The sequence below is a fragment of the Dipodomys merriami genome, unplaced genomic scaffold (genome assembly GCF_024711535.1).
Source record: "Dipodomys merriami isolate MVZ:Mamm:240054 unplaced genomic scaffold, mDipMer1.0.p SCAF_1, whole genome shotgun sequence".
Classification (NCBI taxonomy): Eukaryota; Metazoa; Chordata; class Mammalia; order Rodentia; family Heteromyidae; genus Dipodomys; species Dipodomys merriami.
The window spans coordinates 46,904,417-46,976,505 of NW_027202270.1; the positions used below are offsets into that span (position 1 = coordinate 46,904,417).

The 72,089-nt window shown below is 38.1% G+C and overlaps 1 long non-coding RNA gene across 1 annotated transcript; it reads right to left on the minus strand.

Annotated features, from left to right (window-relative positions):
* Positions 1-8,142: 8,142 nt before the first annotated feature.
* On the minus strand, positions 8,143-51,611 carry LOC138835496 (uncharacterized). The gene is made up of 3 exons (XR_011374647.1): positions 51,574-51,611; positions 22,792-23,018; positions 8,143-8,322 (listed from the first exon to the last, which is right to left on the minus strand). It is a non-coding gene; the product is annotated as an uncharacterized lncRNA (long non-coding RNA).
* Positions 51,612-72,089: the final 20,478 nt, after the last annotated feature.

The following is a 72,089-nucleotide window of genomic DNA, read 5'->3' on the forward strand; positions in this document are numbered from 1 at the left end:
CTCTTCATGCTGCATTGACATTCTGACTCCTCCTGGGTTTTCCTCACAGAGTTCCACTTGTCCATGGACTATTGTAGTTGTATCTAAATTTGGGATCTCTGTTCGCTCCTTTCATTTCCTGGCCTTCTGGCCCTCAATATTTTCTCCTTTGTTTTCCAAACCCCTATAGTTGATAGAATTTAGTCTCTACTTCCAACTGCCTCTCAATGGCTTTTTTTTTTTGTCCATCGTGGGCTTGAACTCTGGGCCTGAATGCTGTCCCTCAGCTCTTCATCTCAAGGCTAGCACTCTACCACTTGGGCCACAGCGTCACTTCCAGTGTTTTGAGTGGTTTATTGGCGATAAGAGTCTCACGGACTTTCCTGCCCAAGCTGGCTTTGAACTGTGATCCTCAGATCTCAGCCTCCTGAGTAGCTAGGATTATAGCGTGAGCCACCGACACCCTGGCTCAATGGCTTTTGAAGCCCTTGCCTCAGGCTACCAGCTGCAGTGTGTTTTGCCCATGTAATGATAAACATGCTTCCAGGATAAATCTCTACGTCTTGATCCTTACCTCCACAGCGACTGCCTTCCTATGTATGAGTTAAGACACCTACATAAATGGCTCAGACCATTATCAAGGATTATAATTATAACAAAGGATTATAAACAACAATCTACTTGCAAGACTAACTAGGAATCAAACCACCAAAAAGACATACAAAATGTACAAATGAACTAGGTTTGGGGGTACTACTGTTCCTACGTTAATCTAGTACATGTAATCTGAACATAATGAAAGATTCACTACATTAAAGGGTCCCCACAGATCAAAATCTTATCAGCCCTTCTTATCAGGGCTACTTCATCATTATATAAGAAAATTATTGTGCCCTAATTTCTGTGGTAACCAGACTCTAACAAAGCCCAAACTACCTGTCTTCTGCTATTCCTGTGCCCGGGTGGCTGGTCTACCTTCACATTGAACAAGACTGACTCACGTAACAAAGTGAAATGACAAAGTGTCGCTCTTTAAGACTAGGTCATAAAAAATATCACAGCTTCTAACTTGTTATTGTTGATCCTTTGCGCTACAGAAAATGTGTTACTAGAGTGCAAGGTAAAACTTCGTTAACTGAGTCTTAACCAAAATCTAGCAGAGACTGAGGTCATTCCCTGGAAGCATGTGAATATGACATGTTGGAAGCTGGTCCTAGAGCACCAGTCAAACCTTGGCTGCAGCCTCATGTGAGAGTCACTGACAAATTCCAGACCCACACAATCAATGAGACAATAAATACTCATCTTTGAAGACCTTACGTGGGATATTTTGCTATGTGTTAAGAGACTCTAACTTCATTTCTTACTACATTAATTCATTGAGCTCTTTTGGTTCAATGGCAAGGCAAGGTCTGTGGCAAAATCCAGAGTAAGACCATCCATGAAACAATAACAAACAGCTGTGTCTCAGGCTCATGGCCTCTGCAGGATTCTGCTGCCAGACTTTTAGTATGACCCTATTTCCAAAGAAACTACACTAAGGGCACTCCTACCAAAAGATGGAGAGCATTGTAGTCTTGAAATATTTTAGGGACATAAATTATGTTACTTCTCATAAGTTGTTTTCTTAGCTCATTACTTCATTTAGGAGTTTATTTCTCTCCTTGGGCAAAGTTCTTGCTGTGGTTTCAATCTCTGTATTTTTATTGATTCCTGAGTGAAGACAAAGAACATATTGAGTAGAACAAATCTGTCACTGACTCCAACTTATTCCTCTCAGTGTCTAAGTAGTTAATTTTTAAAGGGCACAGATCCCACTGTGCTAAGTACAACAGAAATAAATAATGTATGTCTTATGTTTTCCTCATGCATTTGTGCCTAGCTATGCTCTGTGGAAGAGAGATTTAATCAATCCTTATTTGGGCTCAGAGACAAGCCAGTGATGCATTGTTATTACCTTTTGGTACGAGTATACTTCCTTTGGTATGTAATTCTTTTTAATGTTTGACCCCACAGGAGAAAACTGCTAAGACATCAGAATGAATTTCCTGACATTTTTTTTACACACACATTTCCCCTTGTACAATTCTGATGCATACTTTGTTGTAGGGCTCTCTCTCTCTTCAGTAGCAGCCATTTAAAAATAAGCATAATTTTGCATGAGGATTGTATAGACTATACACAGATTTGTGTAGGTTTTGGATACTTAAATAATTATTATTGCCATGGAATATATCTCAGGCCACTATGTTTAAAAGTTGAGGAGGAGAGTAAACAAAGGAGGAGGCTGCAATGCTTGATAAGAAATGTACTCATTATCTTGCCCATGTAATTGTAACCCCTCTGTTCACAAAAAATAAAAATAAAAATTTATAATAAAAAAAAGTTGAGGAGAAAACATATTCTTTAAGGCAGCTATAATTTTTCATGTGAGTAGAAAGTATTTTGATGTGTAAACCAGTAACCAAATTTGACTTATAATTCAACTCAAACATTTTCCTCCAGCTTTTGAAGTATTTTCTGAAGATTGAGGTATTCCAGTTGTATACTGAAGGACCTATTCACCTAAATTGCATAAATTCAACTTCATAAATAGAGATTTTTTTTCAAAGTGAAATTTCCTTTTATTCCAGTCACAGAAACAAAAATGGAGTCTTTTTTTGGTGTGGATTAACTTTTTAACTATCTCAAAATATTTAAACCTTGGAATTATGTCTAAGTGGTCAGACATGCAAAAAATACTTTTAGGGAATGAGGTTCCAGTGGGCATTAGAGATGATAAATGATGTTTGGCATTTAACTTTAGTCTTCATCACAGAGAATATAAATGTCCAATACGAAGATGCTTCTAAAAATACTTGTGGGCAGCACTGTGGCCCCGTGGTGAGTTAAAATACCTCCTACTAGAGACAATTGAGCTTCATATATAATTACTTTCCAGGGTGGGACATAAATGAAAGTCTATTAAACAAACTTAGTCCTGTATCAGTGGGAGCCAAGTTTTCAAATATGTCATCTAAAGAAATAACATGAGTTCACATTTATTTTTAATCTCCCATTTTCTACACTGTAGGGTCTTATTTTTAAGAGGCACAAAAATCCATTTCATAAATGAGTCGATTCATGGCATAGCTCTGTGGGACAGGTCATGTTGACAGAAAGATAGATTGAGAATGGCTAAATTGTGGATACTCTGCACTCAAAATTCAGTGTATGTTAATTTTGGAGAGGAATTATTTATATTACCACTGCAAATGTTTAACTTGTAAAATGCATGCTGTGAAAGAGGGAAAGACTGGTGGTTAAGCCTCATTCAGCAAAAATATCTGATTCTAAAATTTGTAACAAGCCTTTATTTGGGTAAAAGAAGAAAACACATGTTTTTTAGGTAGTTTTTTTTTAAGTATCAGATGGAGCGTTTGTTTTGTTTTGCTTTTGAAAAAGAAGTCTTAAATTCACGTTTAAACTTAGAGTTTGGGGATGGGGGGGGGCAAGAGTCAGTCTGGACTTGAATTCTGAAGAGTTTCTTTCATAAGGAAGAGTTAAGGTAAATTTTCTGTCAGTCCCATGCACCAGCTATCACTACTCACACTATTTAAGTTTAAATTATTATAAAACCAAGTAAAATTAATTCAGTTGCACATGCCATGCTTCAAGTATTCTATGGTCATAAATAGCCTGTAGCGACCAAGTTAGATAACATATACAGAAAATATTTTCATCATTTTACTAAAGGTTCTGCTGGCCCACATTGCTCTAAAATCTTAACTGAAGAATGCAATGGTATATGTAGTGGATAAAAATTCTACCTAACCTCAATAAAAGACTGTATTGATAATTCACTGAGAATAATAGGGTGTTGGGGCTGGGAAGGTGGCTCAGAGGTAGAGCGCTTGCCTTGCATGCATGAGGCCCTGGGTTCGATTCCTCAGCACCACATAAGCGAAAAGAAAAAAGCTGGAAGTGGTGCTGTGGTTCAAGTGGTAGAGCACTAGCCTTGAGCTGAAGAGCTGAGGGACAGAGCCCAGGCCCAGAGTTCAGGCCCCATGACTGGACCCCCCCCCAAAAAAGAATAGTAGGGTGTTTTGGGTTTTTTTTTTCAAACAGAAAAAGATTCATCAAGTGCTGGTGGTTCATGCCTGTAATCCTAGCTACTCAGGATGCTGAGATGTGAAGATCATGGTTCAAAGCCAGCCCAGGCAGAAAGTCCTTATCTCCAATTAACCACCAGGAAACAGGAAGTGGAGCTGTCGCTCAAGTGGTAGAATGCTAGTCTTGAGTGAAAAAGCTCAGGGACAGTACTCAGGCCTTGCGTTCAAGCCCTAGGACCAGCAGAGAGAGAGAGAGAGAGAGAGAGTCAGAATGACTCACCTTTTGCATTATTTTGTATCATTCTTCATAATAGTAGGAGTCATATATTTGTTGCTTTAGCAAGACTGATACCAGAAGACTCCTTAATTATCCTGAGCAGGAGGATTGGTCAGAGGAGCAGAAGAGTATTTCCCATTAACAATAATCTGTGTCATTCTCAGAGGCAAGCTAGTTCTGCTTTTGGATAAAGGATGTAGAAGGAACAGTCAGGGTTTTGCTATTTGAAGAAGAGGCAGGACACACATCTCCTTTGCCTTTCCTGAAAGTCTGAGGATGGGAAGAAGAACAGCAGTTGCCTACTCTGTGATGAGCAGACAGTCTATTCACTTCAATCATAGCATTTATTGGCAAAAATTCAGTTATTTGGGTACTTGGTGGTGATCTAGGAAACTCAGGGAGGGTTTGCTTTTGATAAAGATAGGCATTTTCAAAATTTTTCAGTTGAGTAAGGGTCAACTGAAATAACCTCCAAATGGGACTTTGAAAACTTAGGCTGACCTCTGGAAAATATTGGTGGAAGGTGAATTCTCTGTGTCTTTGAATAGGTAAATGGACAATCAAGAGTACTGCACATGGCAAAAAAAAACAAGTGTCCACAAAGCCACAGCAAACCTTGAGATACAACAGTAGAAATGAAGGTGGATGGACCTCTGTAGGAATGGAAAGCTCTGACAATTTTTAAATGAACAGAGGGATTGAGGGACCCCCAAGAATGTATGGTAGGATTTTCTTCTCTTCTAACATCCAGTGATTTAAGTTGATTTTAATTTAACCTGGGTGATATATATATATATATATATATATATATGTATATATACACATATATACACATGTGCATATATATATATATATATATATATATATATATATTGCTGTTACTTGACCCAGAGTGTAGCTGAGTGGCTGATGCCTCCCTCAGGCCCTCATCTTTTGTATAAATGTACCCTCAATTGGAAAGAGACTTTAACTGGTAAATTAACCTATGGAACTTGCTCACTTGCAAGAAAACTGAAATTGTCAGGTTATTTTTTTTTTTTCGTCAGGTTATTTTCAAATCACTTCTTGAGCAAATAAAAGTTTAAGATATTCAAATTCCAGCAAGATACAATTTTATTAGCCATTTCAAACTTTTCACACCTCTCCATAAATACCATATTTGTAAATAGCAATTTTTTGCTTGCCAAGCTCTAAGTGAGATGTCTCAGTTCATGTAGACATTGAATTGCAAATAATTAATTGTGTACACAATTGTACATATAACAGAATTTTACATAGGTGTTTAAATTTATGGCAAAATGGTTTCACTTTAAGAATTGCAGTGAGGATTTTTTTCTTGACTTAAACTTGAGAAAAGTAATTTAAAATATTTCCATTATCATCATGCATATTATTGAAGCTTTTCATTGCTGACAAAATACTTGACAGAAACTAAAGGATATATTGGCTCCCAGTTTTAGAGGGCTCTATTCCTAGTCCTTAGCTCTGTTGATTCTAGGCCAGTGGGGAGGCAGATCATCATGGCACTGAGAACATGTGACAGTACTTATTCTCCTCATGGAGGACAGGAAGTAGGTGGAGGGACAGAAACAGGACAAAATGCAGCTCTCCTGGATACACACCTACCACCCAGTGATCTACTTACTCCATCTAGACTCCATCTCCTAAATTTTCTAGCATCTCCCAAAATAGCTAACTAAAGACCAAGCCTTCCATACATGAGCTTTTGGGGAGAACATTTCATAGCCAAACAAGAGCATCATGAAATGATCTTTCAATGTCAGTAACATACTGAAATACTTCAATTGTTTTGATTCATACGCTTTTACAATAAATCTATTCTTTGTAGTTTTTTTTTTTTTTACTGTTATTATAAAGGTGATGTACGGTGGGGTCACAGTTACATAAGTCAGGTAAAGAATGTATTTCTTTTCAGACAATGTCACCCCTTCCTTTCCATTTATGCACATTAATCAATGGTGTCTTAAATTCACAGATGTATCAGATTTGTATTCACATGTAAAATAGCTCAATGCTTTATCACCCTTTTATTGTAATGTGTTCAAATTCTCTGTAGCCTCTCTTTTATAGGTAGTTAATAGATGTTTCTCCACACAGTGTTATACTATGTAGCTTTAAAGTTATTCAATTTCTAGAAGGAATATTTATCAAAATGTATCTTTAGGTCAAATGGCCTAAATGTCCCAACCCTAAGTTGACTGTTCTGACTTCCAAATACTGCTTTACTGAAGCTAGAATATTTATAATGACAAAAGGCCAAAGGAGCCTCAGAAATTCTTTCAATGTCATCCTTTTATCTAAAAGTTTGCAAAATAAGCACTATTATATTAGCTATAGTTGTATACTCAAACAACAATCCAATTTTGCTTATAAGCAGGAGTGACTGGCAAGTTGAAAATAAATATAAAGCTAGAATGTAGCGAAAACTTTCACAGTTGACTAGCGGTGGCTGTGTTGGATTACTAAAAGGACAAACTCAACAGACACTTGGTGCATGAAAAATGATACAGTGATACAGAAAGGGAGAGAGAGAACAAGAGTTCAATTTCAATACTTTTATCAGAATATTGCAACATGAGAATCCAAGCTGAAAATCCAAGAAGAAAATATTGTTCTTTTCTAGTAGTATGAGGTTTTAACTCTGGGCCTTAGGCTGATGATGAAGGTCTTCTGCCACATGCTTCCACATGCTTCCAGTTCCTGTTGGAAGCTATTTTTCAGGTAGGATCTTGAATGATGCCTGGATGATCTTGAGCTGGAGTCCTCCTACTTGCACTTTTCCCTGTCACTCAGGATGACAGGGATATGCCACTGTGCCCAGCCAAACTGGTTAACAAGGAATCTCAAGAACTTTTATGCTTAATCTGGTCTCAAACCAACATCTCCCACATCTATCTCCCAAGTAGCTAGGATTATAGGCTTGAGTGACCATCAAGAAATTTGTTTCTTTTAAAGATGAAGTTTGTATGTTTTGGTGAAATGATGTTTTTATTTTACTCATATATGCTGAGGGAAATGCTATTTTTTTTCAATTCTGAAAACGGGACAAAGCCAGCAAATATTGTACATCTACAGGCACCATACCAAGCCATATTGGTGTGGCTGCAGCACATTCAGTTCATATATTATCAGTGTATGTCCTCAGTCACGTTGGATAGGGACTCAGATGAAAGGGACCCCATACCTTTGATTCCATACCCAAGGACCCCACTGTGGATTAAAATATCCCAAAACAAAATTGTGGCTATACTAAACATGCAACTTTTTTTGGAGGGGGAGTACTGGGAATTGAACCCAGTGCTTCATACATGCTAGTTTTAAATACCATGACACTGAGATATAGTTCTAGTCCTCCCTGTTATTAGAATCATTATTTCCTAAATAATACTGCATAAGGTAATTTGCTTTGCATTAAATACTAATGATGATAGTTTAAAGTATACAGAGGAGTGTAAGCTATATGTAATTTTATATAACAGGACTTGAGTAATACTGTATTTTGGTAATTATAAGAAGGGATGCTGGAGCCAATCCCCTGAGGATAACTGGATATGACTGTAATTCTAACTACCCTATATATGCACCTGGGTCCAAGATCCTTGTAGAGATGCATTAGGTATTCCTCACCAATCACATTTATAGTGTTTCTTCTGTTGCTAGAAGAACACACACACACACACACACACACACACACACACACACACACACAATCTACCATAGCTCAGCTCCTAGAAGATTTCAACCATCTAAATGGATCACATCTGTCTGATTCATTTGTGAATGAAAGATAACTTTCAATGGATAGTTCTGGGTCCCCGGGAATACTTTCTTCTTTCTCAGTCTGTGACTGCACTGGGATATTCTTCCTTCTTCTTCAATGCTGTTCTCCATTGTAGGGGGTACATTTTCCCCCTGTCTTGGAGCTACTTCTTGGTGCCTCCATCAATAGATTCTCTACCAAAGAAAATAAGCAATTTGGAGATTTTAAGCAGTAAGGCTTAACGTGCTTAGTTTTTGGTGCTAGTGAATTCCTGTAATCCCAGAACTCAAGTGGCTGAGACATGTGGAGTACAAGTTTGAGGCAGACTGGGTAGATAGTGAGACCCTGTCTCAAAATATAGCCAATCAATCACAAATAAAGTAAATACCCACTCCCTCCCCAACAACAGCCAACATACAATAAAATGAGAAAGAAAGCTTTCTCTTCAACAGAGTTCAAAATACACAGACATTTTCCAAATTTTGCAACCTCTAAGGTGGTAAGAAAATACAAAGTTATTTTTTAGTGAACCAAGTGAGAATGTTGGCTTCATTTATATAGATAAAAGCAGTATCTTAAATATAAGTACCCTAGCAAAAATGGGTAGTTTTATTAAAAATTCACATTAACAATAATGATGTAAATATTCACTTTTCTTCCAAATTCTAGTCTGAGTTATAGGCAATTAATGCAGACAGTTGATTCCTTACATACGAGTTTGGAACTTGAGACAGAAATCAAAAGGGACTGAAATTTAGATGATTACATCATCTATGAAGTTTTCTTTCTGGCTAAGACAGAGGCACTGTCTCCAAAATTACTCAAAATACACTGGGATCATTCTAGCCATGTGACCTTGGGAACATTACTTACTTCCTCTGTAACTCTGTTTCTTTATCTGCAGAGTGAGTAATTGTAACATCTGGCTGAGAGGCTTTTTTTTAAAGTTCACATATGGAAAGCATTTAGATTGTCTGACACAGAATACAAATCTATATAAGTATTATTATTATTATTAATTATTGCTATGCTTAAACTGAGAGAAGTGGAATAGCTTTTCCCCTTATTCTCATATGTGAAATAATATAACTAATTTAGTTTCTATTTAGAATTGTGCACACTGTCCTGGGGCCCAGACACTCCCTGAGCTTTGTTTGCTCAAGGCTAGCACTTTACCACTTGAGCCACATCTCTACTTGCAGCTTTTTGATAGTGTATTGGAGATAACACATACTGAGCTGGCCTTGAACCATGATCCTCAGATCTCAGCCTCCTGAGTAGCTAGAGTTACAGGCATGAGCCACCAGTACCCAGCTTTCTACTTAGAAAATGGAATAGGAGAAACAGTAGGATTCCTTGGTATAGGTAGGAATTTTCTGAGAAAGGATCCAGAAGCACAGCAAATCAAAGAAAAACATGATAAATAATTTCGTGTCAAACTAAAAAGTTTATGCATAGCAAAGGACACAGCAAACAAACTAAAAGAGAGTCTATAGAATGAGAGAAGATTTTTACCAGCTATCCATGAAACAATGGCATAATATCCAGAATATATAGACAACTTAACATTTTAAAGCCTCAAAGAACCAATGAGCTAAGGAGATACTCCTCAGAAAAAGAAATAAAAATGGCCAATAGATACATGAAGAAATACTCAACACCATTGACCATAAAGAAAATGAAAATCAAAATAACATTGAGATGCCAGGAAGATTGACCATTATCAAGGAAACATGTCCCTCAGTGGACAAATGGATCAAGAAAATGTGTTGTATATACACAATGAGTTCTTTCTCTATTGGAAAGAGTGATATTGTACCATTCAGAAAGAAACAGAAAGACTTAGAAAAAATTATATTAAGTAAAGGAAGCCAGACCCAAAGAAACATAGGCTTTATGATTTTCTGTATTTGTGGTAAATAGTAGGTGCCTATAAATCTACAAGTAAACACACTGGATGGTAACAAAAAATACATGGGAACATGATAAATTCTACCATTCACACAGTGAGACCAAAGGTGGATATTCTTAGGAGAGGACAATAAAGATTCAATAGCTATGTGTATCTGATCATATAAAATATATTTATTAAAATGAACTCCAAGAAATGGAAACAATAAGTTTTTTTCTTTTTTGTTGTTGCTTTTCTATTTTCTTTATCTTTTCTTTTGTTCATAAGTTTATCTGTATCTGTTTTGGGGAGGGACAAAGGATGAATAAATGCATCAGTAATACTCACTAGATACTATGTTGAAAATGAATTATACAACTTGTCAGGGGGGATGGGAGGGAGAAACTGGAAGAGAGTAAGGGAAGGTGTAACACTGTTCAAAAAGAACCTGACTTATGTAACTGAAACCCCTCTGTACATCACCTTTACAATAACAAATATATATATATATGTATATATATATGTGTATATATATATATATATATATATATATATATATGAAAACAAACAATAACAAATGCAGTCAAGGTTATGGCCAAAACGGGGTCCTCATACACTGTTGGTAGATATGTGAACTTGTTCAACCACTCTGAAAAGTAGTATGGAGGTTCCTCAAAAACTAAACATATACAACATGCAGGGCACCGACATCAAATACAGTGAAAACAAGGGTTATACAATGGAGGAGAACATACAAAACAACAACAAAAAATCACATGGTACATTATAAATATGTTAGAAACAATAGCAAAAAAGACAAAAGATATTTGTGTCCCTATCTTGGGGTTCGTTAACTTAACATCATCTTAAATGGTCATACACACACACACACACACACACACACACACACACACACACACACACACACACACACACACACACACACACACACACACACACACACACACACACACACACACACACACATAGCTTTTGGCCTTTTCTGCTTTTCACTGTATTTGATGTTGGTGCCCTGTATCTTGTATACACTACTCTAATGCAAGGAGGGGAAGGGAAAAAACAAAATGCTTAAATAATGGTACAGGTGGACCCATTGTAACAATGAGATGTACAAAATACTATGTTGAAAACGAACTTACAACTTCGGTGGGGGGGTGGTGGTTGTTGTGGAGGTGCGGGGGAAGGGATGGTAGGGGAAAAACAAAGGAGGAGGCAACAATGCTCAATAGGAAATGTACTCATTACCTTGCTCATATAACTGTAACCCCTCTGTACAGTATTTTGACAATAAAAAATATAAGAAAAACACAACTAAACATAGAACAACCCTATCATCTAGCAATCTCACTCATGGCATTTATCCCAAACGTTACAAACCAGATATAGTAAAGTACAACTATGTTCATTACAGCACTATTCACCATAAGCCAAGATACAGAATCAACCGAGATGCCTCTCAATGGATAAATGGATCAAGAAAATGTGGTATACATACATAATGGAGTTTTACTCCTCCTTTACAAGGAATAATATTGTATATTCGTAAAGAACAAATTATTAAGTGAAGCCAGGCCCATAAAGATGAAGGTTTCATGTTTTCCTTCATATGTGGATATTAGAATTAGCTTATAAACCTATAAGTAAACACATTGGGTAGTATGCAAGTGTGTACAAATGTATTACCAAACATGACTGATTCCATGGAGAACTCAAATCGTTTTTGCCTTAGAAAGGTAAAGTCAAAGTTCAACAAAATGAACGCCAGGAAATAGATACTTGGAAGGGGTGTGTGGAGTCAAGGTGAGAGGGGCAAATGAATGAAGAGAAGGGGAGAGAATGCAGTCAAGAATTCTACAGATATCCTACAAAATTATGAAGAGTGTGGGAAGGAGTGGGTAGAGGAAGGATGGATGAGAGTGTTGAAAGGGGTGACATTGATCGAGATGCATTGTATTAATAAACAGCTTTGTGGAGTGGCAACTCTTTGTATAACTACTTAATGAGATGTACAAGTCGTTATGTTGAAAACGAACTTTACAACTTTGGTGCGGGGGGGGGGGGGGGCTGGGGGAGGATGGGGGGAGGATGGGAAGGGATGGGAAGGGGAAACAAAGGAGGAGGCTACAATGCTGGATAAGAAATGTACTCATTATCTTGCCCATGTAATTGTAACCCCTCTGTACAGTAGTTTCACAATAAAAAAATAAAATAAATAAAACATTTATTTACTTAAACATTTTCCAATTTTCTAAACAACTATCTTAAATAAAATCCCTTCTGGAAATAATTTCTTTTTAGAAATGTTTTGCAAATGAATGGCACACTATAGAGGATGAGGGTGGGGTCCAAGTGCAGGACATGCACTGAGAACCCAATGTAAGCTCACGATCACTTGGCTCTCAAAGTTGTATTTTTCACTGATCTGCATAAAGGTAGTCCTACCTTGGAGATTTCTCACACTTATTTTTATTTGTTCAATATCACTTTAGTGTCTACTAAAATCATTTTAAATGTTTTTAAAGTTATGAGATGCTTTTACAATATAAATACTTCTGGTTTAAAAGTGTAGCCATGGTAGAAATCTCTTTTTTTTTTTTTGGCATGATGATGTGTTGGTACTAGACTCATTCACTTGGGGTAAAGCATTTAAGAATCTGAGTAAAATATTTGAGACAACTGTCTTCAGATATTGGACCGCAGGCAGTACCTGACTATTATCTCTAAGAGAAGGGAAACCATGGTGATCCGAACTTGCTGTACAGAGATATCTTCTAGGCCCTGCTACAGAAGAGAACCAAGGGAGTACAGGGTCTCCCCACACTCAGAAGACAATTTAGAGGGAGTAAGAGTGTTAGGAAGTGGGCACAAGCAATAAAAAGGAAGAAAATTCCAAAGAGCTTCATGAATCTTTAGTGTGCCCCCTGTTAGTCTTCTGCTAAACACAAATCTATACACGGAGAAGGGAGATGGGAGAATGCCAGACAAAACACAACTATCAGATCACTATCTACTGAAAACTGCCAGTTTCCACAAGACCAGTTCATGGTCAGTTTTGTGGTTGAACTCAAGTGGAGAGATCTCCTCAGGCAATCTGGGCATTAGGTACATTCTGCTTAGAGCTAAAAGACATCACAGCATTTGTTCTTCTACATATGATTACTGCAAACTTCAAAACCCAAGGGATCACAAAAAATCATTTACAAGAATATAACTAGGTTTCTTTAAATAAAGGTAATAAAATTCATATATTCAGACACAGTAGAAGGCATAAAAATATGTGAAAGCTGCAACGAAGAAGGGCGTATGGCCCATAATCCGGAGAAATTCAGTCCATGGAAGCAAACACAGAAAGGCAGGGACAAGGACATTAGTAATAAGAACATTTAATTAGTTACAACAAATATATCAAAGGATTTAAGAAAAATAAATATGATAAGAAATTGATACTTTAATATTAGCCAAGTCAGACTACTAAAGCTGAAGTTAAACTATCTGAAAAGAATTATTCTCTAGATTCATTAGACATTGCAAATGCAAAGCAATAAGTAGACTTGACAACACAGTAGTAGAAACTAAACAAGTAGAAACAGAGGAAAAGAAAATAGAGAAACTTCCAATACTTTTACTGACATGGATCAATAAAAGAAGCAACAATCCAGAGAACACATAATTGCATTTCTATGAGCTGTCCTGCAAAGACATAGAAACAGAATATGAATGGTCAGATGAGCAGGACTGGGGTTAAAATGGAGAGTGATTGTGGGTAAATACAGGTTTGTTTGGGGATATTGGAAATATTCTAAAACTAAATTGTCTTAATAGTTACATATCTCTGTAAATCACTCAAAATTAAATGATTAAGCTACACACTTAAAATTAGTTGTATGTTAAAGTATAACTAAATAAAACTAATTTAAAAATAAGTAAAGAATATATTGTTTAAGGAACACTATGAAATATCTAACATATGGTTGGTTAGAATCCCAGAAAAGAGGCAAAAATCAGCAAAGTTGTTTTTTAATGTCTGAAAATGTTCAAGATTTAATTATAAAATTTAACCTAAAGATCTGAAGAGCTCAACATACCCAGAACAGGAAAAGCAATACAAAAGCACAACACAATCAAAACGTTTTTGACAAGAAATGTACTTAATACCTTACTTATGTAACTGTAACCCCTCTATACATCACCTTGACAATATAAAAAAGTAATACAAAGATTTGAAAAAAAAATTATAATGAAAAGATAAAATGAGGAAGAGTCCTAAACTCTTCCAGAAGATCTAGAATAGACAAGAATATAAAGTTAATTATAATTACTGATTTACAAGAACTGGTGCAAGACAAAAGGTAATAGAAACCTATATTTTAAATGACAGAAGAAAATCAAATCTGTCAAACTAGAAATCTATATCTGGTAAGAATATCATTCAAAATGGAAACAAAATAAAAGTATTTTTAGGTGAGCAAATTTGAAAGATTGTTTTGATCAGCAAACATAGGCTATAGAAATGCTGACTAAAATCTTAATAAAGAATGGCATAAACATTTAATATGTAGTACAATATAAAATGCATTTTAGGGGCTAGGAAGGTAGCTCAGTGGTAGAGTGCTTGCCCTTGCATGCATGAGGCCCTGGGTTCGATTCCTCAGCACCACATAAGCAGAAAAGGCTGGAAGTGGTGCTGTGGCTCAAGTGGTAGAGCGCTAGCCTTGAGCTGAAGAGCTGAGGGACAGTGCCCAGGCCCAGAGTTCAGGTACCATGACTGGCAAAAATAAAAAAATAAAAAAAATAAAATAAAATAAAATGCATTTTATCATCTTTAAAGCACAAGTTACTTGATAAATATCAATTTTGAAACATGTGTTAGAAATATAGTTAATAGAAATAAAATGATAGGAATTGAGCATCGGTGGCTCATGTTTATAATCCTTGCTACTCAGGTGGCTAGATCTGAGGATTTTCGTTCAAAGCAAGCATAGGCAGGAAAGTTCATGAGACACATTTCCAAATTTAAGTGTGTAGCTTAATCATATGATTTTTGAGTGATTTACAGAGCTATGCAACCCTTAAGGCAATTTAGTTTTAGAATATTTCCAATACCTCCAAAGAAATCTGTTATTTATCCACAGAAAAAAGCCAGAAGTGGGGCCATGGCCCAAGTGATAAAAGAGTCAGCCTTGCTTAAAATGGCTAAGAGACATCACCCAGGCCCTGGTTTCAAGTTCCAATACAAGGACACACACACACACACACACACACACACACACACACACACACACACACACACACACACACACACACACACACACATTCCTACATTGTATGTGATATTGTTCAATCTACGTGAAGACAAGCTGGGATAAAATAAATAAATTCTATTGCTTTAGGTGAACCTTAAATCAGTCACTGAAAAATTAAAAGAAAGAGCTCCAGAATGTCAGCAACAAAGAAGTAATGCTCTTCCATAACTTTGGATGTATCAAGACCAACTTACCTGTGTACCTTAAAGAGATCAGCTTATACTATGTGAATTACAATTCAGTGAAGCTGCATTTTTTTTAAGTGGAGAAATATATTATGGAAATTACAAACATAAGACAGCTGGAGTAGCATATTAATATCAGGGAATATATTCTTCAGAATACTTTCAGAACAAGAAATATTGCCAAAATATAGAGGCACTTTACATAATGAATAAAAAGGTTCAATTCCTCTAAAAGACAGGCCAATTCTAAATGTGTATGCTTTATTATCAGATCTCTAAAAAGCATACAAAGCAAATAACAGAACAGAAACAAAAATACAGATCAATGTAAATCACATTTGATGATTTTAAATTTCCTTTCTCAGGAATGATGCAAGGAAGCAAGCAACCAGAAATCATCAGTATGACTGCACTGCCAAGCAATTTAACCCAATCGATATTTGTAAAACAGTCCATCTAATAAAGTAAACACATTTTTTTTTGTCAGTCATGGGGCCTGACCTCTGGTCACTTTCCCTCAGCTCTTCAGCTCAAGGCTAGTGCTCTACCACTTGAGCCATAGCGCCACTTCCAACTTTTCCTGCTTATGTGGTGTTGTGGAATCGAATCCAGGGCCTCATGCATGCAAGGCAAGCACTTTACCACTGAGCCACCTTCCCAGCCCAACACATATTCTTTTGAAACATTCTTATGAAACATTCACCAAGGAATAATTGCAATAAATTGATCAAAATAACAGTTATACCCAGGTGCTGAAGGCTCATATCTCCAATCCTAGCTATTCAGGAGGCTGAGATCTGAGGATCAAAGTTCAGAGCCAGTCCGGGCAGGAAAGTCTTTGAGACTCTATTTTTTTTCATTATTTTATTGTAACAATGCTATACAGAGGGGTTACAGCTACATGAGTAAGGTAATGAGTACATTCATTGTTGAGCATTGTTACATCCAATTAACCCCAAAAGAGCCAGAAGTGCTAGTCTTGAGTAAAGAAGCTGAGAACAGCACCCAGACCCAGAGTTCAAGCCCCCCGCAAATGATAGTTATATGTATCAAAGTCTGATTAAAATTCTGTTAGTCCTATAATTTTTAATTCCAAATCTTAGCAAATTTTAGCAATGATAGTTAAGAAAGTTAACTATTTTCTACCTATTATCTCCCACATTTGACATTTGAGTCCATTGAAAATAAATGTGATTGATATTTCTTGGTAAAGATGAGAACTTTCACAGAAAGTCTGGGAATACTTGTGCTTTCAATCGGTAAAGATTAAATATAAGCCTTGGGTTAGCTCACTACATCTAGTGCAATAGTTTGGTTATGATTGTGTTCCCAAAAGGTTCATGGGATGCCTGTAATGCGAGATGATGAAGCATGTAAGCAATAGAGTCTAATAGGAAGTACTTAGACTATTGTGGGCCCTTCCTTGCTATATAAATCTCAGGGGATCCTGCTTAGTTCCCATATAGTGGGTTGTTTAAAAATAGCAAATCTGGCCCCTGAATTTCTGTAGCTTCCTGTGTCACTGTATGATCTCTCCTCACACATAGATTTCCACTATTACAACATCTACCATGTTGTAACAGCCTGAGGGCCTTGGTTGCCAACACCATGACCTTGACCCCAGAACTTTAACCTAAATAAATCTCTCTCTCTCTTTTTTAAAGATTTTTTATAAAGTATTCAGTCTCTGATATGCTGGTGTAGGAACAGAAAGCAGATGAATATGGATGTTACCAATAGCAGGGACATTTCCCCACAGGGCATGATCTTTTAGACATGAGAAACAAAAGGTAAATGTAGGTCATTCCTTGACCCAAGAAGCATACCAAGACTGATTCAAATGCAAAGGCTTCTACAATCATATTATAGACATATAGTATCACATTTTATAATATATAATATTATAATATAATATAATACTATTATAGACATACAGTATCACATTTTCTTCAGCATTCTTTTAAAGTCACTTATCCTATTGCCTTATATCTCACAATAAATAATGGAAAGAAGGGAAGACTGTGATGACTGAATTTCTGAGTGCTCTAAGCACTATTTTTTTTTTTTTAGTCGGTCATGAGGTTTGAACTCTGGGCCTGGGCGCTGTCCCTGAGCTCTTCAGCTCAAGGCAAGCGCTCTCCCACTTGAACCACAGAGCCACTTCTGGCTTTCTGGTGGTTAATTAAAGGTAAGAGTCTCACAGACATTTCTGCCAGGGCTGGCTCTGAGCTGCGATCCTCAGACCTCAGCCTCCTGAATAGCTAGGATTACAGACATGAGCCATCGGTGCCTGGTTCTAAGCACTTTCTGAGAGACTACTAAGGCACACTCCTTGTAACAAGGTCATTCCAGCCATAACAAACATCCAAGGGCTACTCCCTAGTTTTAGATGCGTCAAAGTTGTTGGAATCATAATAGATTTGCTTGTGTCAACTCTGGGGGGAGGGTGAAGGGAAGAGAGAGAGAGACAGAGACAGAGGCGGGAGAAAGAGCAAGGAGGGAGAGGGGGAAGGAAAGAAGCAAGGAAGGGAAAAAGAAAGGCATGATGAAGGAAGGAAGGTTATAAGAGAAGGAAAGGAGATTATGAAGAAAGCATTCTCATGCATGATTGACTAATGGCAAATGTCACTCAAAAAAATTCCCTCCCCACAACCACAATTTTTCACAAAGGCCACCACAAAAATATACTTCTGCAAATACACCTGTCCAGCAACTTTTGTTGAACCTAAAACTGGCACCACCCTTGGTATTAATTCTTCTGGCCAAGATTATTGTTTCAAAATATCTTATGTAATCCTCCCATTTTTGACCTTAAAACTTCCTTCTTCATCAGCCCTGTGACTAATATGATCAGAGTTCACTACTGTATGCATATTCCCATTGCAGAGCTATTCTATTCCCAAATAAATATTATTGTCCCTTGGAGAATCTTTCTCTGTTATTTATGACAAATGAAAATTATTGCAGATAGGATATATGTATGTATACATATATATAGTGTCTCAAATACCTGATATATACACATATATATGTGTATATATGTATATTCCCCCTAACTAGTAGAAATTATATTATGCATTATTGATATGTCAGTGGTATATACATAAACATACACATATTCATTCCACTTCTTACTTTTCTGTCCTGGCCATCACATCACTTTTCTCCAATTTGATTTAACATTGGTTCCCTAATAAAAATGCTTTCCCAGCAGTTCTGCAAAACAAAATCTGACCTTTTGTTAAGTCTTGTGTAGGCAGCATGCACACACACACACACACACACACACACACACACACACACACACACACACACACACATGCATGAGTACACTAGTACTTGGGCTTGAACTCAGGGCCTGGGGACTGTTGCTTAGCTGTTTTGCTCAAGTCTAATATTCTACAACTTGAGCCACATCTCTACTTATAGCTTTTTGGTTATTAGAGATAAAAGTTTCACAGACTTCTCTACCAAGGATAGCTTTGATCTGTGATCCTTGGATCTCAGCCTCCTGAGTAAACTGTACCATAGAAGTTACACTATTAACACCCTGCTATACTTTACTCTTTACTCAGTTTGAAAAATCTAACAGCATCTTTAAGAAAGTCTTGGCAAAATACTGTCAGAACTACTCAAGGAACTCCTGAAACTGTGCCTTTTCTTGGCTGGATACAGGAGACTTTCTGAATCCTATAGACTATCTACCCTCTCTGAGCATTCATGCTTTTCCCTGATCCCTGCAGTGAATGGAAATCAGGAAAGATGAAAGCCATCCTTTCTCCATAATGAATTAGCTTCAGACTACCTACACAACAGAGGAGTTGGTACCCAGAAATACAGTCCTTCCTAACTAATGGAGAGTGGATATTTCTCTCTACTCTATAAACCAATTCTAAAATTTCTGTTTTCCAGATTTCTTCACTCTAAATGGTATATACTTTTCCCAAGATATTTTTCTGTTAAGAAATCTTTCTAAAATCCTATCATCTTAAGGAAAGAATGAAAGAATCATGTTAAGGAAAATCAAGCAAACAACATATTAGTGAAATACTTCAATAGAGATGTCATCAGAGCTAATTATCGAAGAAAAATATTTACGAAATTTTCAACAGACATTCTGGTATGAAAACTTGGCTTAAAGTGTTGCCAACATTGTTTAATAAACAGCCACAGCCATTTTCACATGGCAGATGTGTAAGTATACATATTCTCTGAATCTCTGAATCTCAGGATACCATGAGCTATTTGGTTAAAAGATTTCTGATGCATTTTTCCACAAAATGAGCATTTAATGAAAACAGTGTTCTAATGATAAGGGTATTTAGAAATGTGAATGTCTTAAAGAGGGTCTGAGATGCCTAAAGTATATAACAATTAAAAATTAGGCCAGACACATAGCTAGTAGGGATGCTGAAATCAAGAGTATGATTTGAGGACTGCTCAGACTAAAAAAAAAGGCCTTGATACTCCTTTTCAATGGATGAAGCTGCAAGTGATGGCATGTACTTGTGATCACAACTATGGTGGGAAGTAAAAAATAAAAGAGATTCACAGTTGGGGCACAAGCCATGCCAAAACAAAGCAAAACAAAACAACAACAACAACAAAACCCACAAGTGTGGGTGTATATATACACAATGGAATTCTATGCCCCCATCAGAAAGAATGACACTGCCCCATTCATTAGGAAATGGAAAGACTTGGAAAAAATTATATTAAGTGAAGTAAGCCAGGCCCAAAGAAACATAGGTCTCATGCTTTCCCTTATTTGCAATAACTAGTATATGTCTGAGACAAGCAGAAAAGGTCAGATAAGTTGATGTTAGGGAAATGAACCACAAGATAAGTATTCAAATGTTTTTTTCTTTCGTGTGATTGTTTCTGACATATTTATAAGATGGTTTCTTTGTTGCTGTGTATTTCCCTCCCCCACAATAAAACCCCTATTTTCATTGTATTTGATGTTGGTATAATTTGTGGAGGGGAAGGCAAAAAACAAATCATTTAAATATGGATACAGGTGGACCCATTGCAACAATGAGATGTACAAGTTCTTATCTCGAGAAATGAACTTTACAACTTTGGCAGGGAGGGGAGGATGGAAAGGGATGGAAGGGGAAACAAAGGAGGAGGCAACAATGCTTGATAAGAAATGTACTCATTACCTTGCCAATGTAATTGTAACCCCTCTGTAAGGTATTTTCACAATAATAAAAAAAAAAACTCCACAAGATCTTAGCTCAAAATAATCAGTGTCAATAAAGGCTGGAGGCATATTCAATGGTAGAGTGCCTGCCTGGCAATCATGAGGCTTTGGTACGGTCCTGAGTTCTAACTCTACTGCTCCCTAAACAGAAGAATCAGAATCCACTCATTCTTTGTTGTTGTTTTTATTCCTGGAGATCCAGCTCAAGGCATATGCAAGCTAAGTAAGCATTCTACTACTAGGCACTATCCCTAGCCCCAAAGCCCTTTTATTTATTTTAAATTAAAGCTTGAAATAGAAATTGTGGCTGTGGAATCTAACGGAGCTTTGTTTCAACACAAATAAATGACATTACCAGTGAAATAACTGGATCTCCCGAATAGACAAAGCAGGGATTTCTCTCATCAAGACAGTTGGTCATCCATCTCTGCTTCCCTGAGCACTGGCTTTCTTCTCTGACAAGGACTAACCTTCTCCTCACTAGAGGAAGAGTGTGCCTTCTACATTTCCAAATGTTCTCTCTCCCCACCATGGAAATACCATCTGAAGCTTTTTGACCTTCAGCTGGAAAAGCCCTAAAGGGTAAAGTGGACTACCTGAGTCCAGGACACAGTTTAATAGTTGAGACAACTTGGACCAGGTTTCTACCATAGACCAACTTGACCAAGAAAATAGAATTCTGTTTTTTAAAATTAGCTGCTTTAAAAAAAATTCACTGTAGAAAAACCTGCAGTCATGTGACTAGAGGCTTATGATTGCTCAAAAGGTGGGAGAGAGTTAGGTCATACAGTAAAGCCACCTCTTGAGGGGCCACACTTGGTCCCTGAACCATTGTCTCCATGGTCCTGTTGTCTTTCTCAAAATCCTTATGCATACTTCGTACGAATGTCCTGATTAACAGAGGAAAGTTCTACTTCATTTTTCACTGGTAAAAATCTTTTCAGAGTTTTTGCTTTGTTTTGTTTGATGGTAATGGGGTTTGAACTTCAGGGCATCATGCTTGCTAAGCAGTCCCTCTATAACTAGTTATGTCCCTACTTGTGTTTTTATTACTTTATTGTTTATTATTATTTTGCTTTATTTATAGATCATGTCTTGTATTTTTCTTTGGACAAAAGTGTAAGACACTCTCTATAGCCATGTCTTCCAAGCAGTTGAGATTATAGGCATGTGCCACCAGGCTTGACCTTCTGATTTTTAAAAACTACTTGGGGATGGGGTACAGTTTCAAGCTATTCTTCTCAGGCTCCCATGATCTTAGTTTAGTCAAATGACTGAAGTTACTCGGGTAAATACTTTGGGTTTTGCCTTCCCAAGACTAGACTCTAAATTTAGAAACAAACAAACAAACATTTTTAAACCTTGTCGTTTTCAACTAAAAGCATTTTTGAGATTTCCCAGAGGGATTATGGAAAATCACAAAAATGTGCTTTTATCTTAATAAAAGAAGATTGCAAATGACATTTAGAATTGTTTTGTGTTTCATATTTTTCATTAGCCAGGACACTCAAGGAATTGATGGAAAGCATTGGAAATGAAAGGATACTTCATACTTTTTTAAGTGTTTAAGCTGGGTGCCAGTGGCTCACTCCTGGAATACAACCTACTCAGGAGGCTTAGATCTGAGAATCACAGTACAAAGCCAGTCTAGGCAAGAAAATTGGTGAGACTCTCATCTCCAGTTAAATCACAGAAAAAGCTGCAAGTGGAGCTATGGCTCACGTGCTTCAATGTTAGTCTTGAGCAAAAGAAGCTTGTGGACAGTGCCCAGGTGTGGAGTTCAAGCCCCAGGACTGACATTCCCCCTCCCCAACACCCCCCCCCCGGCAAAAAAAGAAAAAAAAAACACTTTCAGAGATAGTCTACTTTCAAGAACGGAGAATAACATTCTGAGAAGCATCAGAGCCCTCATTCCTGTCCTCAGGGGAACTACTGGCTTTTCTCATGAGGTAGTAGACATTGCACCCCTTAGGGGCTGTTGCTCTTCTCCATAGTAATGATATCAGTGTTCTAAAACAACCTCATCCCGGCCAACTAGCTGTGTCCTTGAAACTAACCTTTTCCTGAAGCTTCTGGTGTAAACTAGAAGCCAGAAATTGGATGTAGAACAAAGCACAGGCTCAGCGCCTCATGGGAAGGACGGCACCATTCAGCGTGAGGTCCTGGGAACTGGCTTTCCGGCTGACTTCAGACCACTGTCCATTGTTGTAAAGGACTGAGGAAGGCTGTCCAAGCTTCTTTTCAATCCAAAAGCAGAAGACTTCATGAAATCAGATGGTGGTTTCTAAACCCAAGAGTAAAAAGGAGCATGTCATGCATACGATCCCAGCACCAAGGCTGAGGCAGGAAGATCATGAGTAGCAGGCCAGCCTGAGCTACATAGCAAGGTCATGTCTCAAAATAAAATGCAGTAAGGTTTTTAAATTTTTCAGGGGTACTAGAATTAATTATACAATATTGAGCGAAATCATGAAGGATGTTTAATTACAGTAGTGATGTATGTATGCGTATGTATAAATACATCTCTCTATATACATATATATACATATATCAAAATCTCTATCCATCATATCCAAAAGAAACAAATACTTTCCCTAAATACTCATTTTTAAAGCAAATATTGTCACTGAATATTCTTTTCTTTTTTGTGTGCCCAAATTGGGGCTTGAACTCAGGGCCTGGACACTGTCCCTGAGCTTTGTGTTCAGGGCACTACCACTTGAGCCACAGCTCCAATTCCAGATATTTTTTTTGTTGGTAAATTGAAGGTAAGAGTTTCATGAACTTTCCTGTCCAGTATGGCTCTGAACCACGATCCTCAGATCTCAGCCTCTTAAGAAGCTAGAATTAAGCCAGACGCCAGTGGCTCACACTTGTAATCCTAGCTACTCAGGAGGCTGAGATCTGAGGAGTGCCTGGGCAAGAAAGTCTGTGAGACTCTTATCTCCAATGATCCACTCACAAAACCAGAAGTGGCGCTGTGGCTCAAGTGGTAGTGCCTTGAGTGCACTTGAGACAGATTCCTGTGCTCAGAGAAGTCTGGCCCACCACCAAGGAACAGGGCTGTGCTCTCCATGTGGAGTACCAGTAGGAAAGGAGATAAGGATACTACATAGTACGAGCTGAAACACTTTCTTAGTGTATCCTAGTCTCTTAGGATTATGCCAGTCAAAGATTAAAGTATTAAATAATTCAAATACAGGAGGTATAGTTTAAGCAGTGGTAATTGGTAAAGTTTAGAGTTAGAGTCTTTATAATTATTCATATGAACCTAGTGGTTATAAAATAAAATGATATGCCTTTTGAAAGTAACAATACAATGAGACTGTGCATATAAAACAAAAGTTCATATTAACACTTGGAAGTTATAGGTTTGGATAGTCCCACTAACAAAGAGACAGAAGATATGGGAAAAGGACATATATACAAATACATGTGTATATATATATATATTATATATAGAGATCTGTTGAAATTGGCAGAAAAAATCTGTTCAGCTTGGTTTTTCAAAAGTTTAATGTAATTATTAACTTGATATGATACTAAAACAAATTAATGTAAGTTTGGAAGTCTAAAACAACTAAAAGTTCATTTTCTCATAGTTCTAGAGATCAGCCTGGAAAATGGCTGAAATCATCATGGGGTAGGTCTGGAAATTCTATGCTCCCTCTCTAGTCTTAAGTCTTTGCCTCTCTCAGCTTCTGGTGGTTGCTGGCATTCTTTGGTGACCACAATCAGACCTTTCCTTTATATTGCTTCTCTCTCTCTCTCTCTCTCTCTCTCTCTGTGTGTGTGTGTGTGTGTGTGTGTGTGTGTGTGTGTGTGTGTGTGTGTGTGTGTGTCTGAGAGAGAAGAGAGGAAAGGGAAAGGGATGGCAGGTAAGGGGAGGATTCGAAAGGGAAGAGAAGACAAGAGGAAGGGAAGGGGAGGGGGTAAGGAGAGGAGAGGAGAGGAGAGGAGGGGAGGGGAGAAGAGGGGAGAGGAGAGGGAAGAAGAGGAGAGGAGAAGTGAGGAGAGGAGAGGAGAGGAGAAGGGTTTTCCTCTTTCTCTTATAAGGACTGTTTCAATTGCATTGATGGATCACCTGGATAACCTGTCCATCCTTAATTTGATCTGCAAAGACTTTTTCTCCTTACAGGGTAACATTTATAGGTACTAGGATTCAAGGCCTGATCATTTTCTTTAAGAGATAGGTATTATTCCACCTGCTACTATAACTATTAAGAAAATTAAAATTTCAAATCACCAAAGGGGGGGAATTCCAGATACTAACCCAGCATAAAAAATGACCTTTAAAAAACTAACAAGAAAACATGAAATGAACACCCAAATATTGTCATTCTATAATATGAATCACTTGAATTCTACTAAAAACTGAAAAAGATCCTGATATTGGGTTCAAAACAACTCTTGACTACAAGACTAATTAAAACAAAATAAAGAAATGAAATCTAAATCAAATCACATATAAAAGGCAAAGCCAGGAAAAAGTCCCCATTAGCATCAAAATAAAAACATCTTATTAAATGGAGAAAATCATCATTATATGTTGATCAAGGTAGACTCTACAATGAAAATGTATATTAAATAATTCATGCATACTAAGTGGTATGCCTTTAAAATATATAAATGATTGTCACATCCAAAACAAAAATGACAAAGCCACCAGCAAGCAAAAACCAATACACAACCATTTGTTTTTATAGCTTAAGTAGACAAAAACTAAACAAGGAAATGGACAGATGAAAAAAGCGAATATAAGGGAAAAAATTGGTGGTACTGTGGTTTGAACTTATGAACTCTTGTCTGCTGAGCAGGTGTTCTACCACAAAACATGTGTGTGTGTGTGTGTGTGTGTGTGTGTGTGTGTGTGTGTGTGTGTGTGTGCAAAAGAGAGAGACAGACAGACGACAGGGACAGAAAAGAGACAGAGTCAGAGAGAGAGAGAGAGATAGGGAGAGAGAGCCTTTCATTAATTTTTGATAGGGTCTCCTTTTTTTGATCTGGGGGCCAGTCTTAGACATCAATCCTCTTTCCTAAGACTCCATAGAGATCACAGGTGCACACTGCCATCCCAGCTTATTGGTTGAGATAGGGTCTCATTAACTTTTTTCTCAAGCTGGCATCAAACTTCATTCCTGGGATTTCCCCCTCCCAGGTAACTGGGTTTAAAGGCATACCTCACTGAGCTCAGCTAAAGCAAATTTAACCAAATCTGCATCAGGGATCATTTTAATTTTTCTCTGTATATAAGAAAGTGAGTCAAAAATTCTATGCCTAAGGAAAATAGTGATTTTGTTTACAGTGTTTGTTTATAAGAGTGAACAATTCTTTTGCAGTCACAGGGTTCTATGCCTAGAGCTTCGCCCATGCTTAGCAAGAGTTCTATCACCACTGAGCTACATCCCTGGCCCCACAAACTATCTCTATTAAGGCAAATACATTTAGTGGCATGCTGGTTGATGTTTTACGCACAGCTGTCTAGGAAGATAAAAGCTCTGATTTGCCACATGTGCCTTTTCCTATGAAGTAAATTTTCCCACACTGGCTGACTTCAAGCTATACACATGACATCACTGAAGGCAGAGTTGAAACGAAAGCACCTCCTTCTTATGACAGATGTGAGTAGGCTGGAGTTTGCAACTGATACATACAGTGAGATAATATAGCAAACCTAGTCAGCCATGCTTCACAGATACACGTTGCATTCTAAAGAAACCCAGAAGACGCTTTCTATGTACATATTGGTGTGACATATAAATCCATTTTCCTTTATTATCAAAGGTAAAAAAGAAAATCAGGATCTGATTACTACCTATTGAGAAATGGAGCATATGTAAACTTAAATCTGGAGATTACTGCCCTAATCCAATGCTGCTGTTTACAGTAATTTTGGTGTTACCAAAATGTAAAAAAAAAAAAAAGCAAACAAAAAAACATGACTTGCAGTAAGTACCTGAGTACTTTTATCTACATATTGTTCTCTTTTCAAAGCTTCTCTTCATTAAAAAGTATAACCTAAACACTACCACTTTTTACTTAAACACATGAAAAGATTCACATCTTACTGAGTATTCATTTCCTTTGAATATTCATTCTTGGTCAAAATGAAATTGAACAACCATCAGCAGTGAAAGTGTTAGAAAAAAACACAATGAGATTGAATAAATTTAGAAGATACAGAGACTTACTCATAAATACATACACACACACACACACACACACACACACACACAGTAACTTTTTGGAGGGTACTGATCTAGAGAAATAGAAGACAGAGGCAGACTTCTTTCATGGAAAGGAAGAAATTTGGAAAAAATCCTGTAGATGATGAAGCTAGATGGAGTAGCTATCAGAAAAGTACTGTGATTGGCTACTGATAAGGAAATAGCTGCTGGTTTAGAAGGCACACAGGCCTATAATTATGCAATTGTGTATGCTTAGTCAGATTATGGGTCATGTAGCCATAGAAACAGAATTACTAAATTAGTGGATTTATGACAACAGGTCTTGGTCAGTTAGATGTATGGAGACATTGGCAAGATAAGGAGGAAGCAACTGAATGTTTACAGTCCTGTAACCACAAAAATGAGACAGATGGGGTTCATTGGAACAAAGGATTCTTTGCAAAGACTTAACTGTTTAGATACCACTTGTAATTGATTTAATGATGATTATTAGACCCAGCAGCAAAAAAAGAAAGGAAGGAGGGAAGGAAGGAGGGAAGGAAGGAAGGAAGGAAGGAAGGAGGGAAGGAAGGAGGGAAGGATGGGAGGGAGGGAGGGAGGGAGGAAGAAATAAGAAAGAAACATCAAAGTAACAATCACAGAAACAAAAGTGAGTAGTTTTCTGGCAATGCTTGGGGCCAAGAGGCCCAGGGTAAACCATTCCACTGTGAGAATCTGGACTTGTTTTTCTACTTGTGCCATAACTTGATGGTTCATGGTAATGGAAATAAATCTATTCAGAGCCACAAAAATGAGGAAAGGTTAAAATGACACAAAAGGTATGGATTGGAGAGATATTTTGTCAACAAGCTCTTGGAAGATTCCATACCTTATTTCCTTCTTAATCCCTGTTCCCAGTATTAAGCTTAGCTATGGGGGAGGCTCAGAAATGTCCTATTTGTTACTGAACACACAGACTTAGCTAAAAGAGCTCTATTGAAGGGGAAAAGGCATATTGACAGACACTAAGGGAGCCTCATATATTACCTGAAGACCAGCCTTTGGAACTACTAAGGGGTTATACTATAGCTAATCAATGGGGCTGTAACTCACAACTTACTAGCATGAGAAATGACAAGGATGCATGGTACAACTGCTACTTAATTGTACAGTAATAGGGATTTACAAGATCCATGAAGACAGAAGATTTTGCCTAAGTGTGTGTGGGGGGGTGGCTTTTGAATGAAGCAATAGGTGAGATGAAATAAGAAGGCCTTAGCAACGGCAGGTACAATACCAAGCACCTGATGCAAGTCATCTGGCTACTAATTACCTGCTCTTTGAAATGAGAGCTACAGGCCAGCAGATGCATCTGAAAGTCTGTCAGAAATGCAATTCTGGGGAACAATGCCTGCCTATGAGGAGCCAAGGGTCTGGAACCTGTGTTTTAATAAGCACTACAGGTAATTTTTTAGTGCTAAAAGAAGTGTTACATTAATGGATGAACTTGAAGTATGTAAATAGAGAAAGTTTTAATTCACCTTCTTTTCTCCATCCTGTGACTACTTACCATAAAAGAAAGCATTAGATGGAGTTGGAACTGAGTCAGAATTGGAATAAAAGTGGGAGACTTGTAAAAATAAGAATAAATCTGTTCCCACACACCCAGACATAGAAATGTCTATACATATCTATCCACTTTATATTATACCTCAGTGGAAGATCTAGACATATTCTCATAAATCACAAATAAGGTACTAACACAATCACTTGGATCATTTGGTATTGTCTTTTCAGTGTTGGTCAATGTAGTTAAGGCCTCCAATGAAAATAAATATTATAAATGTTGAAAAGAATGATGTAAATTTGCCATTATTTTTTATAGATTTTCAATTTAATTTTTATTAATTTAAAATTAATTTATTTTTTATTTTTGTCATTATTTTTACAGATACAACTGCATTTTTACATAAATAAATTTACCTGAAAGAATGATGTGAGGGCTAGACAAAAGTCTGGTACTTGTGTGTGTGTGTGTGTGTGTGTGTGTGTGTGTGTGTGTGTGTGTGTGTGTGTGTGTGTTTGTGTGTGTGTGTGTGTGTGTGTGTGTGTGTGTCCGTGCGCGTGCCCAGTCCTGAACTTGAATTCAGGGCCTGGGTTCTGTTCCTAAGATTTTTTTGTTCAAGACTAACACTCTACCACAGCTCTACTACTGGCTTTATGGTGGTTATTTCAGATAAGAGTCTCACGACTTTCCTGCCCAGTCTGGCTCTAAACCACCATCCTCAGATCTCAGTCTCCTGAGTAGTTAGAATTATAGGCATGAGCTACTGGTATACAGCTAAGCCAAAACTTTTGGCCAAAACTTTTAATAGGTCAGTTTTCTAAGAGCGAGTCTACATAATTAGTAATACTGGAATTAAACTACAATGTAACATTTAGAAAAACTTTGAAGTATCCTAGGGCTGGGGTTTTAGTTCAGTAGTAGAACACTGTCCAGCCAGGCTGAAGACCTGATGAAAGAAAGTTTGGAAACAGCTGTTTTTAATATAATAATGTTCATTTATGAGAAAAAAATCTATGAAAATTCTGAAAAAAATTAGAATCTTGTCCTCATATATATCATAAGCACAAACAAGAGAAAAATTAACAATTGTAGGAATGAAAGCAGTATAAGAATGCAAAACAACAAAGCAAAGTAGAATAGATAAGTTGATAGGAAGAAAGACAGAGAGATGGGAGATAAAAGCATTTCAAGCTAGTGGGTAATGAGTAGCCAGGACAATAAATGACATATATACTCAGTCAATTATTAATATGCTTTGGTTGGACATATGTGTGTGCTTGAGGGGGTACCTAAAATATTTATACACACATCTTTAGAAGATGGCAGTGGTGGCATTTATACTGAGAAAATGGATGGCTTATTGAATTCACAGCATGGGATAATAGGTATCTGTCATAAGAAATAATATCCCAACTGCCTCTCAAGCAAAATACCATACTCTAGGAAGATTAAAACATTGAAATATTTAATGGCTAGAAATATGAAATTAAAATTAAGGGGAGATTTTTATCTTGACCTTATCAGAGAGGAGAGGAGAGAACTCGATATTGGTGCATATGTAGGGAAGAGACACTTTCAATATATATATATATATCGTTGTGGTGCATAAATCATGCCACCTCTGCAGAGGGCTGTTAGAGATGTCATGAATATTTAACCCTCTCACGTGCTCACTTTATGAGGCCAGCTAATGTTTCCCAGAGAAACCAATAAAGAGGCCATATCCATAGTTTTATTTTAAAGAATCAGTATACAAGATTGGGAGTGCTGGCAAATCTAAGGTATATAGTGCAGGCCAGTGGTCTGAACACAGGAAGGAGTCACTAAGGCAGTGGAGGAAAATTCCTCCTTTGCCTGGAAACCTCTTCTTGCTCTAAATACTGCACTGATCACACAAGATCCATCCATACCATCAAAGGTAATCTTTACCTAAAATCTAAAGTAATCATGGATATTAACAGTATCCATAAAATGCCCTTGCCAGTGCTTGACTGGATGCTACAATCCACTCAAGTGACACAAAACTATGTGACACTCACTGCTTAGAATATACTTCCAGTTGGGGCAGTGGTGGCTTGAGCTTATAATCCTAGCTACTTAGGTGTCTGAAGTCTGAGGATCATGACTCAAAATAAGCCCAGGCAAGAAAGTCCATGAGACTCTTTTCTCCAATAAACTACCCTTAAATAGCCAGAAGCAGACCTGTGGCTCAAGTGGTAGAGAACAAGCCTTGAGCAAAATAAGCCTAGGGACAGTGCCCAGGCCCAGAGTTCAAGTACCAGGAGTGGCACACACACACACACACACACACACACACACACACACACACACACACACACACACACACTATATATATATATATATATATACATATACATATATATATATATTTCATATATTTCTACAAAAAATCATTTACAGGGCTCAGAATGGTGGCTCATGTTTATAATCCCAGCTACTCAAAAGGCCTAAATGGAGAGGATTAAAGTTTGGGGCAAACCCTGGCAAAAAATTGTTAGCAAGACCTCATTTCAACAAACAAGAGAAGCATAGTAGTCATGGCTGTAATCCCAGGTACACAGAGGCATAGGTAGGAGGATTGTGAGAAACTAGCCCGGGAAAAATATATGTGGAGTGGCTCAAGGGGTAAAGTTCCTGCCTAGAAAGCACAAGGGCCTGAGTTCAAATCCTAGTACCATGGGGTGGGGGGAAGGAAAGAGATCTGCAACACTTTTGGCAACACTAAACGATTAGAAACAAGATTGTTTAAATAACATATATGCTGAGATAATATAATAACTGAAAGATAGATATATTGAACGTAAAACAAGGTATCACTTTTTGAAAAAATTTCTCTTTCAAAGTATTTCATACTTGTTCCTATTTTAATATGCATGTGCTATCTCTGGAATAACGTAAAGGCTAGGACAAACATTCGCCTTTTAGCTATACAGTCCTTAGCATCTTTTGAAATTTGAGCTGTATTTACTATTTCCCAAATTAGTTTTTAAAAAGACTGGCCACAAATCCCAACAATGAATAAAACTGAAAAGCCCAACAGTGCCAAATGCTGGCAGATATGCAGGATAACTGCAACTCATACACCTTCAGTGGCGGTGTGAAATTGTTCAGTGACTTTGGAAAACAATTTTTATGATGTTTTCATAAAACCAAACAAACATTTATCCAGTAATGTAATATATTCATTTCTATGTGCTTAACTAAGAGAAATGATAACTTAAGTCCACAAAAAGAAGGCAATTATCATGGTGTTCAGTATACACTATGTGGAAAAATCTGTGGGCAGGGTGGGAAGAAACTGGGGAAAGCGAAGGAAGAGGTGACATTGTACAAAAAACATACTCCCCTCCCCCACAGTATAACCCCTGCTTCCACTGTATTTGATCTCAGTATAATTTGTGGAGAGGAAGGGGAAAAACAAGTCGTTTAAATAAGAATACAGGTGGACCCGTTGCAACAATGAGAAGTACAAGTTGTCATGTCGAAAACGAACTTTACAACTTTGGTGGGGGGGTGGGGGGGTGGATTGGGGGGGGAGGCTTGGAAGGGATGGGAAGGGGAAACAAAGGAGGAGGCTACAATGCTTGATAAGAAATGTACTCATTATCTTGCCCATGTAATTGTAACCCCTCTGTACAGTTTTTATCACAATAAAAAAATAAAAAAACCATACTCATCAGCTGACTTATGAAACGGTAACCCATCTGTACAATATCTTAACAATAGCAATGAAATTATAGTTTAACAAAGGCAATTGTCCAAATAGTTGATAGCTCTTGTAGTCACAACAGCTGACAACTAGAAATGGCCCAGGTATGGGCCAGCAGCAGACTGGCTTAGACTCTTTGCAGAAATCACAACAGAAGAAACATGATTGAAATGGGTCCTAAACATTATACTGAAAGTGAGACTGAATGTGATACTATTCTATTTTCATAAAGTTCTGGGACAGGCAAAACTAATTGATGGTGGAAAAAATGAGAAATGTTGCTTCTGAAAGGTCAATGTGGATATTGACTCAGAAGAGAGGGAAGGAACTCCCAGAGCAATGCTTCATACTTTGGTAGAGGTTTGAGTTCTACATTCAAAGTGACACACTAAGTAGCTCAGTATTTCATTGTAAGTTCTACTCTAAGAATGAATCTTAAAGACTGAACTCTAGTTCGAGGTGTGCATGCATAATAGTTGGTATCTTTCACCTTGATGGCAAAGTCAGGGCTTGCTTTAAATGTCAATGTATAGTAGGGGCTAGAGTTCGGTGAAATGAACAGTTATTTACTATTAATGGGATCATCAATGTGTGAACAATGATTTTCACATTATTATTTATAATAGCAAGTAGCTGGAATTGAGGTTTTTGAATTAACAGTGTTTTCAAGCTAATTATTGCCTATGTAAGATGAAATACAAAGCAAACATTTTTAAAATGTAGGATGTCAATTGCATGAGAAAGTTTTTTTGGGAATATTGTCTGGATTAGAAAATGGATTAAAAAGATATATACAGGTCAAACACTGGTGATTCATACCTGTAATCTCAGCTGCTCAGCAGGAGGCTGAGACTTGAGGATCAAAATCAGCCTGGGGAGAAAAATCTATGAGACATGAGAGTGCCAGCCTTGAGAGAAAAAGTGAGAAAAGAAGGCTTTAAGCTCTAGTATCAGCACAAAAACAAAGAATGAAAAAAAATAAAACAGAAAGATACATTCAAAGTTTCATGATAGTGAAGTTCTATGTTTAATTATTTTAGGAACCTCCAGATTGCTTTTTAGAGTGATTGAACAAGTTTATATTCCCACCAACAATAGAAGAAGAATAAAAATGACCAATAAACACATGAAGAAATGCTCAACATCTCTGCCAAAAAGGAAATTTTAGTAGTATATCATGTTACTATGTATATTTACGTATAATATATATTTAAAATGTTGTACAGAGGGGTTACAGTTACATGAGTAAGGTAATGATAACATTTCATAGCGAGCATTGTTACCTCCTCCTTTCTTTTTCCCCTACCATCAGTTCCTTCCCCACCTCCCTGATTCCTTCCACCCCCCTACCCTGTCATTGTCAAGTTTGTTTTCAACATAGTGTCCTGTACATCTCCTTGTCACATAAGTCAGCCTGCATCCCCATTTAAGCATTCCCCAAGGAACACCGGCATCAAATCCAATGAAAATAGGGGTTATACCATGGGGGGAAAACATACAATAGAAACAAAAGAATCACATAGTGCCTTGTAAGTACATTAAAAACACTAGCAAGAAAGAGAGAAGAAAAAAAAAAAACCTCGTGTCCCTGTCTTGGGATACATTTTGCTTAACATTATCTCATGTGGTCATATGTACATAGCCTTTGACCTTCCCTGCTTGTCCTAGACATGTACTAGTCATTGCAAACAAGGGAAACCATGACCTATGTTTCTTTGGGCCTGGCTTACTTTACTTAATATAATTTTTCCAAGTCTTTCCATTTCCTAACAAATGAGGCAATGTCATTCTTTCTGACAGAGACATAGAATTCCAATATATATATATATATATACATACATACATATATATGTATGTATATATCACATTTTCTTAATCCATTTATCTACTGAAGGGCATCAGGATTTTACTCCTCTTTCTGTACCTGATTATTTTTCAAAATTTCTATACTAAAAATGCATGCATATTAAATATAAAACATTAAAAGTAAGTGGTATTCTTGGAAAAATTTAATCTGAAAATTTTGAGTACTAAAAATTTTAACTACTACAGAGAGTAGTAGTAGGCCCACAGCAAACTGCAGAATGTGGTCTTCATCATAGAGACTGTCTACTTCATGGAGATTCTATGGGTCATCACTAAGCAGGTAGGTGGCTGTGCAGGCAGGTGACTATGTAGGCAGGTGTCTCTGCAGGCAGGGTTCAGCTGGGTGGCTCTTCTGTTTTCAACATAGCTAACTCCTACATATGTGATCAGCTTCCAGATTGACTACGGTGTCCCAGCACACTGCCAGGATGCATTGAATCCCTCACAAAGCGTGTGCAAGTTCACAAGAGATCTGGTAAAGCCTGCAAAGACTCTTTTCCCCCTCTTTTATTATTATCTTTAAGTAGTTGTACAAAGGAGTTGCCATTTAACAACAAAGTTTATGAATACATCATATTTTGACCAATGTCACCCCTTTCAACATTCTCACCCATCCCTCCCCTGCCCCCTCTTCCTTTGCTCTTCTTTATTTTGTAGAATGTTTTGGATTTTTTTGAAATGGCATTCTCCCCTCCTTCTCCTCTTTGTTCTTCTACCGTTTTCCCCTTAATTTCACCCCACCCCCTTTCAAATATCCACTTTCTGGTTTTATATTTTTACTAGTGTTTGATTTTGTCTTTCTAAGAAATACACTATTGGAGTTCTCCCTTGAATCTACCATATTTCAATTAATACACTTGTGTACACTTGCATACAACCCAACATATTCACTTATAGGTTTATAAGCTAACTCTAGCTTCCACAAGTGAGAGCAAATATGCATCTGTTGTCACTGTGGACCGGACTTATTTCATTTAGCATAATTTTTCCAGGTCTTTTCATTCCTTTACAAATGGTACAATATTATTCTTGCTAAAGGGTGAGTAAAATTCCATTTTGTCTATATACCAATTTTCCTTGATCTATTCATTACTGAGGGGTATCTTGGCTGATTTCATACCATGGCTCTGGTGAATAGTGCAGTGAATAGTTGAGCTGGTGGATTTACTGTATCCTGGTTTGCAATCTTTTGGATAAATGACCAGGAGTAGAATTGCTGGATCATAGGGGAATTCAATGTTTAATTTTTTGAGCCTCCATATTGCTTTCCAGAGTGAGTGCACAAGTTTACATTCCCACCAACAGTAGAAGTAAAAATGGCCAACAGACACATGAGAAAATGCTCAACATCTCTAGCCATAAAGGAAATGTAAATCAAAACATTGAGATTCCACCTCACCCCAGGTAGAATGGCCAATAACAAGAAAATAAAGAATTTCAGATGATGGCAAGGATGTGGCCCAAAGGGAGCCCTTATATACTGCAAGGACTCTTATAGCCAATCTTGAAACTGGCACACATTAGTTTGGTAGCATTTCATTGGCCAAAGCAAGTCATGGGACCAGTCCCCATTCCAGAAGCAGAAGTGAGGATTTGTTAAGGGGCGAACAAACAAACAAACAAAAAACAATACTCATAAAATGGAGGGACTTAATTATTGGGAGTGGTAATACTTTATGGCCATTTTTGCAAAATCTTTTATACCCAAAACTATTCCACATTTAATAAACAAAATAATACTACATATTAATGAAAATAAATCATATGAAAATATCTTTGTATATCATAAAAACAAAATTATATAAGTCATCAACCAGTTCACATCTAATTATAAGGCAAGTAACTTTTATACAAACCATTCAGCATGCCAAGACACATCTAAAACTTGCACATCTGTGAACAATTAATGAAATATTTCTTTTAGAGCAAACCATGATTATTAAACTTCTTATATTTTGCCCATGTGGTGGGTGGAAAATGTGATTATAGCTTTAATTCCGTTTCTCCCTTTCAGAGGGATGTTAGCTTTTTTTTTCTTCTTCTGATGTTTGAGACCATGGAACAGCCTGAGTTTGAAAGGAAATTTGAACAAAAGCAAAGCCATCATGAGGACTATGCTGTGCATTTGTAGGGATAAACAGAAACACAGGAGACCTGACATTTATTGTGACCTCTTAAGAGAAACTGGACAAAGTGATGTGTTTTTTTGAGGACAAAAGGAACTTGATATTTCCAGTATGAGCTGAAAAGAGAATGCAAAGCCTTGAAAAGAAAGCTCTTAGAACCCAAGAAAGTATGTCTGCCCACCTCACAAATGGAGACAATATCCACTTGCTTTTATTCATGTCAACATTATTGTGCATTCATCAGTGAGGTTGTATGGTCAGACAGACTTAGGCAGGAGTCTAAACCATGTGTGTATGCCTGTTTGGGGGTCCACCGGAGGGCTTTTTGGAAGATAGATCTTTGGACTGGAGTTGGGAAGGGATATTCCCATGCATATTTGATCATTAGCATCTTCTGTATTGATTGTTGAGTGAACATGGGATAAAGTCCTTTGGTTTGGTTTTTTTCCAGTCTCTCCTGTGGTACAAAGAGTGTATGTTTTCCCAGTCATACCTTGGACTCCATCACAAACATTAGTCTTGTTATTAAGCTAGTCTTTCCATTTTTACTTTTTCAGCCTACTTGTTTCTATGCTGTAGCAAAACTTCACTGCTGGAAGAGTTTCAGTTAAGGATCTTCAAGGCATTACACACACTGTAGGAATTTGTATTCCAAAACCATCAAGGACCAGTGTGTGGCTCATACCTAAATTCCTAGTTATTTGGGAGGCAGTCATCAGGAGTCGTGTGGTTCAAGGTCAGTCCAGGCAAGAAAAAGTTTGTGAGATCACATCTCACATAACAATCCATGCATCATTGCATTAACCTGTAATCTAAACTACAAAGAAGACATAGTTGTGCCAAGGCTATCCCTGGCAAAAACGTAAGACCCTCTCCAAAATAAAGTATTAAAAGTCTAGAGATAGGGCTCAAGGGGGTGGAGAATCTGCCTAGAAAGAGTGAAGTACTGAGTTCAAACCCCAGAATCACCAAACACAAATTAAATTTGAGATTCCCAGTGGTTCATGTCTAGAGGTAAAGACATCACAAGGAACATATCCTCTCATGAACACAATTTGTCTTGGAAAGACAGACAGGCTGTGTGACTATTACACAGCTCTCATTCTGTGCCATCATTGGTAGTGACCAAATTGACCTTTCTGCCTCTGTCAGATTGATAAACCAGAAAGAAGATGAAAAAGCATTTAAAGATTATTTCAGTGCTAAGAAAAATGTAGAAAATACATGCCAGATTCTGCTGACAGTACATTTATGCAGCCAACTAGAAATTCTTGAGGATGAAGGAATTGAGGAAAGGCTTCAAACCCCCCTAAATGTTCAGCTGTGAGACCACGTGTGCTGATTTTCAGACAGATACCATAGTCAATATTGCATTATGAGTGATACCAGGAAAGAGTTGAAGGTCTAAAATCCAGCAGGTAATGAGGCAAAAACTATCTCTTGCCAACTTGTGGTGCCAGCAGAAGGGCCTGAGTGCCCCCTTGAAGAAGACATTGCAGGCCACAGGGTTGATAGACTGGCTGAGACACCCTCCCCACCCCAGGGAGCCAGTCAATTCCACAGCTGGAGATGGAACCCTGGACACTCAACTTCGAACCATAGCTTCTGACTCATTTTAAACACTATAATGTGCTCCCTACACACACAAGTGTTGTTCTAAAACCTTCTATTAGAGGGACTTGAAGGTCAAGCTTACATACAGAAGGTGGTGAGGGGCGGGATATTTCTGTGTTGCCTGGCATAGGAGCACCAACATATCAGAAAGTCTCAAATCAAGACCATAACCCCACAGACCAAGCAGACAGGATCATGCAAACAGGTAAGTCAAACGCAGGGCAACTCAAAGAGACTTTGTCTTAGCATCCTTCAGCCACAGGTAAAGAACTATGCAAAATGAAAGCAACTCTCTTATTGGTTGGATCTGCCTGCTATCTAACTGCCCCAGGGTGTCATACAGCCTACTGACCTCCAGGGGTGCTGGAGCAGACAGAACTGGCACCTGAACTTTTGTTCCAGCAAGCAACATGACTTTTGCTTCTCTGAAACAAACTCTCACAGTCAGGGAACTGTAAAAAGAAGAATTTTGAACTAGATGTAGTGGTGCACAGCTATAATCCCAGCATTCAGAAGGCCGAGACAGGAAAATGATAAGTTTGGACAGGTTCAAAGCCAGCTTGGGCTTTGCTTTTGCAAACCCTGTCTCAGCAAAAAGGAAACGATGGTAAAAAGTTAAATGTTGCAGTCAATGTTGATAAGATATGATGTCTAAATATGGACTGAAGACAGGAGAGTCAGTGGTGCTTGAAGTCTCACTGAAACTTTGCTTCAGCAACCCCACTCCAGCATCACATCCACTTTACTTTTGCTTCAGCTTCTTTCTCTACCAAATGCCTCTACTTCACTAGTGCCCCAGCTCCTCAGCTCTATGTTTTGGAGCTTAAATTCTCAGCCCTCTCTTGGTTTCAGTGCTTTATATTCCAAACTAGAAGATCCACCCCTTCAGAGGGGCTTTTCAACTACTCTCTGCCTTTTGCTGAGAGTATGCCCCAGCCTGGAATTGCTTTAATGTTTACAGAACCATGCTGATCCGTTCAGGTCCCCACCTCACTGAAACCTCTATCTTCTCCCAATGAATCCTCTCTCACCACTATATGATAAGTAAAGAATTTCACAGAAGTTCACCAAGGTGGCCAAGTCCTCACCTAGGAAGCAATGGAGCTAGAATTTACCTCTGACTTAGGAGCCTGTACTCTGCATCCCACTACACAGATGGCTTCTTGCGTCCACCCCCCACCCACCCCCCACCCCCGCTTCCTAGCTAACTGGTCCAGGGGAAATTCAGGAACAAGTCATTTCACTGCACTGAACATGGTCTTCATCATCCCATGCCATTCACCAGGCTCCACTCACTTGCTATTCTGAATCACAATATTTAAAGATCACAAAATTTAAAGTGGACACGGTATCCTCATATGGCCTACCTCCCCAAAGCCCTCCATATGCCCATTTCCCTGCAGCTATCTCCAGACCCAGAGCCTGAGCTCAATGGTACATTCTGTTCAAGTTCCTAGGGTACTGTGCTCCCTCTCCTGGAAGAGAGACTGGTCCCTTCCCAGCCATCTCTCACCTTGCCAGCTCCAAGCATGAGCCAGCACTCCTGTCACACTTCCTAAAAAGCCAGTATAGTACAGTACTCTGTGCTAACCAATAAAACAATGCCATTTTATTTGAAAATTATTGTTATAAATTTGCCCTCTTTCTCCCGCTACACCAGAATACTTTGAAAAAAAAAAAGCCTGTGTGACTTGTTCTCATCCCAGGCTGACTTTGTAATGGGCATTTGGATCCAAGTTTATTAAACAGAATGTTAATGATATATAACTCCCAAGCTCACCTTAGTGATGATTTTCAGGGAGCCTCCAGAGTACTATTTTATATGAGCCATACAGCAATCCTGGATTGTCATACTCACTTTAGAGGTCAGAAACTTGGTTAAAAGCAATTAGTGGCAGAGCTGGATTACTGAAACCCCTTTGCTGTCACTACCTTTCAGGAAAGAGAACCCTGGTATCAGCTTTTGGATTGTTCTGCTGGTGGGTAAAGCCTCATATTCAATATGTGCTATTCCCTCTCCCTGTCAGCTCCTTCATCTTGGCAGCAGATGACCATCATTTTGGAGGCTTTCAACCAGCTCAAAGTCCAGGCTTTTCTGGAGCAATAAGCCAGTACTTCTGGGAGGTCTCAGGTCATTGTTTGTTTGTTTTAAGATCCTCAAGTTACTCAATATGTAGCAAGTGCCAAAAATATCTGCTTCAGCAAGCCCTTCCATGTGAACAGTATTTCTCAAGCAAGGATGCAATTTGCTTTGGGGGATTCTCTTGAGTTATCCTAGGGTATGATCACCTTGGAGGACTGAGGTTCAACCTATCAGATCCAATTTCCTGACCATCCTAAATGGTGTCAAGAATGTAACATCAGGAACTAGAGGCATATGGTGCTGGGCCAGGTTCTACCACTGACCCAATGTACTTGGGTGTTTCAGTCCATCTGCCTTAATTTCACTTGTTCATGTGCATTTTGGGGAGACTCATGTGGGACACTGGGTAAAAAAAGACCCTCAGATACTAGAAAGGACCCTCTACATGTGAAGGCTGAAGGAGCCTCAGAACAATCTGTTAATTTCTATGGGATTTAGACTCAAAAATCACACAATATGGACCATTGCGATAGTTCTCTCTGAACTCATTTTAATTTAAGGGAGTTAAAAGACATTGTCCACTTTTTATAAATGAAAAATCAAAGAGAGGAATTCAAAAGGAATTCCCCCACAGATGTGTAGGCTAGTTAAGCTATTACACAATTATATATAATGACAATGTTTTAAAAGAAACATAGTCATTTATGAGAAAGAAAAATTATTTGAGTATCATAGCAAAAACAGTGAATAAGAGTAAATTTAATGGCAATTTCTTCCTGTAAATTGTCACAACTGCCTTTCCGTAAGAAAAGTCCAATATCCCTTCCTGTCAAACTCCTTCCCATTAACCATTAATGTTGTGTGACTTCAAATTAAGCTAAGTGTTTTTGATTCCTTCAATGATAATGTTGTTTTGGAAATTTAATGAAAACTGAAGAAAATTTAAAACCACTTCTTAAAGTAAAATAAACTGGATAGTCTACTTTTGCAACATTACAGATTAATTGTAAAATTCAACAGTATATATGCATATTGCAGCGAATCCAAATTGATTTTAAGATATGTATCTATGAGGTAAGATCTACTTCTGGCTCACTCATCATTCCCTGTTCTATCCTGTCCTGCAGCATAGGTTTCTTAGAGGGGCTTTGTGGATGTTGGAATGATACTTTAGGTGGAAATAGGATTTGTTTTTTGACATTTATACACAACAAGTTTCAGGACCAGAAGAGTCCATCAGTGGATGTCCTCATCTGCTACAAATAATCCCTTTATTTTCTTCAAAAGACAGCATGGAATCTCGTTCACAAAGTTCCAAGGAGACAAATTAACAAGTTTCAGGCAAATTTCATCTGAACCTTGGGTTCATGGTTCTCCAAACATTACCTTGCACACTGTATAGTAGCCCAAGGCAACCCAGGTGCTCATGTGACACCAACACCTTTCCTAAGGATCTGATGAAATTAGCAGCAGTAGTGAGTGTCACACATGAGGCTAAAGACATATGACCAGAATACAACAATTTCAGCACACTCTTTAGTCTTTCTAACGTTTTCATCCTCCTTCATGAAAATCCCTTTGATGTTTTATATGCACTGTTTGACGGCCACAGTGGATTAATGAAACCTTCAATCCAGGATCTTTTGGTAAAAGAGCTATAAAACTAATACTGAATTTTAAGCTTCCTGATGTCAAAGTTCAAGGACATCTTTTCCTAACAGATTAAAAAGAAGTCAACTCAGGAAGAAAGGTATAAAAGTAATACATCAGCCAGGACATTCTGCCAAGACCCATGCCATTTTTTTTCAATGATGACTTTGTGCCAACTTTTCTGTTCACTTCAAACATCAAACCTATTAGTAAACCCCTTTTATGTCTATCAGTAGCACTAGACAGATTGGGAGCACCTGTTAAGTCCTAATGATAGGGTTTGTTTAGAAGTTTTCTTGAGCATTTTACACATAACACTAAGGGAGCCAAACATTTCAAAGAAATGTAATGATGAAAGAAAATGACATAAGTGATTGCATAGGACACATCACGATATTAGTTGTGATATTCTAAACTACTCAGCATGTTTTATTAAATTACAGATACTATTACATTGTTATATATACAGCTGTTTACAAAGACATTGTGATAAGATCCTGGAAGTAGGTTGTTTCACTTGTTTTTCTGAGGTAAAGTACTTATATAAATACCGTAAACATAAATACTGTTTTTTTTAATTTAAGAATCATATTTGAAAGCCAGCAATAGTGACTCATTCCTATCTATAAACCTGAGGACTGTGGTTTGAAACCAATCAGGGCAGGAAAGTTGTGAGACTGTTATCTCCATAAACTACCACAAGAAAAAAGAGCCATAAGTGGATCTGTGCCTGAAATGGTAGATAATCTTGAGCAAAAGAAGCTTGGGAGACAGCTTCAAGGCTTTGAATTCAAGCTCCAGACTCAGCACTCCCCTAAAAAAGACTCATACAATCAAGAGTCTTGTTTCTATTTTTTATTTTTAAATTTTATTGTAAAGGTGGTGTACAGAGGGGTTATAGGTATGAGTCAGGTAATGAGTACATTTCCTTTTGAACAGTGTCACCCCCTCCATCATTCTCACCCAAATTTTCCCCTTTTGACCCCTCATTCCCCTGAAAGTTGTACAGTTCATTTCCAACATAGTGTCCAGTAAGTTTCGTTGATGAATTGGTTTACCTTTTGTCCCACTGATTCTGTGATTCCCCAATCCCCTCCCAAATTAGATAAACTTATATACAAGACAAAGGGTACAGAAATCATAAATAGCAACAGAAGAGAATAAACCAAAAAAAGGAAACAAACAAACAATAGAACCACAAAGAGTACCATCAATATTTTCGTGCTTCCATTCATTAGAGTTCACTTTGATGAGCATCATTTTATATGGTCAAATGAAAACTATTGAGCATTGTGATCCTCTCATAAAAGTATTTTTTTAGATCTCTATGATGAAAACCTTAAAAACCTGAAAAAGGAAATCAAAACAGAACTTAGGAAATGGAAAAATCTCCCATGCTCCTGGATTAGAAGGACCAACATCATGAAAATGGCAATACGTCCCAAGGCTATCTACAAATTCAATGCAATACCTATCAATATTCCAACCTCATTCTTCAAGGAAATAGAAGAGGCAATCCAAATTCATATGGAACAATAAAAGACCCCAAATAGCAAAAACGATCTTTAACAGAAAGAACAGTGCTGGAGGAATATCAATACCAAACTTCAAACTCTACTACAAAGCCATAGTAATCAAGCTTGGTACTGGCACAAGAACAGATCTCAGGACCAATGGAATAGAATCAAAAATCCAGAAATGAACATATAGACCTACAGCCACCTAATCTTTGATAAGGGAGCTAAAAATTAGAATGGAAGAAAGACAGCCTCTTCAGTCAATGGTGCTGGCAAAATTGGTTAATCACTTGTAGAAAACTAAAGCTAGATCCTTATATATCACCCTGCACCAGAATCAACTCCAAATGGATCAAAGACCTCAGAGTCAAAGCAGACACTCTGAAAACATTACAGGATGGAATAGGAGAAACCCTAGGTCTCCTTAGCACAGGCGGAAATTTTTTTAATAGAGACCCAGAAATACAACAAATCAAAGAAAGGTTGGATAAATGAGACTGCATGAAGCTGCAGAGCTTCTGCATGGCAAAAGACATAGCTAGCAAGATCAATAGAAAGCCTACGGATTGGGAGAAGATCTTCACTAGCCATACAACAGACAAGGGTCTCATATATAAAATATACTTGAAACTCAAAAAATTAAATTTCCTAACAACAAATCCTCAAAGAAACAACAAATAAGTGGGCTAAAGACTTAAAGAGAAACTTCTCTGAAGAGGAAATAAGAATGGCCAATAGACATATGAAGAAATGCTCAACTTCTCTAGCCATAAAAGAAATGCAAATTAAAACAATGTTGAGATTCCATCTCACCCCAGTTAGGATAACTATAATCAAGAACTCTAATAACAACAGATGCTGGAGGGGATGTGGACAGAAGGGAACCCTACTGCATTGTTGGTGGGAGTGTAAACTTGTTCAACCACTTTGGAAAGAAGTATGGAGGTTCCTCAAAAGACTCCACATAGAGCTCCCCTAGGACCTAGAAATCCCACTTTTGGGCATTTACCCAAATGATCACAAACAAGACCATACTAAAGCTACCAGCACAACTATATTTATTGCAGCATTATTACCATAGCTAAGATATGGAACCAACCCAGATGCCCCTCAGTAGATGAATGGATCAAGAAAATGTGGTATATATACACAATGGAATTCTATGCCTCCATCAGAAAGAATGATGTTGCCCCATTTGTTAGGAAATGGAAAGACTTGGAAAAAATTCTAAGTGAAGTAAGCCAGGCCCAAAGAAACATAGGTCCCATGGTTTCCCTTATTTGCAATAACTAGAGTATGTCTGAGTCAAGCAGAAAAGGTCAGATAAGTTGATGTTAGGGAAATTAACCACAAGATAAGTATTCAAATAAACCCAAATGATCACAAACAAGACCATACTAAAGCTACCAGCACAATTATATTTATTGCAGCATTATTGACCATAACTAAGATATGGAACCAATCCAGATGCCCCTCAGTAAATGGATGGATCAAGAAAATGTTTATATGTGTGTGTGTGTGTGTGTGTGTGTGTGTGTGTGTGTGTGTGTGTGTGTATATATATATATATATATATATATATATATATATGACCATATAAGGTGATGTTAAGCAAAATGAACTCCAAGACATGGACACAAGAGGTTTCTCTTTGTTATTGTTGTTATCAATGTACTATTGGCTATTCTATGTCTTCCTCAGAAAAGTCTAAGTCTTTAGCTCACCTATTGATGGGGTTGTTGTGTCTTTGAGGATTTGTTTTTCTGGGGGGGCTTAATATTTTGAGCTCTAAGTATATTTTAGATATGAGATGCTTGTCTGATGTAAAGATCTTATCCCAATCTCTGGGCTTTCTATTTATCTTGCTGGGTATATCTTTTGCCATGCAGAAACTCTGCAGTTTAATGCAATACTATTTATGCAGCTTTTCTTTGATTTGTTGTGTTTCTGGATCTTTATTTAGGAAGTTTCAACCTGTGCCAAGGAGCCCTAGTGTTTTGTAATATTTTCAGGGAATCTACTCCTCAAGGTCTGTTATCCATTTGGAATTGATTCTGGTGCAGTGTGATATATAAGGAGCTAACTTCAGTTTTCTACACATGTATAGCCAATTTTGCCAGCTCTGTTTGTTGAAGAGGCTGTCTTCCATCCTGTATTTTTTGCTCCCTTATCAAAGATTAGTTGGCCACAGGTCTGTTGGTATGTTTCCTCTATTTCATTTGTCCTCGGGCCTATTCTTGTTCTAGTACCAAGCTGTTTTTATAACTAAGTCTCTGTAATAGAGCTTGAAGTTTGATATTGTTATTCTTTCAGCACTGTTCTTCATGCTAAGGATAGTTTTTGCTGTCCAGGGTCTTCTATATTCCATATGAAGTTTTAGATTGCCTCTTCTATATCATTGAATGTTGTTGAGATTTTGGTGGGTATTGCATTGATTCATAGCTAGCTTTGGCCAATATTGCCATTTTTACAATATTAATCTTTCCAATCCAGGAGATGGGAGGTTTTTCCACTTTCTTAAATCTGCTTTAATTTCCTTTTTCAGGTTTTTAAATATTTCATCATAGAGGTCCTTCACATCTTTGGTTAATTCCTAGGTATCTTATTTTTTTGAGGCTATTACATAGAGAGTTGCTTTACTGATTTCAGCCTTGCTCTTCTGTTGCATACAGAAAAAATATTCACTTTTATGGATTAATTTTATACCCTGTTATTTTGCCAAAGTTTTAGATCAATTCAAGTAACTTGTGAGAGGATAATATGAGGTTCTTTAAATACAGAATTATGTCATATGCAAAGAGGGAGAATTTTACTTCTTCTTTCTCTATTTGGATCTCTTTTATGTTTGTCTCTTGACTTTTTGCTCTGTCTAGGAATTCCAGTACTATATTGAAGAAGAGTGGAAAGAGCAGACATCCTTGTCTCATTCCTGATTTTAGATGAAATGGTTTTAATTTGTCACCCTTAAGCATAATTCTGGCTGTAAGTTTGTCATCGAAAGCCTTTATTATATTGAGAAATAGTCCATGGGTTCCTAGCTTCTCCAGAGCTTTCATCATAAAGAGGTATTGAATCTTGTCAAATTTTTTTCTTCATCTATTGAGATGATCATATGGTTCTCGTCCATGCTGCTATTGATGTGTTGAATTGCATTAATTGACTTGCATATATTGAAGCAGCTTTGTATCCCTGGAATGAATCCCATTTGGTCATAGTATATGATTTTTGGGGTTAGTTGAATTCAGTTGATCAGAATTTTATTGAGAAATTTTGCATCAATGTTCTTCAAAGAAATGGGTCTATAGTTTTCTTTCTTTGATTAGTCCCTATCTGTTTTGGGGATGAGGGTTATGCTGGCTTCATAGAATGAGTTTGGTAGTGATCTTTCTCTTTCAATTTCATTGAAGAGTTTGAGCAGTATTGGAGTGAGTTCTCCTTTGAAGATGTTATAGAATTCTGCTGTGAATCCATCTGGTCCTGAGCTTTACTTGGATGGAAGGAAGATTCTTAAATTTCTAAGAATACTGTGTATACAGTGAGGTAAGTGTTTATTAAATCCTAAGTGATAGTGAAAGGTTCTTAACTGTTAAGTATGTGATTGGCATTTTCAAATATAGTCTTTAAAATAAATACATATAGCATTCCCATAGCCAATTCACAAGGCACATACTTTTCAGTGATGCTGGTGTTTAGAAGAACATTTCAGAAAATGTATGTTAACATCTGAGTTGAAAAGATTGATCAGCTGTAAGATATATCACACACAAACTGAATGGACCCCTGTCACCATTTTACAATCGAAAGCAACTTGAAATAAACACTTTAAAAAATCTCAAGGAGGGGCTGGGAATGTGGCTAATATAGAATGCTTGCCTAGCATACAATGAAGCCCTGGGCTGGATTCCTTAGTACCACATACACAGAAAAAGCCGGAAGTCCTGCTAAGACTCAAGTGCTAGAGTGCTAGACTTGAGCAAAAGAAGCTCAGGGAAAGTGCCCAGACCCAGACTTCAAGCCCCAGGACTGGCAAAAAACAAAAATCTCAAGGAGTAATTTCCATGACACAGTATCCTGTCTATAAATTCCACCACTGGTCCAAAGCATGAAAAACAGTTTGCATATGACTTTTCGGTTTCAACACCCTACATTCTGCTCAGTAAGTCTTTCCTGGGTCTTTTCCACAACTGCAACTCTTTTGTGTTATCAGAAAGTCTCTCTGCACTCCCATTCTCTTCTAACACATTGAAATAATACAACTATAAATCAAGCTAATTAAAGCTAATTTCTCCCCGTAAGCATTTCTCATTGAATTTGAAAGTAGTGTGTCAGTCAAATGAATCTTACTGTCCTTTGGAAATTGATAATATATACATTAATGGTTTGAATATGAGTTTAAAGCAAAACCTTGGCTGTACTAATAATTCCATTTCTGTATCTCCCAAGTCCTACCCAGTTTTGATTTGACCCTACTATTCTGGTCTCTACTGCTATACTTGTACACCTAGAAATTCATATGCTTAAATTAAGTTCACAATAAAACAGTGCAGAATGCTGTGAAAATGTAATTTCTGTGATGCACAGGACAAAGTCCATATGGTTCAACAACTTCCTGAGAGAGTAAATGCTTTCTCCAATTCATCACCAACCCCTTGTCTAACCTACCTTTAACAACTAGTTCCAAATTATTTCCTGATGCCCCTGACCATCTGAACATCTGCTAACACCCAGAGACCATGGCTCTCTCTTGCCCACATGCCTTTCTTCTAATAATGCCTTCTCTGATTCTTCTCTGGCCTACCAATACATTTATTCATGTTTAAATCTTAAAAAACTGGAGGTGTGGTTCAGGTAGTAGAGTAGTTGCTTAGAAAGTACAAGGCCCTCACTTCCAACCCAAGAAAAAATATTTTCAATATGATTGGTTTAAAAATCCTAGTGCTTTACTGAAGAATGACCCCATAGAATTCTCAAGAGTACTCAGGCAGTGATTAGTAAATGTCAAGGATCTAATGACCCTCAGGCCTGAGTCATAGTTAATTGGTTCCTGTTAAAAATATCTTCGGTACAAATGAAAAAATAAAAGCCTGACAGGACTAACATTGGTAAGTTTTAATTCACTGCAATGGGATTTTGAAAAGCATAAAAGAGTATTTGCTCCACTGGAAAATAATCTTAATTCAAATCAGTGGTTTAACTTCCAAATTGTAATGTAAAATCTATGTCAATTAAATAGACTTCATGTTAATTTTCTTTACTATTAGTTAAATTGGAGTTAAAAAGAGAACAAATGCTAAAATTAACACCTAAATAAGCTAATTAGCACCTGAGGCAGCAAGTAAGAGATGCCTAGAAGATAGCCCTGGGAACTTTCACTCCAAACACTGGTTGTTGGGCCTTCTTACTGAAGGATGTTGGGCCTTCCTTAAAGAAGCTGGGTAAGGAGTCTGGGAGTTGTGTTGGGCAGGTGAGGGAAGGTAAAGTAAAAAGAAGAAAGTTGGGTGGAGTGGAGGGTAGAAGAGAGCCTTGTGGCCAGGATGCCATAAGTACTTAATTCAGGAATATCTAAGTCTTGGCAAGATGCTCTAGAGTAATACCTGCAATCTAGGCTGACCAGGAACGAGCAGTATATCTCAGCATCAGTAAAGAATCCTTGACCACCAGGAAGGAGGTCCCCAGAGGAAGAGCTAGAAGACTTTCTCTCTTCAGATGGGCAGTGCATGAGAATCCTTAACTTTAATCTCTAGTTACAAGCAAAAACTGTTACATCCAATTACTAGGGTTTTATTTCTGATGAAGACAGACTGAAAGATTCTAGGTGAATTTCTTGCCTTTGATTAGTTCATACTTAGAATCCATCAACCAGAGGAAGAAAAGAAAATGAATACAAAGGGGCAGGGGACAAATAAAAGCAGAGGTAATAAAAACAGAAGACTTGTTTTCTGGTGAGTAAACAGGAATGATGTGCCAATTTTAAGGCTGAGGTACAGCACCTTTTCCTGCTTCAATAATCAGACCAAGGGAGAAGAAGTTATGTCTGTTTGCTTCCTAAGGATGCCTATACAGCTCAACTCATCTTCCCTTTCCAGTTTCCCAGCCTTACTCATAGAGGTTCAGGGAAAATGCCCTGTGTGTGTGTCGATAGCTCATCTCAACTCAAAACAAATTATTGACACCCTAAAATATCAGTACTGTGGAGACTGTAGGAGAAACAGGATGGCTGCCTGAGTGTGGGTTACTAGCTTAGCCTCTATCTCAAATCCCTCAAAACCTCATAGGAGCAGCCAGACACAGGTGATTTCCTTGTAGTCCTAGCTACTGAAAAAGGCTGAGATCAGGAGAATCACAGTCCCAGGTAAGGCCTGGCAGAAAAATTCATGAGACCACCATCTCAATGGAAGAACCTGGGTGTGGTGGCATGTACCTGTCAAGCGAATTACAATGGCAAGCCTAAAATAGGCAAATCACTGTCTTGGGCAAACACCTGACAGGGAGTGAAACCCTATTTCAAAAATCATCAGTGCAACAAAAGGCTGCAGGTATGGTTCATTGGTAGAGGGCGTGCCTAGCAAATCTGAGGCCCTGAAATCCAAGCTCAGTGCCGAAAAAATAAATAAATAAAAACAAACAAACCTCACTGTAGTGACAGCAAGGATCACACTAGATAAAGCCAAAGCAAGCAAACACAGAGGGTACCAGCACTGCTCCTGTAATACTTATGAAGTTACTGAAAAAGGTTAAAACTCTAGCCAGATCACAGTGAATTCCTGGAACAGAAGGGGGAAAAAAATCTCACACTCCACCCTGCATCAAAAATCCAAGTGGTGCTGGGAGCGTCCAGGTTGTAACATGAACACTTGTATCCAGTACTAGAGTTGCCCCTAATATACCATACATGGTGCTATGCTGTGTTGCCTCTGAAATGCTCTCCAAAGGAACTGCTTGCCAGCGTGGTGTTAATGTGGAAGGTTTGAGCAGTCATAAAGAATACCACACCTGAAACACAAGGTCACAGAGATTGAGTACCACAGGGCTCTGCTGAAGTAAAGCTGAAAGTGCTAGTTTGAAGAAGGTGATGCTCCTAATTGGAAATGTCTTTTTTCACTCTTTTACAGTTATGACTCAATTGCAAATACCTCCATTAAACAGAATGGGGAGGGGAAGTGCTTTGGAAGATCTGCTCTTTCCCGTGGGTCTAGTTCACTCCTCTGGCATTGTGTGAGTGTCTGGGACTCGGGTGGGTTACTAGAGGCTCACAGTCAACTGGGAGATCACCTCTCCTGTACTGATAGTACTACATGATTCAGAAGTAATAGCACATAAGAGTCTATAATTGTGTGGCAATTATAGAATAGCATTTTAAAATTAGAATCAACTTTTATCCTATTTCTCTTTGTGGTTGCAAAACCAGTTCAGAGATCTAATAATCTACATTTCCTAAGCAGGAGAATTGCGTTTTTGTTTCCAGAAAGAAAAATGCTTTATTTTAATCAGCTACCACTAGTTAAATTAAGTCTACCCTAAAACAAAGCATATGGGCAAACAGGGACACAAAACACAGGAACACAAAAGTTTATTCCTTCAACATATGTATAACAAAAGTATTCTACATGTTTAACACAGCACTTAGTCCTTAGGACTATATATATAAAAATCAAGATATATTTTATATCATACATAATCAAGTGAAATAAGTATGGTAATTTTTAATGCAAGTAGAGAACAGAATAAATAACAATAGATGGTGACATTAGTGATGGTATACTAGAAAGACCCTGAAAGGATCTCTGCTACAGGTGACCCACATCATAAAATCTGAATGAAAAAAAAAGTTTTCTTTAAATGCATAAATATAACTTCCTTTGTACAACTATTTAAAGATAACTTTTTAAAATGTGTTTACAAGTGCCAATAGCCTTGGGTGCTGAGCAATCTTAACTCTGATTTCCTTATTTAGGATAGGAGAAATCATTGATCACTGCCTCTGCAAAAGAACTTTCTTCCCCCAGACTACACCCACTTACCTGAATCTCCTGGGCAGAGCATGTGGGCTCAAAGACTCATTGCATAAGAGTTAACACAAGGTGAAGGCTTTATTCTTCATTTCCATCAAGTTTACCTCATAACTTTCAAATAATCAGTAAGACTTTAAAATATCCTCCCTTGTGTGTGATCTGAATTTTTAGCTAGTAACCCACCCGAGTCCCAGACTCACACAATGCCAGAGGAGTGAACTAGACCCACGGGAAAGAGCAGATCTTCCAAAGCACTTCCCCTCCCCATTCTGTTTAATGGAGGTATTTGCAATTGAGTCATAACTGTAAAAGAGTGAAAAAAGCCATAATCCATGGCTTTTGTTGTTGTTATTTTTAATACTGGGGTTTAAATTCAAGGTCTAATGCTTACTAGACAGGCACTCTACCACTGAGCCATATCAGTCAAAATGTCCTGATAATCAGATTTCCCCTGGCTATGACATCCTAGAGAAAATTTGTAACAAGGAGAAAGTTATGTTGGCTTACTGATACAGGGGTTTCAGTCCATGGCCACTTGGTTCAGCTGCTTCTGAGACTGTGTGTCTGGTAAGGCCAAACATCATGATGGTGGGGAGCATGTATGAAGTAAGATGGCTGACTTCATAATGGGCAGAAGACCAGCAAGAGAGAAAGACCAGGACCAAAGGCCATCCTTCAAATACACACCTCCACTGACCTACTCCATCCATTCAAGCCCTACTTTCCCTAGTTCTCTCTGTCTTCCATGCTTCCCAGAAGCCATTCAATAATGAATCCATCAGTTCATTTGTCCACTAATTACTCAGAATCCTTATAATCCAGTCACCTTTTCAATGGCTGAACCCACCAGCTGAAGACCAAGCCTTTAACACATGAACATTTCAGAGGACACTTGAAATCCAAACCATTGCAGAAGTCTATTGCTCTTTTTCAATTTATTCAATAATGAATTTTATTGTTATATTTGACCACTGAATAATTTCTCTTATGTTGGCCAAGCAAGATTATTAGGAGGACATTCACCTTTATAAATTCACCCAGTGTGTATATATATATACACATGTATATGTATATATATATATGTATATGTATGTATATTATACACATATATGTGTATATATATCAGTATATATAGATATTAGTATTTTTATCAAGAAAAATATGAACATATAGTTAAATTATTCTGTTACTAAAAGCTAAATTCTCTAGTTTGTATTTTACTTCCAGAAATAAAGACCTTTACCTTTTTATGGGTGGGCGGGGGGATCTCAGATACCTTGTCTAGCAAGCTATACATACCAGCGTGGCCTTGAGCCTGAAACCCTTCTTATCTTAAGACTGCCACCAATCCTACCTTCAAAGCTTTTATCTTAAGAAAAGCAAATGTTCATTTTAACTGTTTTATATAAGCAAAACACTCATTTTAGAATATTTATCTGTCAAAGACTATCTATTCAAAGCATTCAGATTGAAGGATATAAAATTATATGTACATATGATAACATGATGCATGTTTATATTGTACAATAGTTACTAGTGAAAGACATTCTGAAAAGCAAAGTTATTCAACTTTTTAAAAAGCAATAGAAAGGTGTATGTGCAAGTAAGTTAACAGTAAATTTCTTTTTTTTAACCTTTTTCTTTTTTTATTTATTAAATTTTTTATTGTCAAGGTGATGTACAGAAGAGTTACAGTTACATAAAGTAATAAGTACATTTCTTGTCAAACTTGTTCCCCCTTCTAAATTTCCAAATATATTAAATTGTTTCATAAATAAGAAATATAGCATTTTGCCCCCTCAATTTTCAAATGTTTCTTTAATTTCAATGAACCTGAAGAAGGAAACAGACCTCGCTGACTTCACAAAGTTTGTGGAGTCATCATTATAAATATCAGCAGCCCTACTCAATCTTATCAAGATACTATTGTACTTCAAAGATTATTTAGTATGTCAAATACTCAGAAAGCATAACATATTGATCCATAGGAACCCTGTAAGACTGACAAACCACCATACACTGCTTAGCCCAAGCAGGTACAAAGCACCACAGGTAGAAAGCAATACACTTGCAGTTTCAGCCTGGGGTACCTATTTTCAGACAAGAGTGGTGGGAGTTTGAGAGAAGATAACACTGTAGTTGAAAAGTTGAAACCCCCAGGTAAGACAGGCCACACCTCCACCAGCCTTCCCATCTGTTGTGCTTACAGGCTGGCTAACTGGTCTGTCTTTATCATCTGTGTTAGTCCATTTTTATCATTGCTGTGGCAAAATACCTGGCAACTTCAGGGAGGGAGAATTTATTTTTGGCTCACAGTTCCAGAGCTTTTCATCCATATTCCTTGGCTCCATTGCCCATAGTGATGCAGAATACGGTGGTAGTGGGAGCAGATGCAGAAGACACTTGCCTCATGGCAGACAGGAAGCAGAGTGATTTAGTCCCCACTGTAACACACATCCAGTAGTCTACTTCTTTCCAGCTAGACTTCAATTAAAATTTTTTCCAGTCTCTCCCAGAATTCACCAACAGCTGAGTGCCAAAACTTCGGTACATGAGCTTTTTGGGGGAGACATTTCATATCCAAACCATAATGCCATCTGTTCATCCAACTAGGGATGGAAACTTCATAGTCCCTTTAGCCTACAGGACAAGACTCAAGGTTGGGCTTTTAAATTTTTTTTCCACAGAAAACAGGGTGAAACAATTAAGGGGGCAAAGGTGGCCTCTGGAACTAAGGGTAAAATGAGTAAATCCATGCAGGCATTCTGTGGTTCCCTATGCTACATATGTCCCTTGAGCCACATACACAACCCAAGTCCTGCATGGGTTGCAAGGCCAGGGGTCTCTGAGCCACTGAAGACTTTCTATGCAAAGTGGACCTTGAAATCAAGAGCAAAACTAAGAAAACAACTTCTGACCACTGGACCCAAATTACCTCTTGCACAGTGTAGCCACTTCACCGTGTTACCACATATGCACTGCACCAACTAAACCAAAGGCAGGACATTTGCACAAGGACACTGTTCATGTACTAGTGACAAAGAAGAGCGATTGGAATGGTGAGAAATCACTATGGTGAAAAAGTTTCTCTATTCCAGTCTCTCTGATCCAGCACTTCAGAGAAAGGGAGCAGAGAGCCCCAGTGCACCCTGCCATTGACAGGTCTCTGAGGGCATCTCAACCACATTGAGGGAGTGTAGGCTGACAGGACTTCCAGCTTCTAGATACAGGGACTCTGTGGGCTTTTTCTTTCTAATGTGTGAGAATTTCAAAGTTCTAAATCACTTCACAACAGAGACAGGCTCAGAGAAATGTGTTGGTAGCTATTTTGTCTATTTACTGGAATCATAAGATATACTATCCATATGATCCTGCTATTTTAGGCTATAGGTCACATTGCCTGTAACATCACCAGTGATATAAACTTACCAACCCCCTTTCATATATGCAGCTTGTCCTTGACAGAGGCAATATTCTGTTGTGTATAACTGTCCCAAGGACAACAATCAACTAACCTTACCCCAGTACATCTAAAACTAAATATTGTCATTACACCACATTTGCCTCAAGGTTCCTAAAAGAAGGAACATAAACAACAGAGCTAAAATTCCTTCAAGATCCTCAGCCCAGCTCCACTCATTGCCTCCACTGCTCAGTCTGCAATGATCATGGCTTGAAGAACATGTTTATTAATTTTTTATATCAAATACAATTAATTGAAAGATATAAGAATTGTTTAGCCAGGCACTGGTGGCTCACACCTGTAATCCTAACTACTCAGGAGGCTGAGATCTGAGGATCGTGGTTCAAAGCCAGCCTGGGCAGGAAAGTCCATGAAACTCTTATCTCCAATAAAACACTCAGAAAACTGGAAGTGTTACTGTGACTCAAGTGGTAGACGCTTGCCTTGAGCTGAAGAGCTGAGGGACAGTGGCCAGGCTCAGAGTTCAAGCCATGACCACCACCAACAAACACAAAACAAACAAACAAACAAACATAAAGAATTGTTTAATCTAGCCAAATCAATAAATGCAGTGCAACACCTTCAGTTCCTTTTTAATACTGTCTTAGGCATGTGCATGAACGGGGGAATAATTTCTGTGTATAGAAAAGAAGAGAAATTTGGTCATGTTGCTTTTGAGACATCCTTAGGGAGACCTAGTTAATGTGCCTTAATGCTTTTCTTTTGTTCCATTATAACAAAATGACTATAAGATTATAGACACACCAGCCCAATTGCCCTACTTCTGTGTATGTTTGAGCTGTTTCAGAAAAGTTTTTAAATGTTTCTATTTATACTCACTGACTCAAAAAAGCCTAACACAAATGTTTCAGTAAAACAATCAGAAACAGATTGTGCAAGTTAATTTATGTAAAATTGCAGTTAATATAGGAAGCTAACCTCAAACATGATCACCAAAATATTAATAGTACAACCATCTTGGACTACAGCTTCAGTAACCAAAAAAAAAGTATACCTTTCTTCAGAATTTGAATTTTTAAGGAATTACCCTATTTTCATGATTGGATAAAGTAATGAGACAATTTCTTTCTTTCTTTTTTTCACATGGGACAAAGAGTCCTAAGTGTAACATGATCTTGAGATCATAAAAGGATAAAAAGGATGGCAGGGAGCAGAGGACTAAATATGTGGTTAAGACTGTGATTATCCGCAGAAAAGGAACTAAGAAACCAAGACCAAGCTGGGCAAGGTGGCAAGTGCCTATAACCCTGGCTAGAATTCATTTAAAAAAAAAAAGGAAAAATTACGATGACATCATTGGTAGTAAGAGTCAACAGCTCATCTGACACAGTCTCAGAAGGTAGACAGAGAAAAAGGGAAGACCAGATAACCACAGACCAAGCAGAGTTGCCTTGGAGGAAATCAATGTCCAATGGCAAGCAGCATGCTGGCTTTCCTGCAAAATATTTAAATGAGAATGAGCAAGCTCCAAAAGTGAGCACCCAGAAATCCATGTCCTTAGGTGAAAAATTGAAAGGGGCATGTAAGTACGGGGCTGGTAAAGATCTGGGAGATGAAGTAAACTGGAGTTGGCTCCAAAACAAAAAGAGGGGTGGTAGAAAAATGAGATAGGAAAGTGCATTAAGGTGGTACTGAAACCACCAAGAGACCCAATGTGAGGTTCAAAAGTTCCAAAAGTCGAGCCTCATGGGGGCCCAGACCCATTAGAACTGCCAATATCTTCAGAATCTTAGATCTCACACTGGAATTCAGTTAAGGCATTGCTTCTCTAACCTGCACTACTAGGTGAGGAGCCCAGGATTGTCATCTTCTACTCATAGATCACAAAATCAGGCTCAGAAGAGGTATGCATCCAAGGTCTCAGCCTAGAAAGTGGTAATTAACTCCTTATGGTACAGGTTCCCTAGCAATCTCCTGCCCAGTATAGCCTTCTCCTCCACAATATCATTCTTTGTCCTAATAGGAAATCACCCCTCAGAAAAGCAACAGAACCATAAAAGAGCCTGGAATTGGGCTACCCTCAGTGGCAAGTTGTCCCCACAGCCCAAACCTAACAATAAAATCCTGAGATGAACTCATTCTTGATCAAGTATGCTAGGTATTAACTTTCAAAATAAGAAAACAAGATACCATCTTCTCTGCTGGAAGTTACTGCAGATGGCATTAGAAATGTGAGAGTTGATGATATTAAAGTAAAGTTGTTCTTGTCACACCCAGGTAAGATTAGAAAGAGGAAGTTATAAAGGGGAGAGCTCACACTTGCTCAGTTAATTTTTGTACTATCTTAGGACTTCCTAAGGGCCTGAACCTATTTTTTGCATACTTCACACAAGTACAGACTGCTATAACAATGTTTATCTTTTATTAGCAACGTTTCATACAAGATGCTCTAAACAGAATTCCCACACATCCATGGTACCTTCCCCAAGAGATGATGCCAACTATAGCCTCAAGTTCCAAGATCAATGCTCTTTACATCCAAGTAGTTTACATTAATTTCTTTCTTTTTGCCTCTAAAAACTTCCTCCTTGACTGGAGGAGAGGGGTATAGCACCTGTCTAGAAGATATGAGAGCCCTGAGTTGAATCACTAACACTACACACACATATACATACATACACACACATGCATGTGTACATATATACAGTGGGGTATTCATACAGTGGTATTCAACTGGCCAAGATACTTAGCTGACCACAGGAAGGCTGTGACAATGACAGAGCTACCTACACCTTAGCCCCAACAGAGAAGTCCACCATGGTACTGTGTGCAATTCCCATCCACAATGGTGACCTTGAGACTGGCTGACATTAATTTCCTTTCAGACTGAACAGATAACATAACCAGGGCCAGAAAAAGGGAAGTTCACAAAACACTGACAAAGCAGTGTTGAAGATACTGATCATTTATGATAAATGTTACTTAGCCAATGACCTCTGACTTGAGGAAGAACAGAGCCACCATCATATAGGCCAATACTGCCAAATACAGAATGTAAAGGTAATGATTGCCTATCACTTTACATAGCTACACAAAACAAATTAATATTTGGTTTGTTGGATGTAGCTCAATGACAGAGTACTTGCCTAGTATGTGCAAGCCCTGATTTGAATGCCCAGCACTGCAAAACTGGGTTTCTTATATTCAGTGAGAGTTTCTTTTTTCCTTTTCTTTCCTTCTTGGGTGGTATGAGAGTTTGAACACAGGCATTTTATACTTGCTAAGCACTTGTGTTAATTTGAGCCCTCTTTTTGTGTTAATCCCGCCCTCTTTTTAAAGTTATTTCAAAGAAAGTGTTAAATTCATCTGAAGAAGTCATCCCTGATAGGCTGAAAGAACTAAACATTCAAGTCTACAGGTTCAGGATCTTACACTCTCAGGAGTTGCAAACCCCATTAGGGCCATTTCAGGAATTTCATTCTACTCAAACTGTTCATGTGTTAGAACTGGGGCTGGCAATCACTTCTCTGAAATGACAAAACAACAGTGAAATGGCCTATACTTAGATCAGTTGTGATCTCAACTCTTAGGCTACTTATGAAAAACAATAAGGTAGACATTTGTCTTTATACTGTAAATCATTCCAGACAAGGTATCAAACTTTAAAAATGACTGATTTTGAAAGAAAGCTTAAAGTGATCTCACAACTTAAGTACCTTCAACAATAATTAATATCTGAATTATTGTAAAAAAAAAAGAGATGCAAATAAGAATTTCTTAATCTCAAATCAACCATTAAGACCAACTTGTACATTGAATCCTTTCCTGCAAAATAGGTTTTAGTTATTGGTAGTGGGGTCCTAAGATTTCATTCAAGTCTGAGTTTTTTGAACAACAGAAGAAACAGCAACATCTAAAGCCAAGATTTCCATAAATCATCACTGTCATTTATAGCTGTTGTAAGTCATTAATACTGTGCTTCAGAGAAACTAAACTATTATACAAGAGCTGAAAATAAATGAGAGACTGTCCTTTATACTAGGTTGTAAGCAAAAGCTAGAAGGTCCTAAGAATATGCAAACTACTATTTACAACACAGGCCTCAAAGAACCTTCCTGTTCATACTAAATAATGGTGAGCAAATATACACTAATTAACTAACTGAAGGGAAATTTTTAAAAAACACTTAAACCAACTAAAAGTTATCTGTATTTCCTGTGAAAAATTATGCGTGGCATTTTCTCCTTAAATGTCCATTACAATGCTCAATAGGAAATGTACTAATTCCCTTACTCATTCATGTAACTGTAACCCCTTGTACATTATTTTCACAGTAAAAACATAATAAAAATATTTTTAAAAAGTGAGTTAACCACTAGGAGCCAATGGCTCATATAGCTAGCTACTCAGGAGGATCTGTGCAGAAGGGACAGCTGCTACACAAACCCTACTAATAGTTTTACCAACCAACTGATATTTCTATTTTCCTATAACAGGTTTTATTTAGTGAGGGACAATTTACAAATTGCTGCTCCCAAAAGCTCAAAGACATATTGTCCAAGATTCTGTCACCTTCTCAAGTTTTATTCATGCCCTTGAAGCTGTTTTTAACAACCTTGGAAGTTTCGTCTATCATCTAAGGGAGTGCAGTCAATTTACATGTTTCTACATTCTCTGCCCATTTTTAGATATCAAAGAGGGATATTCTAGATTTAGTTTATGCCAGAAATTCAAATATATGTCTCCAACAAAGGGTTTTTAGTCTATAGTAAAAAGATTGGAGTGTGGGTATGCATCAGTTTGAACTTATAATGAAGTATCTAGGAATGAATCTCTGTTATTATTTCCAACATTACCACCTTGTTTCAATAAAATTTACAACTCCAAACATGTCAACTAAACCTACAGTTCTGTAAAGCATGATAGATACAATAGAACTAGCAGAGGAAATTCTGACACCACTCTTGAACTACTCTTGAAGAGAGATACATACAGTACAGTACAATCACATCTTGGTCAAGGATGCCTGTTTTGAATACAACATATATATATATATATATGTATATATATATGTATATATATGTATATATATATATATGCTCCTAGTCTACCCTCTCTCCACCATCAATGTCCCCTCTCTACCCATAAGCCTTATCTATGTGTCAATCAGCCTTCTTTTACCATAGAAATACGTGAAATAAGCAAAAATTGCATGTTGGCTCATATTTTTATTAGAGTTTTAGCCACTATAGGCTATTACCTCATCCATTGCTATGGATGAGGTAATATAGTTCACGTCACTAAGTATGTTCACTTTTGACCATGAGTAAGAAGCAAAAAATGAGAAGTAGGAAGTAGCTTCAAAGACAAAACACCAATGACTTGAAGACCTCTCACTAGGCTTCACTTCTCAAAATTTCCATGAATTTGCCTTGAGCTAAAAGTCTTTACCACTTTTGAGGATAGTAAGAAGCAAACAACAGTAACTCATATTCAACTTCTGTTTATGTGTAGCTTTCATTCCATTTTAGCCATAATTTATTTCCAACAACACCTGTTATGGCTGAGCTCCCACAACAGCCATCTGCAAGCTGGTGATGCCAGGATGCTAGAATATAGCTCAATATAAACCCAAAGGCCTAAGAACCAGGTAAACTAATGGAATAAAATTCAATCCAAAGTCAAAGGCCTGGTAATCTGTGGAGTCAAAGTCTGACTGTGGAGTCAAAGTCTGATATCTGAGAGAGAAAAAGAACGTTCCACATCCAGGAGAGAAAGATAGAAGAAGTCTCTTTTCCTCTGCTTCTTTCTTGTCAGTTTAGAGCCCCAGCCAATTCTGTGTGCATGTCTACTTTGAACTGAATTTTCTTATCTTCATTTCAGTTCCTTCTGGAAACACCCTCACAGGTGCACACAGAAGTACAAATATTTAATCCATCAAATTAACCATCATAAGCTGGGGATGCAGGTCAGTGAAAGAGAGCTTGTCTAGACATACTCCAAACCCTGGGTTCGATCCACAACACTGTCTTGCTTTTAGAAAGGTAAGCATTGTAAGTTCATTCCCTGTGTCAACTTAGCACTCATACTTAAGTCCAAATAAATTCAATAGCAAAGTAATAATTTCTACCTAATATGGTGTAACTATCTCACACATGTTCCCAAACCCATGAATTCCTATCCCAGATGAGGGTAAACTCCTTATGCGATGTTTACTGTTTTCCTAATATTGTTGTAACTTAAATACTATAAATTTTGGAGAACTTTTATTCTGTATCAAGTCACTATTTTATGTTACATGATATATGATTATGACAGAAACAAAAATAAATATACTTGCTTTATGGATATTATATATACAAAAATATCTTGTTAACAAAATAGGGATGAAATACTCATGATGTTATAGTCCTTATAACTACTGTGTTCATATTTGCTATTTATTATACCTTTTTCTATTACCATTGTGCATCACTTTTGAATTCAACAAGTACCTCAGCTTGTCATGGCTCTTTACCTGGTAGGATGACCCAATTTTTCATTGCTGAAGGAAGTGAGTCATTTATAGTCCTATCTAGATTAGAGTCTTGTAACTTCCCATTGACTTGGATCACAGGGCATGGAGATACTGAATGCTACAGTCTGGGCCTTTCATATCCCAGGTAGGTTTCATCCCCAGCTCTATGGCACTGTGATAGGAAGAGATGCCCTAAAAAAATCTCTTATTCTCCAAACATAATCTCCCTTCCTTTATGAAGTAATAATATAATTTCTGATTGGTAGTAAAGAACAATCATTTCAGACAGCCCTATAACCTTCTTCTTAGCCTGTTGTCTCAGATGCCTACAAGGCTTAAATGGGTCAGGGGCAGTCATCACTTTTAGTGCAGGGGGATGAACCATTGTTGTGCCCTCTGGTGGCAGCATTCTGCCTTCTTCAAATAAGATCTCGGTGCCAGTGGAGCTTGTCAATGGGAAGAGGAAATGAGAATGTTGTTAGTGGGCTATTAGGAATCCTGAAAGGTGAGTGGCACTGCTCCCATTTCCACCATCTGACCCCTGCACCCATGAATTCTGGCCATGGAGAGACAGTATTGTATGATGCATGCTGAGGCAGAGCAAATAAAATCTCCTACAGAACCTTACCATAGCTTTACAAAGCCTCATTACCTAGCTGGCATTGTAGCTGCAACTTCGAAAGGACATTTCACCTTTCTATGGGACCCACCATTTCACAATGCCAAGATAAATGAACCCATGAGCATAACTTGCTGCACTTATTTGGCTATGATTAGGAGCAGTGCTGTGTAGAGTACCATGATAGGGAAGAAATCATGTGCTAAGTCCACGGATGCTAGTTTTGGCAGAAGCATCAAAGGCAGGGAAGGCAAATAGATACCCAGAATAATTATTCCAAAAGGACAGCACACTTCCTCTTTGATGACTGATCACTCCGGGGAATGGTGACATATGAGAGGCTTGCTATTGGTCTCTGTTGCTGTTAGGTTGAACACTTAAGAAGTGAACATAGCCAGATCAGCCTTGGTAACTAGAAGTTCATGTTTTTGAGCCCATCCCTGCCACCATTGCTACTTCATTCATGAACCCATTGGCCAATGACACAAGTGGCTAGGAGGAAGAGGTTGGCTTATAACTATAGAAAAGGTTGTGTTTAAAGTCCTCCTCTGCTGAGGTCATCCTTCAATGATCATAAATATCTTCACATCCTTATCTGTTCTGAGAGACCTATCCATATCCATCTTCCCCAGTTTTTCTTTTCTTTTTAGTTCTCACCATATGAATTAAACTTTTGTTCAATTGACTTAAAATTTTTCTGCTAATATAGATCAAATAAGAACTTAATAAATTGGCTGTTTCACTTTCAGGAACACTTTAGTTAACTAAACATATCATAGATCTACACTATCTAGACTATTTTGATTATTGGTTTGTTTGTGTTTGATGACATGCTTTTGGTGATTGAGTTATTGCCACTTAGCCCTTACCCTGCATTCAATTTTCCAGCTGAGTGACAGCAATTCCCAGTGTAAGGTCTAGTAGACAAAGAATAATCATGGAGCTCTTCAGAAGTGCTAGATCACCTCTTACAAATCTATTTCTCAAGGTACTGGTGAAATGTATATCTTCTGGACCCTCCCCCCACCCCAACTGTAGGCACATAGGATTTTTTTGTTCTTATCTTTATTACATATTTGTCTTTCTAAGTTTTTAAATTCTTTTGCTCTATGTTAGCACAATAAGGACTGGCTTCTCCTAATCACACACAGTGGGTTATCTTTTCTTATTTTCTTTCTTTTCATCTTTTCCTTTTCCTTTCCTTTTCTTTCTTTTTTGTCTTTGTTTTACTGTTGAAGATTAAACCTGGAATGCACTGGCTTACATTAGGCACACACTCTACCATAAAGCCACATCCCAGGTCAACTGGTCATCTTTGACTCATAGTTCCAGCAACCAAGTAAACTGTTAACGACTTACCCTGAGCTGCAATAGTAAATGTAGTATCTCTACTTAGTGGGCAGTTACTGGAAAAATGTAATGGATCCAACTTTATGTTTCTTCTACCACTGTTATTCACTTTTTGTTTGTTTGTGTGGTACTAAGGTTTAAACTCAGGGCTTGTGCTTGCTAGGCAGGTGATCTACCACTGAAATCTATGCCCATAACCTCTTTTCACTTTTTGGTTTTTTGTTTTGTTTTGATTTTGTTGGATATGGGGCCTGAGCTCTGGGCCTGGGCGCTGTCCCTCAGCTCTTCAGCACAAGGCTAGCACTCTACCACTTAAGCCACAGTCCACTTCTGGCTTTTTCTGTTTATGTGGTGCTGAGGAATGGAGCTCAGGCAAGCACTCTACCACTGAGCCACCTTCCCAGCCCTCCCCCCCCACCCCCCGCTTTTTTTAAGATCTCACATTTAAGCAAGGATCCTCCTGGACTGTGATCCTCCAATTCAGGTTTCCCTGCATAACTGGAAGACAAGTGCATATCACTGTTCCAAGATTTTTAGTAGTTGAGATGAGGATCCTCTGAACTTTTTCTTTATGCCAGGATTACAGGCATGGAGCCGCTGCTTAGCCCCCACCTTTAATATTCATCCGTACATAGATCCCTCTTTGTATGAATTAGAAAACTGAAGTAGTTCTTTTTGAGTATGACACACTGGGGTCCTGTTGGGATTTGAATGTAGTTGCAGATCTAGAAGTAAACAGACATAGTGGGTTGTGTGCTAAGGAGAACCAATCTGTCTTGCTTGATTCCTACAGTAGGGGAGGCCATCACCATGACCTGCAGAAATGGACAGGATGTAACCACTCGTGTAGTAGGTGGTGTGTTAGTCATCTGTTTGTCACTTTGACAATGTATATGAGCAATACAAAGGAAGAAGGATTTACTTTGACTCATGGCTTCAGAAGTCTAAGCTGGATCCAATGTTTTGAACCCAAGGCAAGGCAGAACATTATCACTGCAGGAGCATGTAGGAGATGAGGCAGGCTGGTTATATTTCGGTTGCCAAGAAGCAGAGAGAGAGAGGCAGAAAGAATCTTGTATCAGGAATCATTCCTAAGAACAGGCTTCTGGTGACTTTCTTCCTCCAATTCAGCTCCACTTCCAAAATTTCCCACTACTTCCCAATAATACCATCAAATTTTAAATCCAGCAATGAGGTGGATTCACTGATTAACTCATGATGCAATCACTTTGTAATGATTAGACCCACCTACATAAGTGCCACGCCTTTAACTCTTGATCCTTCCAGGGGGCCATTTCATATCCAAACCAGAGCAAGTAGGTTTGCTGCTGCTTTGAGCATAAAGATGAGCCACTTCTGTTGGCAAACAGGACTAAGGAGAATTTAGAAGCATAATGTCACCAGTCTCATCCATGTTATCTCCCATATTTCCATCCTACTTTACAGGATCCTGTCCTTTCTTTAACAGCAACACTCCCCAAGGTGGAGAGTTCAAATTTTGTTTTGGTAATTTCTTTTCTTCTTTCTACTCCATTTCTTCATCATTTTGTTTAGTTGCCCATAAACCTTCAAGAATACTGTCTACAAAGCAACCAAATTCCTTACTTCCCATACGTGGCCAATTAAGAGTATCAGATGAACTAGGTACAGGTGGCTCACGCCTGTAATCCTAGCTACTCAGAAGGCTGAGATCAGAGGATCATGGTTCAAAGCCAGCCTGGACAGGAAAATCCATGAGACTCTTTTTATTTTTTAAATTTTATTGTAAAGATGCTGTACAGAGAGGTTGCAGTTACATGAGTAAGGTAACAAGTACATTTTTTTGTTAAGCATTTCATCCCCTCCTTTTTTTGCTCCTACTATCCCTTCTTTCCCCCACTTCTCCCACTTGTCCCCCCACCTGCAAAGTTGTAAAGCTTATTTCTAACATAGTGTCTTGTGAGTATCATTGTTGCAATGGGTCATCCTGTGTCTTTGTTTCAGGATTTTGTTTTTCCCTTTCCCCTCCCCAAATCAGATAAATGTATATACAAGATGCAGGGTACCAAAATGAAGTATAGTGACAATAGGGGATATACCATTGGAGGAAGAACATACAAAAGAAACAAAAAATCACATAGTACATTAAAAAGAACAACAACAAAGATAGACCTTTTATCTCCATTTAACCACCAGAAAGTGGAGCTGTGGCTCCAAGTGGAAGAGGGCTAGCCTTGAGCAAAAAGAGCTCAGGGAAGGGGCCCAGGCTCTAAGTTCAAACCCCACAACTGACAAAAAGAAAAAGAAAAAAAAGAAGAAAAAGAGTATCATATGAATTTGTTTTGTCTATCTGTACAAAAAATGCCAAGAACCATCAGTACTATTGGAAACAGATACCTTGGGTGCTGAGAACTCAGCTTAGTGGTACTTGCCTATCATGTGTGAGGTCTTGGGCACATCGCCAGCAGTTCTATCCTCAAAAACACAGAGCAAAACAACGCAAAACAAAAAACAACCTGGGAAGGAAAGAAAGAAAAAAGAAGGGAGGAAGGAAAGAAGGAAGGAAGTAAAGGAGGAAAAAAGAAGGGAGGAAAGGAAGAAAGACACATCAGAATGAATGAAAATGCTCTTCTTTAAATTTAGTTCCCATAGAATCACTCCTGGTGCAAAATCTGTATTAGTTAATGTTCTCCAGAGAGGAAAAAGCAACTAGGTAGGTAGGTAGGTAGGTAGGTAGGTAGGTAGATAGATAGATAGATAGATAGATAGATAGATAGATAGATAGACAGACAGACAGACAGACAGACAGACAGACAGACAGACAGACAGACAGACAGATAGATAGATAGATAGATAGATAGATAGATAGATAGATAGATAGATAGATAGATAGATAGATAGATAGATAGATAGATAGATAGATAGATGACCTATTAGGGGAATCAATTCATCAGTTCTCTCAATTATGGAGGCTCCAAAATCTATGCAAACTGAAGACTCTGGGGTGCCAAGTAAGGTGACTCAGTGCTAAAAGCCCTCAGAATATGGGAGCAGATGGTATAACTCTCAATGGAATAGCTTAGAACTTGAGAGGTTGCTGGTGTTCAAAGACCTTAGAGCCTGGAGTTCTGTTCTGTTGTTGCTAATGTTGTTCTTTCTGAAACAGGGTCTCACTTTATAGCCCAGGCTGGCCCGAATTATCATCCTTCTGTCTAGTCAGCCTCCTGACTAAACAGAAGTGTGTGCCACTATGCCCAGCCTGAGCCTGGAATCTAATGTCTGAAAATAATAGAAGAATGTATCCAAGAACCAGAAGAGACAGATCAATTTGTCTTTCTTTGTTCTATTCAAGCCCCCAGATGACTGGATAGGACCCACTCATACTAAAGGTGAATCTCCCTACTTAGTCTACTTGGACACACATACCAATCTTTGCTGGAAAAGTCCTCACAGCCACAACCCAAAACTTTATCAGTTCTTCTGGTAAGCTTCAATTCAGTAAAGTTGACAGCTAAAATAAACCATCCTGGAGCTTAACTAATGTAATATTTATATGTTATTCAAATGAACCACTACTTTAGCACCTTCAAAACACACTTGAGATTATTGTTCACAGAGCATTGTTAAGGGTGAATAAAATTAATTTTGGAACTAACTTCATTAATATTTGGATGGAGCAATGCAGGCACCTATGGGATATTTGTCTGTAAAAGGAATATTTCTCCTGGCCAATCCCCGCCCCGCCCCACCAAAAAAATTTAATAATAATCATCATTGCTTTTAGAAGGAATTCTCCAATCTTATAGATTGTTTCCTGGTTATCTATAACCTTATTCCTTGAATTTACACAGTGCATTTGTAGCCTTTCTTTAAATAATTTGACTAAATTAATAAAATTTTGTTTAATTTTTAATATAAAATATTAATTACATATGCTTTCATCAAGATATAGAATTTAGCTGGTTGCTGGTGGTTCCCACCTATAATCCTGGCTACTCAGGAGGCTGTGATCTGAGGATCATAGCTTAGAAGCCAACCTGAGCAAGAAGGTCTGTGGCCATTACCTCCAATTAACTAGCAAAAGGCCAAACTCAAGTGGTAGAACTCAAGAGCTCAAGTGATAGAGCACCACCCAGGAGTGGAAAAGCTGAGCAAAATGCATGGCCCTGAGTGAATTCAAGCCTCAGTACCAGTACACACACACACACACACACACACACACACACACACACACACACACACACACACACACACACACACACGAAGTCTTTGGAGTTAGGACAGATTTGAGTACTGGCTCTGCTACAAATAAACTATTGGATTTAAGTTACTTGATCCTAGTATGAGTCAGTTTTTCCACCTTTAAAATATACATAATTAATGTATGTCAGTAGTTGCAGCAGAGAATGAGGTGGCACAATGTATCTAACATACTCAGAGTAATGTCTGCACGAACTATAGCTCTTGTTATTCTGTTGTTATTCTGTTCTGAAGTATAGAGGTTCCCTGAAAAACATGCTGAAGCAATAGATTGTGAGCTACTTTTACCTTTTGTTATGAGAACTATATTAATTTCTATGTAGGGTTCTGAAAGAATAAGCCATATTTTCTTATATTGCCTCAGAAAAAAAAAACGTACTTCGGTAAAGAAAAAAGCTTTATTTTTAGAATATCCTCTTTTGAATTCTTCATACATGAGCTCTGTAAGAAATGCAAATTATTTCAATTGGCCCTTCCACCCAGTTCTGCTCTTTTCTCATAGCTTCTGGGGAAAATAGTGCAGGCCATTAGAACATGGTTAAAATAGGACCCTGAAGTCCAGTAGCTTGAATGCATTCGTCTTAGAGCTTTGGGGGCAAAGAATAATCTTTTTTCTTTCTTTTTTTTTTTCGTGGTGCTGGGGATAAAATCCAGAGCCTTGTGCATGCTACGCAAGCAGTTTACAGTTGAGCTTTACCTTCAGCCAGCTTTTATCTGTTTTGTTTCGATATGAGGTCTCATAATGCCAAACCAACCTGGAATTTCTGGTCCAGGAAACTGAATCCTATCTTTGCTTCCCAATTGGAATCCTATGCACATCACAATTTTTTCATATTTAAGGAAGAAATTACTTGTTCACCAGTCAATCAGCCCCATTATTCATGAAGAAAAGTCCTTCATCTTGCTATCCTTCTAGAGACTCATGCAGAAACCTTTCACCTGGTAGGTGGAGGAACACAGATTGTTTGTCTACAATAAAACGTGTATTATTTTATCCTGTCAAAAATTGATTACTTGTCTGTAATTCATGGATTTGGATGAGTATATGGATGACATGTAGCTACGGTTGTAATACCATTAACAATATTTTTACTTTGGATGATTATAAGATACTTTCAGTTCATCTGGGGTAAGAAATATACTACTATGTGGATGTTAATGAATATCTCTGCACTTCTCTCTCAATTTTGCTATAAATGTAAAAATACTAGAAACAGAGTTTTTCTTTAAAACCAATAGATCTTTTTTTCAACAAAACATCTCATTCTTTTTATTTGTTTTCCATAATTGTCATTTATTATGGCTAATTCAGGAAAATTAGTCATGACTACTGGACCTTTGAAGGTGGCCATCTTATTGGTATCCCTCTTGGCCCCTGTGCTTTGTTTGCTAGTATGGCTTTTCTAGGTCACCAAGATCAATCAAAGTAATTTTCAACTCACCAGCTGCACATCAGAATCATATGGAAGCCCAGATGATGAACTAGAATATAAACAAGACCCAAGAGTGAGGATGTGTGTGTATGAGTGGGCCCACGCGCACATGAGAGAGAGAGAGAGAGAGAGAGAGAGAGAGAGAGAGAGAGAGAGAGAGAGAGAGAGAGAGAGCGTGCTAGTCAATTGCTGAACCTCTTAGCTACCCTATCCTCCAGCACCTACTTCCTTGTTCTGTTTCAGTGGTTGAGAAAGTTGCCAACTTCTGGGCTCAAAAAATCCTCCCACCTCCCTCAGCTTTCTACGTGGCTGGATCTATAGACATGGGATATACCATGCGGGCTGGCATGAGGATTTCTGACAAGATATGTAGACACACATATAATTATACATACATATTTTGTCATTGTTTTTGGAAGTACTGGAGCTTAAACTTGGGGCCTCATGTTTTCTAGGGAGGAGATCTGTCCTACCACTGCCCTTTTCTTTTGATTATTTTAAAGATAGGGTCCTGTCTTATGCCTATGCTGACTTGGACTGTAGTCCTCCCATTTATGCTTCACCATGTCTCTGGAATAACAGAAACTGCACCTAGCTACTGTGCTTCCTTCCTCTATAACTTGAGATGACAGGAACACACCACTGTACACATTACTGTACGCAGTCGTATAAACTTCTTTTTGCTCTGAGCTAGCCTTGAACTGAAATCCTTCAACCTGTCTTCCAAGTTGCTAGGATTACTTAAGTGACTGCACACAGCCTGCATAAGTGACTTTTGATGCCTTACCCAAGCTCAAGACCATTTGGATCACCTGTGCCTTGTTTTGGTGGCAGCCATTGTGCTGTTCTCCCTGGTTTGACCTTAGCCTGAGCCCAATACCCATTAAAGCATGGTATGCAAAGTCTGCACATGACTCTGCACTGGGCAAGTGTTTCATCTGGCTTGCAAAGTGTTCCTATTGTTTAGTTGTGAACCATTTCAACTTCACAGAACAGAAGGGCTAATAATAAGGTAATAACGTCATAGACCTACCATGCATTTCAACATTCTTATCATCTTGCTGTATTTATTATAGTTTTTATTAATATAATAAAACACTTTTGATACAACCAAAGGCACCTCTGGGTGCCTTTCCTCTCCCTCCTCTCTTACTCTCCAATGTGAACAGCTAGATCCAGAGCTTGTCATTGCAATTCAAATTGCACTAAATATGTATTTACTCAAAAACTATAGTTAATATTGCTTTTTATTTTAAAACATTACATATATGGCTTGAGATTCTGTACAGCATTTTATAAAGTTGGACCAATATGTAAAAATGGGAGTTTCACATTAAATCAGATTTTCTGGCTTCTCCAAAAATAACACGAAGATCTGGCAATATGGGACTGGCTTTCTGGCATGACAACATGCCGTGCTGAGCCAATGCCTTGGCGTGACATGGTCCCCAGCTCACACTGTGTAGACATATGTGTATGCACCTGCACTGTGTCTCCTTTGATGTGGGTCTGGCCCTTGTACTGAATTTCCTTCCAATGAAATTCTTTTCTTTCTTCAAGGTCATTTCTACTGTCTTTTCCTAAGTGTTTCATGTTGAATGTGAGGCTCTTTCCATGCACAACTACTTTTCCTGCTCTTTTCTTTCTCCTTTTACCTTCCTTCCTTTCCCTTTCTTATTTCCTTCTTTCTTCTCTCTCCCTTTCTTTTCTCTTTCTTCCCTCCCTTCCTCCCTCCTTCGTTCCTCCCTCCCTCCTTCCTTCCTCTCTCCCTCCCTCCCTCCCTCCTTCCTTCCTTCCTTCCTTCCTTCCTTCCTTCCATTTTTCCTTCCTTCCTTCCTTCCTTCCTTCCTTCCTTCCTTCCTTCCTTCCTTCCTTCCTTCCTTCCTTCCTTCCTTCCTTCCTTCCTTCCTTCCTTCCTTATTTTATGATGCTAAGGATGCCACCCAGGGCCTTGAGCATGATGGGCAAGTAATCCACCACTGAACTACATCCTTAGTCTTCATTTTTTTAACTTCTTGTCATCCCCGCATGTCTTTCAAGATTCATTCTTTAGTATCAGAAGGACACTGTTTTGTGTTGGTGTTTGTGATTAAACACTTTGCCAGGTAGTAGTAAAAGAAGTCATTTGTTTGGACCAAAACATTGACCAGCCACCTGTCAGTTTGCATCTGACCTCTGGCTGAATATTCTTCCCTATTCAAGTTCTGTTTACATGTTTAGTAACTTTGGGGTTTACTGGAGCTCTAGAAGTCTAGGCATAGGATAAAGTTTTTTTTTTGTTATAAACAGAAGCACACAATTTTTAAGAGCTAGCTTTCCTCATAGCAGACAGCAATGTCCATATACTTTACAATTCTCAAAGTCTCTCTGTGTTTCTCTGTCTCTGTCTCTGTCTCTCTGTCTCTCTCTCCCTGTGTCTCTCTGTGCTTCTGTATCTCTGTCTCTGTCTCTGTCTCTCTCTCTCTGTCTCTCTCTCTCACTTTCTCTGTTCAAGTATTAGGGCTTGAACTCACAGTATTGAACTCAGGGATTTCTTGCTCACAGCTAGCATTCTACCACTTGAGTTCCCAGTCTAAATTTTTACTGGATAATTAAAGGTAAGAGTCTTGCACATTTGTCTTCCCAGGCTGCTATGCCCAACAATCCTCCAGGTCTCAGTCTTCTGAAAAACTAGCACTGTAGGTTAGAGTCACTGGTGCCTGATTCTACATTATAATTCTCAAAAATGCATTTACTAAAGAAAGGTTAGGGTTGTAGCTCAGTGTGTGCACTTGCCTAGCATACAGGAAGCTCTGGATTCCGACACCAGCACAGAAAAGAAAAATGTGGTTTCTGATTGAAAGGGGTATTCATAAGTTAAAATTTGTTTTACTTTGTACCTCCTTCCTTACAAGACAGATCAGAATACATGTGACCACACTTCGCTTCTCAAAACACACATCACTGGAGGTGCCCCTCGATAAGAGAGCTGAGCTTGTTGGGGAAAGCCAGAAAGGTGAAGATGTAAATGTTGAGAATTTGCAGATAGTTTTAGTGGGAGGATTTTTTTTTTTTTTTGTCGGTCGTGGGGCTTGAACTCTGGGCCTGGGCGCTGTCCCTCAGCTCTTCAGCTCAAGGCGAGCGCTCTACCACTTGAGCTATAGCGCCACTTCCGGTTTTCTGGTGGTTTATTGGAGATAGGAGTCTCACGGTCTTTCCTGCCCGGGCTGGCTTTGAACCGCGATCCTCAGATCTCAGCCTCCTGAGTAGCTAGGATTACAGGCGTGAGTCACCAGCGCCCGGCAAGTGGGAGGATTTTTGAGTAGAGAGAAAGTAAAAAATCTTGGAGCAGCGTTGGTATTTGAAAGAATCTCAAGATGAGGGGGCTGTATAAAATATCATCAGTAAGTACTGTTTTGTATTAAATGGATTCTTCATAGAGGAATTCAATTTTTCTTCAAA